The sequence below is a fragment of the Eschrichtius robustus genome, chromosome 1 (assembly GCF_028021215.1).
Source record: "Eschrichtius robustus isolate mEscRob2 chromosome 1, mEscRob2.pri, whole genome shotgun sequence".
Taxonomy (NCBI): Eukaryota; Metazoa; Chordata; class Mammalia; order Artiodactyla; family Eschrichtiidae; genus Eschrichtius; species Eschrichtius robustus.
Window position 1 is genome coordinate 74263423 of NC_090824.1, and position 68419 is coordinate 74331841.

A 68419-nucleotide genomic window follows, 5' to 3' on the forward strand; every position below is an offset into this window, starting at 1 on the left:
TTGTTGGGGGACAAGGGGGTGCTGTGTGCCTGCTGCAGTACCTCAATGGGCCTCTGTCTCTCCAGCATGCCAGGAGGGCGGCCTGACCCCCACCCCAGTGTTTAGGGCTGGGCCAGGGAGCCAGGGAAGGGGAGGGATGGGGGGCCACAGCGGAAACTCTGGAGGGCAGAGGGAGAGAGCAGTAGGTGAGGGCTGACAGTGGGGAGGAAGAGGGACCAGGCTGGGGACCACAAGATGTTCAGGCACCAGGGATGCCAAAGACAAATTAGGCCACTTTTAAATACAGATTATTTATTCGGATAATTCTCTCTATGCTCAATAACAGCCTTTTCCTCAAAGGCACTCATGTCAAAAGATTAGTAACTATACCAGGATGTGTAAGGTAGAGCATCCAAAGTAGATGCTCACTGAGTGTTTGATGAATGAATGAATGGACGAACAAATGAAATGAAGGGCTCTCCATTGGCAAAGGGAAAAATTTCAGAAAGTGCCTGCACTGCACCAGGGCAGCTGGGAGTGGAAGGAAAGAAGAGACAGAAACAGGCAGAGCTTTGAAGACTTTTCCCAGGAGGAAATGCCAGGATGTCAGTTTCCAGGGGCCATAAGCAGCCGCTGCTGCTGCCTTGGATTCGCCCTGCATTTCCCATCCACTTCAAAAAGTGCAAAGTGCGGTTCCCCGCAAAGTCCCCCATCCTGTCCCAAGATCCTGCTGCTCCAGGTGGTGCCTTGGAGGGGCTGAGCGTTCGGGCGTCCTGGCTCACCGTGGCAACAGGTGGTTGTACACCCAGCTCCAGTGTTTGACCAGGGGCCAGCCACGGGCGGCCCAGCTAGGCCATCACACAGGGCCGCATGCACACACAAGCCAAGGAGATGGGGTAGAGCCTGCGTTCCAGGCAGTAGCCATCATGCGCGCCCTGCTTTCCAGGGCACGGCCACCTGTAGAAAACGGTCTGGTTGTGGTAGAGCAGCTCCGAGTTTCCGAGGGGGTCCATGTGGGAGCCTGTCTGGAGGCTGACGCAGTGTGGACACAGGCAACGTGCGCGGTACAGGTCCAAGGGGAGCCAGTTCAAGTCTCTGTCCAACCTGCAGGGGTGGCAAGCGTCAGGTCCCGGGGGTAAGGCTGGCCGGCAAACAGGGGACCGGCCAGGAGCAGCGAGGGCCCAGGGTGGAAACGCCAGGACTGTCGGGGGCTTGGCTTCTTATTCCAGCTCTGGTACCCACGTGTCAGGTGGCTTTGAACAAGTCTCCCCCTCTTCCCTGGGATTTATTTCCCCCAACTGTCAGTGAGGGTCGGGGATAGAAGAGTGACTTTCCAACTGGTCCCGGAGCCCTAAGGGAGGCGGGGCAGGTGAGCAGCTCCACCAGAGCCTCCACCAGACCAGCCCTGGTTCCATCTGATACATACACTGGGCTCTAGCCTGAGGTTCCTTTTTGTAATTGTTATTATTTTTTAGGGTTTTTTAAATTTTAAAGTAAAAACTGCTCTTATATCCAAGTATAAGAAAGCATCAAGTGACGGCTGACAGTCTGTCTCCCCCGTCCCCCTCCCCAGAGGAAGCCACTATCCGCCATATCCTGCCCGTCCTCCAGACACCGGCTGTGCATGTATTATAAGGACACATAAGAGTGTGTGGTAAGACTTATTGACTTATTCTAAAAGGATTTCATGGTCCCTAAAAGACGTGAAAATTAGGTGCTCCAAAGGTCTGGGACCCCAGAAGCCCAGAGGGAAACAGCCCCTAGGTTGTAAAGCCATCCTCCAAACAGACAGGCCTTCGCAAACTGGGGCTCAGCTAGTGTGGCATTTCCCAGAGTGGCATTCCTCAATAAATACGCTACAGCAGAAGGGGTCTGTGGCCGAATGAGTCTGGAAAGCGCTGAGTTTAATGGTTTCTTCTCTGCGGACTTCTTGCCGTGAAGGTGCTGGGCACACTGGGAACCTCCAAGGAGTGGGGCCTGCAGCAGTTTTCCCCCCACTTACTTGACATCATCATTTTTTTTTTTCTGAGGAACAGCTTGTGGGACAAGAGTTGCAAAGAACACGCTTTGGGGAAGAACAGCAGAGTGGTTATCAGGGGTTCACGGCCTCCCAACCGGGGGTCTAGATCCCAGCCGAGTCAGCCATCTGGTACCCAGCCTCCCCAAAGGGGCTCCCGCCTCTTTAGATTTATCCCAGAATCTAGCCAGCCTTCTGAGACCACTTCAAAGCATAGTGACCTACAGTCTCCACCTTGGATCTAGTCTCAATCAAAGCTGACCCCTCCCTACCCACTGACCTTCTCCATCCATCCCCAAAGCCAAGGCTAAGCCAGAGCTAGACTTACAGAGAGTGGGAACACAGACACCCCGTGAGGACGCAAGACCGCAAGAGAAATATGTTTGGGATCCCTAAGGCACTAATTTTTAATATTTTTATTCATTGTCCCGATTTCAGGGCTTCCTAATATTTTTTTACATCATGACACAAATAGAGGATTATGTGTGTGGCACACAGCAAAAGAATAAGACTGCTCATGATCAAAGATAACCAGCCTGGGGCTCCAACCACCCAGCTGCCCCCCAGAGCAGAGGGAGGGTATAATTATAACCCATTCATGGCTCAGGGCAGTAGCATTTGGTATTGGGCTGCTTCGTGCCTGTATTGTACATTATCCTCTGATATTTTAGTTAGAAAAACACAGCCATTGTAGGGGAAGGAGAAGGAGAAGAAGGAAGAGGAGGAGGAAAGAGAGAAAGGGAGGAGGAGGAGAAGAAGTAGAGGAAGAAGAAGAAAGGAAGAAACCAACATTTTCTGTACTAAGTACAGATTTTTCATATCTTATTTCATATGAGCTGCACCATTAGCCTATGGAATATTATTTTACAGATGAAAAAAACTAAGCTTTGAACACTTGAGTGATTGGCCCAAGGTCACCCAATAAGAGTCAGAGTCAGGCCTTGTCTAACACCCAAACTTGATAACCTCCCTGAGGTAAAAGGGGGCAGATAGGCTGGAACTGTCTGGAACTACCCTGGTCCCTCGCACACACGCTGACCAGCACACGAGCAGGTGTTTGGGAGGGGACGGGGCCAGCAGACTCACTCGTATCTCCAGGGGGCGATGGACCGGCTGTTGAGGGGTCCGTCTTCACTGGCCTTGCAGGATCCCGGGTGGTGGGCAAGGCTGGTGGTCTCTGGGGGAGGCATAAGCACAGTGTCCCACTTCAGCCACTTCTCAGTGGGGTTCTGTCCTTTGCTGGGGCAGCAGCTGGGCCAGTGGGTACAGCCCTTCTGGGGCCGCAAATGGAGGGTGTGGGTTCCCAAGACCATTGCCAAAGATGCAACCACCTGTAGGAAAAGGCCAGTGAGAAAACTGCTTCCACTTAGTCCGGGTGCCCCCTCCCTGAGATCCTGGATTCATGCCCCATCTGGTCCCCAGCCCCAAACCTGAGAGCTCCCTCCACCCCAGCCACATCTCTGCTCCGGCCCCGCTCAGCACCGTCCCAGCCAGGCCTCTGCGCACTCACTTGGTACACGCCAGATGCTGCTCGCCCAGCCTGGCTGACAGCAGGGCCTTGTGGAAGCAGGTTGACTGGAGCAGTTTAGGAGTCCTGCTTTTTATCTGCAGCAAACCTGTTTTGTTTATTCAAATTTATTTCCACTACCTTTTGGAGGGTGTGACCTGAGATTAAAACACAAAACCAAACCAAAAAAAAAAAAAAAAAAAAAAACCCAAAAAACTTGAAAGTGTTTTCAAAAGCTGATTTAAATGCTAGACTCACGGAAGTTGTGATTAACATCATTGTAAGCCCGATAACCTTTTGGGTAAACTTTGTTCTTTATACTTTTCCGGGCATGGGTCAAAGCAATAGTATCCTGCTATTCTATGCCTTTGAGAACAGGCATTATTGGAATTTCCCTGGTTCGCTTGGTACCCAGAATTAGGGAACACCATCCTGGTCTCTCTCCAAGAGGCCTCGTTTCTACGATCCCTGCTGCTCCCACCCATGGTCTTGTCTCTTCTCTTCCCTTTCTTCTCAGCTGTCCTCCTGATCACCGACCTTAGTGAACATTTCCCTCTATCTCCTTGTTCTCTGACCCCTTCTGTTCTCTGACCCCTTCCTCATCTTCGATGACCCCAACTTCTATGACCACAATCATCTATGACTTCTCTTCACTGTCCATTACCCGCTCCCTAACTTCTACCCGCCCTCCCCGGGGGCCACCCCACCCCCATCCCTGCACTTTCCTGACCCGCTTTGGGCTAGGGATACAGGCCTAACCCCACAGGCTGCCGGGAAGGCCTGGAGCCATCAATTTGTTGGCTGGATGTGCAGGGCCTGATGGAAGGAGCGGTGGGTGACTGTTCCCATCGCACGAATGAGAAGGCAGAGCCAGGAATAGGAGGGGCAAGGTGACAGCCTCATCTAAGAGCCAACAGGAACACCCAGCTCCCAGATCAGCCTGCCCCCACCCCTACTCCCTGGGCCTTGGGCATGAGGACCACGGCAGGGGGAGCTGCCACTCTCAGGCCAGGGGGTGAGCCCACTCAGGCTCAGCTCCATGGACCACTGTCGGCCAGGAGGGGGTATGTGCGCTCTGGCAAGGCTCTAGCTGGGCCTGGCCCCAAAGACTCAGGTCAGCCAGGGGCCACCCCATCTGGGGGGCTCTTTGCCTCCTTCCCTCCCACCCTTTTCTCTTCATCCTTGTCCATCAACCCCCTTCATTCAGCACACCCACAACGCCACCCTGCCCCACGCCAACACACCCATACACAGACATTGTCTCTAGAATGATGTTTCCTGATTTGCATGTGCTTTCCCTGGCATGGAGATGCCACACTGTGCTGACCCCTGGTTGGCTGCAGATGGAAGGGAAGCCCCCCTGTAAGGGCTTTCCTACTCACCTGGGCATGGGCTGGGACAGGTCTCACCTGAAGCTGCCCCAGGCCACAGGGCATTCTTGCCCACTCAGGCATTCAGCCCTGCTGGCTGGGATCCGTGGCTCCAGCTTCCTCTTCCCCAGCCTTAGGTCTGGCACGTGGCCCCCAGGGTGGCTTTTGGTGTTCCTGAGCAACCCCCAACCCCAGAAAAGGCTTTGAGGGGGACTTCCAGAAGAGCTGGATCCCTTGGGTCTCCCCCAAACCAATCAGAGCCTCAGAGGCTGACACAGGCCCGGACCTCTTGATCTTGGCCCCTATCCAGGACAGCGTGCTTGAAAGAGCTGGAAGTGATCCCAGCTACTTGTTTCACTTGTTGATGCCGCGAAGGATCCACGCTGGTTGCGTGGGACATTCCCTCCAGGAGAGGCCTTTGGGGTGTCCCCTGCCTCTGTACCAGGACCTCCTCTAAGGAAACCCCTGAAGGGCAGTCTCCCCTGCCTGACCAGGCCTGACGCAGAACTTGCGCTCTGAGCCACATGTCCCCACTCACCTCTTCCCATTTGCTCAGTCTCCACCCTTATCTCAGGAGCAGCTGTGGGTCTCCTCAAGATGACTCCCTGCCATGAGAAACATTCTCCAGAGGGTTTTCCTCTTGGGGTGACTAAGAAACCCTGAGTCACTTCAGCTTCCAGGGAATCCCTAGGGGTGTGGAGAGATGGGGGTGGCAATGGGGAGAATGTAGAAGCGGAAGCAAAGGAAAGTTCACCCAGTACCCAATATCAAGGGTGCTTCCCCATGTGTCCTCACCTGCCTGGGCCTGACCTGGCAGCCACGGGGGACCAGCTGAGAGTCCCACCCCTGAGCCTCTGGGAGGAGATCAGGCCCTAGCAGGAAAGAGCAGGGAAGATGTGACAGGAAGCACCCCACCTCGGCCAAGACAGCTTGCAAAACGCTACGATGGCTGTCCTGCCCTTCCTCAGAAAGTCATCCGAGTTCTCACCCACTGCCTTGAAGTCCTTCCCCTGCCTCTGATCAGCTCTTCGCCTAGGGCCCTCTTTTCTCTTGTAGAAATGTGCATGTTTGGTGCGGGTTGGGAGGCGGGCTGGGGGTAACCTGGGTGGCCACAAAAGTGCCAACCAGCCTAGCAGCCCCTGAAACAGTGCTGAAACCACAGGGCTCCGCAGGGCCTACTGAAGCTCATCTGCACTCAGCTGAGGTGAGGCAGGGGCACTGGTGTTTAAAATGCTGAAATATTACTTCTGTCCCGGCTGGTAAATAGATACTGTCCTCAGGGCTGGAGCACATCCACACTACAACCTCCCTGTGATCCTGCAACTAAAGGGAGACCACCTGGCCCAGACGGAGGCCTCCAGAACAGGCTCCCATGTCCTGATGGGGACGCCACGATGGTACCAGTTGTTAATTATTTGTAGTATCACCTTTAGCTACAAGGTGCCTGGAGCCTGCCTTCAAAGAGAACCCAGTCTGGCCTGGGAGACATGCAGAGAATCAGAGTGAACAGGACAAAAAGCCTAGCAACTCCCTCCCCCAGCCCAGGGCTGGTGCCTCCCCCATGGTGGGCCTTTGGCTTACTCAACTTTGTCCTACAGTTATGGTTGCCCTGTTCATTCGCCCATTTGCCAAATATTTATTGAGCACTTATTATATGCCAGGCACCATTCTAAATGCTAGGAATGCAGAAGAGGACAAGTCAGATAAGGTCCCTGCCTCAAGAAGCTTACGTTTTAGAAGGAGACAGATGGTAAATAAGGAAACAAGATAATCTCTGATAATAATAAGTGCTATGAAGAAAATGAAACAGTGTTAAGAAATAGAGAATTACTGGGACGTGGTGGGTGGGTGGAGGGAGGGGCAACTTAACTTTAAAAAGCCAGGGAAGGCAACTTCCCTGGTGGTCCAGCAGTTAAGACTTCGCCTTCCAATGCAGGAGGTGCAGGTTTGATCCCTGGTCAGAGCTAAGATCCCACATGCCTGGCGGCCAAAAAACCAAAACATAAAACAGAAGCAATACTGTAACAAATTCAATAAAGACTTTAAAAGTGGTCCACATCAAAAAAAACTTAAAAAAAAAAAAAAGCCAGGGAGGGCCTTTCTGAAGATGTGGAATTTGACAAGATGATGGAAAGGGTCTGGGAAAGAGTGGTCCAGGCAGAGGGAACAGCACATGCAGAGTCTTAGAGGTGAAAGAGCTTGACATGTTTCAGAAACAGAACGGACAGTGTGTGTAGAAAACAAAGGCTAAGGGAAAGGGTGGGATGAAATGAGGTGAAGAGGTGGGCAGGGACCAGCTCACACAGGATCTTAAAGGCTGTGGCGGAACATTTGTTTTTTGTTTTTTAATTTATATATATTTTTTATTTTTGGCTGTGTTGGGTCTTCGTTGCTGTGTGCAGGCTTTCTCTGGTTGTGGCGAGCAGGGGCTACTTTTTGTTGGGGTGCGTGGGCTTCTCATTGCGGTGGCTTCTCTTGTTGCAGAGCACAGGCTCCAGGCGCACTGGCTTCAGTAATTGTGGCGCATGGGCTCAGTAGTTGTGGCGCACGGGCTCTAGAGCACAGGTTCAGTAGTTGTGGCACACGGGCTTAGTTGCTCTGCGGCATGTGGGATCTTCCCGGACTGGGGCTCGAATCCACTGGCAGGCAGATTCTTAACCACTGTGCCACCAGGGAAGTCCGGAGCATTTGGATTTTATGCCAAGTTCAGTGGGAAGGTATCAACTGTATTCAAGCATGATCTACATGATGTGGGTTTCCTGAAGGCAAGCTCCGTGTCCTTGACATTCTGCTGCCCCACAGAACTGTCATCAGATAACAATAGTAACAGTTGCTTTGAGCCAACATTTACACATCATGGACCAGGCACTGTTCTCAGGATTCTTTTTTTTTTTTTTTTTTTTTTAATGAATGAATCTTTTTTTAAAAAATAAATTTATTTATTTTTGGCTGCATTGGGTCTTCGTTGCTGCACGTGGGCTTCTACTCTTTGTTGCTGTGTGCGGGCTTCCCACTGCGGTGGCTTCTCTTGTTGTGAAGCATGGGCTCTAAGCTCACGGGCTTCAGTAGTTGTGGTGCACGGGCTTAGTTGCTCCGCAGCATGTGGGATCTTCACGGACCAGGGCTCGAACCCGTGTCCCCTGCACTGGCAGGCCGATTCTTAACCACTGCACCACCAGGGAATTCCAGTTCTCAGGATTCTCTCAATCCTCAGTTCCATTATTATCCCATTTGACAGACAAGGAACCAGAGGCTCCCAGAAGTCACATAGCTTGCCAAGGTTGGAGTTGGCTAGTGTCGGAGCCAGGATTAGAATGCAGCCAATCTGGATGCTGTGGGGTCCAAAGAGAGGAGAACTGGAAGAATCCACGAGCACCCGAGAAGTTCTGAGTAGCAGGAAGAACAAGAACAGGTCACGGGGTGAGACGAGGAGGAGATCAGCTGGTTGGCCCTGCTGGGAAAGGACAAGAGTGGGAGAGAAGACTGGGACCCAGAAAGCCTGATGGAGGGGTTCCTGCCTTTCTACCCCCTGAATAGTGGCAAAGGCAAGCCCCGAAGCTGAGGGCCCCCCTGCCTGAGGCTGCCGCCCACCCAGAGTCTTAGCCTACCACCCAGCCTGGGTTTTCTCCAACCTAACCTGGAGCCCAGAACTCTCCCCGAACAAGTTAGAATCACCTGAAACCTCAGTTTGCGAAGGAGAGGGCAGAGATGAGGCATAAGGACAGGAAGAAGGCTCCTCCTGCCCTCAACAAAGAAACACTTTGAACTTTCATGAAGGTACAAGCTGGGGGTGCAGGGGGAGTTGTGGGAAGCCAAGGTGAAGAGGAAAGGCCATTGTGCTACGCACTTTACATATATTTACTCCTCACCAAAGCCACTGTTCCAGATGAAGAACTGAGCTTCAGAGATGTTCCAGAACTTGACCAAGGTCACACAGCTGACAAACCAGGATTCACCCCTGAGTCTGACTGGCTCCATCTCCTGCCTGGGCACTCCAGAAGCACAGACTTGTTTTCCTGCAGGTTTGCACTCTAACCCCCTCACCGAGCTCCAGGCACCAGGTAGGCGCTCAGCTACAATAAGGGCAGTGAGCCTCACTGCCCACCTCCCAAACCACCATTTTGCCGGGTCCCAGCACTTCCTTCCTGCTTAGTCTTTTCCGTCCTCCATCTGTTTCCCCTGTGCCAATCAGAGCACTCATCTTTGGAACAGGGTTTCCTGCCCACCTCCATCTTGAGCCCCAATTTGCCTTGGCAGTCCCCTGGGCAGAGATCATATACCAAGTCACTCCCCAGAAGCTGAATATCTGTGTTCCAGGCAGCCAGGCCCCCAGGGCTGAGGTCTGGGAGAAGTTGGACCAGGCTGGAACTGGAATGGGTGAGCTCTCCCTTGAGATGCATCTGGAAATTTTAAAGTTCCTCTCCCATCCTAAAGGAGTCTGAGTTTGTTCATAGGTGTCCAAGCACCAGGGAGAGGAAGGAGCCGGGTCAGGTGCTTCCCCCTCCCCTGCTGGCAAATGCCTGCAAGAGTGGGCCTGTGGAATGCGGGGGTGGAGGGGAAGGGGAGGGGAGGTGGGGAGCCTCTCTGTATCCAAGGCCTCAGGTTCACGAAGGGCCTTAAATTAGACTTCTGATGTTATCTCCAAATGACGCTATACATAGAGCCATTGTCTATTTTATGTGTTTGAAGTGTTAATGTGTTAAATGCAAATATTGAAAATATGCTACAGTTTTTCAATCCAGTTTGGCATCGCACTTTTTAAACTCCAGGAACCTCAAAAACGGAAGAAGGAAGGCTTTTCTCTCGAGCCTCTGAGAGGCCTTGATGTGTTCTTCCCAAAGGAAGAACGCGGGGTGGGCCGGGGAGGGGGCGGGCAACGGGAGGGAGGCAGCGCGCACGAAGGAGCAGTAATAGGGCAGGAGAGGTGCGGGGGACCCGAGCCGCGTCCTTCCAGCTGAAGCTTGGGGGCAGGGGGCAATCCCAGCTCCTCTGAAAGAGTCCTGCCCTTTTGTGCCCGAAGTCCCCACTTTTGCTCCTCACGGCAGCAGGAGCGAGCCAGAGTGAGGGCAGGGGACAGGCCTAGACTGGCAGAGAAGCGTTAAGAGGCGGCACAACCGGCCCGCCCGCGGCTCCGGGACCAGATGCTCAGGCATCACGTTCTCTCGCCAGGGCTAGAATCCCTGTCCAGCCCCAGACCCCTGCGGAGGCCCTGCCAAGGGTGTAGAGAGGCTCCGCGGAGGACCCCAGAAAGGCGGAAGGAGCGTGCTCCCTCCCAAGGGAAAGACAGATGTGGGGCTAATGAAAGGGATGCAGAGAGGCGCGGGGCTGGCGGGGTAGATCGGGGGCGTGACGGGGAGAGGAAAGCTCCCGGGAGGGAGCGAACCAGACCACCTGGAGGTTCGCCGCGACGCCGGGCTGCAGCCGACGGGGGAGAGGAGCCGGGAGGGGGCGTGCAATTTGGCCCGAGGGTCCTGAGCTGAAACTCAACACCCGCCTTTGGAGGGATCGTCCTCCTTTCTCCTCCGCCCCTTCCCTTCCCCTCCCTTTTCCCCTCCCTCCTTTCTCTTAATCCCCGGGACTGAGCCCCGCGCCGGAGCGGAGAGGGCCCGAGGGGAGGAGAAAGGAGCTGCACAGAAAGGGCGCCGGGAGCCCGGGAAGGGGAGGGAAGGGGAGCCGCGAGCGGGGGGTGAGCCTGAAGGCCGCGCGCGACCCCTGGAGCCTTCCCAGCGCTCTCAGTGTCCCCCCCCCAGCCCCACCTCCAGGCGAGTCCGCAGGACCCTGGCCTCTGCTCCTCCTTCGCCTTCTCTTTGCTCCTTCTTGCTTTGTGGCCTTTCTCTCGGTTGCCTGAGACACCCGGGCTGCCCCGAGCCCTGGGGCGCGCGGAGAGGGCCCGCCAAGGGTGCGTGTAAGCGGGGCGGCGGGGCCAGCGCCGAGGGCCGGGGGCCGAGGGTGGGAGCGGTAGCTCCGACGTCGAGGGCTGGAGGGGGGCGTGTGGGGAAGGCCGTCCCGCCCCTTCGAGCCGGGCCCGCGTGCGGGTAGCGAGGCGCCGTCGCGGCGCCCCCAGACCCCCAGGCGCCCTGCGACCTAGTGTGCGTGCTTGGGAACCCGCCTCCTCGCCGGGGCTGCGAGAGTCTCGGCAGAAAGCAACCACTCGGGCCGCCCAGCCCAGCCGCCGCGCTCTCCGAGGCATTCGGCGCCAGCCTGGCCTCGGTTCGCCAAGTCGGGCGAGTTTGAAGAGGAACGAACGTCTCAGTTTTCACTGCCCCCCGCCCCCTCCCTCGCAGCGGGGCTGCCGCAGAGCCCCCGACGCCCGACCTCAGCCTCGGGAGCACCGCTCTCCGGCGCGACAGCCGGGTGGGGAGGCTTGGCCCCTAAACTCGCTCGTCCAGCCCGACCGCCCCGGCGGCTTCTCCCTGCCCTCGGGGCCGTCCTGAGCGGCCCGGGGAGGCGTCGAGCGCAGCCCCAGCTCCCGCCTCCTCGCCCGCCCTGGCACTGGAAGGGAGCTTTGGGCCCGTGCGGATCCGGGGTGCCCCCTCGGCCTAGGACAGGCAGCTCCGGGGGCCTGGTCCACCCGGCAGCCCCCGGGAGGCCGCGGGGACGGGGCAGAGCGCGCGCCCTTGGATGAGGTCCCGCAGCGACGCCCCGGCCCGCCCCGCTCCTCCTCCTGCCCGGCCAAGCTGCCTCCCATTTGGGGAGTTTCGTGGGTTTTCTTTCTCCTCCTCCAACCTCTGCGGAGGCCACGACTCAGGCGCCGCAGCAGGGGGCCGCCTCCATGGTGCGGGGCAGCCGCTGCTGAAGTCAGCGAAACCGAGCCTGGCCTGGAGCTGGCCGCGCGGAAGGCCAAGGCCATGGCCATAGCCACGTCGGTGAGTCCACCAGAGAGAGGAGGCTGCCGGGCAGAGACGTCCACAGCCTGTCCTGCACTCCTGTCACTTTTATTTCTGCCTTCTCTTTGTCTCGCTCCTTGGTCTCTTGCTTCTTCGGGAGACTGTGTCCCCCTTCTGGCACTTTTGTTTCCCTTTCCCCCTCTCACTCCTCATCCCTAGCTCCTACTGGATCTGGCCTCCCTCTTCTCTCCTCCCCCTCCCCATTCTCCCCTTTTTCTTTCTAGAGGCTGCTCCTGGAAGGAGGGGAGGGGGCAAGCCTGAGTCCTATCTGCTCCTTTATGGGCGGGAACAGATGGCCACTGGAGGTTGGCAGGGGCTTGTGATTGGGAGGCTAATAAAAGGTTGGGAGGGGGCTGAAAGAAAGGAGGTGGCTCCAGGGAAATAGGAGAGGGCAAAGGGCCCAAGGGGGCCCTTCTCTAGAGGAGGGATGGCAGAAAGGTGGGAAATAAAGTAAAAGAGGGAGATCCGGCAGGGAGCAAGAGAAAATAGAGGGAGGAGGGGAGGTGATGTCAGCCAGCCTCTGGCCACTTTCCTAGGACTGGGGACAAAGGGAGGAGACAGCTGGCATGATGGGCCAGTGGGAGGAGGCCTCCCAGGGAGCGTGTGGCCCACGGCCACCCCCCTTTAAGACAGCCACTCCCTCACAAGTCAGCTGGGCCCCTGAGGAGGGGGTAGAGCTGGGGTGGCCACACCCATCATCAATCAGTCTATCAGGGACTCTGGCCTGGGTTCCCGCAATTGCAAGGCCCAGAGGTTTGGTCCCATTGGACAGAATTCAAACCTGACACAGGGAGGAACTCTTCACGGCCCCGCCCCTGCTTTCTGTCCTCTACTGCTTGTAGTCTGAATCCAAGCAACTCTGTCCCCTTTCCACCCTTCCCTAGGCCCTAGGATTCCCAGGGAAAGCGAGGCTGCCACCTGCTTTCTGGCCCCCCCTGAATGGGCATTCTGCGAAGGAGGATTGTGAGGCTGGGAAGAGAAGCATGGCTTCTGACATCCTCCCACACCCCTCGAGGATGAGTTAGATTTTCATTCCTTCTCAGACCAAACTCCTCTTAGCTCCTCAATCTGTATGATGGTGAGCAGACCCTAGTTCGGAGCCAGAAGAGGGGGAGGTCCTGAACATAGTGGGGTACTCTGACATAAAGATGCCTTCTCAGGAGCCAACTGGTCAACTGGTCAGCTTTGTAGTCTCAGGAGGTAGATCTTTCTTTTACCTGGGGGAGCAAGGGGTGTTGGTATTTATGCTTATGAAACTCACAGGATCCTAATAACAGCTAATATTTATTGAGTATTTACTGGCCCTAAGCTGGCCCTGAGCTTTGTCTGGGTTTGTCCCGGTTCTTTGACGCATTATCTCACCCAGTCCTCACAACAACCCTGTGAGGCTAGTACTGTTATTATCTGAAAGTGGATATTCAGCTATGGATATGGAATTCTATAAAGGAGGAAACTGAAGCTTGGAGAGGTTAAACAAACTGCCCAAAGTCACCCAGCTCGAAAGTGGCAGAGCCAGGACTCACACTCGGGTCTGTCTGCCTCAGAAACCATGCTTTTAACCCCCTGGCTAGATCCAAAATGCCAATTTCTAATTTACAGTTAGAAAGAAAAGGGCCAAGCTAACCAGGAATTTGTGTCATCTGGCTAGCGTATTGGCTTTCTGTGGGACAACATCATTTAGAAGCCAAAATATAATCAGAAAAGGGTTTGATAATTTGGAATCAGGCAAGAGAAGTCAGCTTATTGTTAAAATCACCCAGCCGTAAAGGGCTGGACAACCTCTCCACCTGAGGGAAACACCGGCCATGAGGAACAAGCACTCATGCTGGCTGAGCCGGCCATCCTTCGCCCAGGGCCTGGTGGCCAAATGCAGCCTGCCAGAGATCTTGAGCTTGAGAGGTTTCACTGAGTTAGTCAGCCCACGTGGATTACCTGTTCAGTAATGCCTAACTACCTGCTTTCCACCACTGCCTGGGATCCTGCCAGCGGGCTCGGGTCACTTAGGGAACATAACTGAAGTGGAATATATTTTGACATTGTGAGTGGCTTAAGCTTGATTCTACCAAATAACTTGGTGGAACCAGAGCCCAGTGAAGAGAGACTAGCAAAGGAAACTTGGGCATCATGAAGACTTCCTGTGAACTTGAGTCATGTTTGAGCCATGGGTCCTCTTTTTGTTTTGTTTTTTAAGTCTTTTTGTTGTTGTTATCTTTTTATTTTATTTTATTTTTAAATTTTTATTATTTAATTCTGTTTTATTTTTGGCTGTCTTGGGTCTTCGTTGCTACGCACAGGCTTTCTCTAGTTGTGGCGAGTGGGGACTACTTTTGGTTGCAGTGAGCGGGCTTCTTATTACAGTGGCTTCTCTTGTTGCAGAGCGTGGGCTCTAGGCGTGTGGGCTTCAGTAGTTGCAGCACGCAGTAGTTGTGGCCCACGGGCTTAGTTGCTCCACGGCATGTGGGATCTTCGTGGACCAGGGCTTGCACCCGTGTCCCCTGCATTGGCAGGTGGATTCTTAACTACTGCGCCACCAGGGAAGTCCCTTTTTTTTTTTTTTTAATTGAAGTATAGTTGATTTACAATGTTGTGTTACTGCTGTATGGCAAAGTGATTCAGTTATACATATATATATATGTACATTCTTTTTTATATTCTTTTCCACTATGGTTTATCATAGGATATTGAATATAGTTCTCTGTGCTATACCATAGGACCTTGTTGTTTATCCTTTCTATATATAAGAGCTTACATCTGCTAATTCCAACCTCCCACTCCATCCCTCCCCCAGTCCCCTCCCCCTTGGCAACCACCAGTATGTCCTCTATGTCCATGATTCTGTTTCTGTTTCATAGATAGGTTCATTTGTGCCATGCTTTAGATTCCACATATAAGTGATATCATATGGCGTTTGTCTTTCTCTTTCTGAGTTACTTCACTTAGTATGATAATCTCTAGTTGCATCCATGTTGGTGCAAATGGCATTATTTCGTTCTTTTTTATGGGTGAGTAATATTCCATTGTATATATGTACCACATCTTCTTTATCCACTCATCTGTCAACGGACATTTATGTTGTTTCCATGTCTTGGCTGTCATGAATAGTGCTACTGTGAACTTAGGGGTGCGTGTTTCTTTTGGAATTATAGTTTTGTCCGGATATATTCATGGGCCCTCTTGACTTAACTACTGTTACTAATATAAGAAGAAAAAAGTGGATCCTTTTTTTTGGAGGGGTGCACTGCACGGCTTGTGGGATCTCAGTTCCGTGACCAGGGATTGAACCTAGGCCACGGCAGTGAAAGCCTGGAATCCTAACCACTAGGCCACCAGGGAACTCCCAAAAAGTAGATCCTTATGCTTGTGGTTGTGAAGAGGCAGCAGAGGAGTGAGTGAGAGGCTCTGGAATCCCACAGCCTGGAGTTCAAATCATGCTGCACCAGCTGTATGTCGTTGGGCAAAGTACCAACCTCTCTGTTCCAATTTCCTTTCCAAATGGGGATAATGATGGCTCCTCCCTCATCAGGTTGTTGTGAGGATTAAATGAGATGAGATGATTAGTGCAAACACTCTCTCAGTGTCTGGCTATATAATTTGCCCTTGATGTCTATGGCTTACCTGAGCCTGTAGCTCTCAAAGGAAAAAGCTTAGATGTCCCCACCAGACAGGACTGGAAACAGGCTGATAAATGTTTGCTCTTGGTTGGTCCACCAGCCCCCCTGCATACACACACACACACACAAACACACACGAGCGTATGCACTTTTCTCTTCTCCATGATAACCTCAGCCTCTGCTGGTAGAACCTTACTTGCTCAGACTGAGAACAAAACAATTGCTTTGGTTTCTGTTTTCTTCCTTATAATGCCGAGGCTCTGTCTGGGCTGGGCTTCTCCCAGTCTTTCTCAGAATGCGGGGTCTCTGCAGCTGCTTAATCTAACCTGCTTATGGGGGATGTTGCCTGGGAAACAGGGAAGGTAAAGGAGATTCTATGGGAGACCTTTTCAGGACTTCCTCATGTAACTCATTCAACGTATGTTCATGGAGGACTGATTCCAGGTTAGGCCTATTGCAGAGGCTAGGAATATAGAAATCCCTTTTCTCACAGGGCTGACAGTACAAGGGAAGAACTCGATTCTTTAAAGTAAATAGACAAATAGTATAAAGTACTGTAAAGGAAACAATGGGTGGAGACAGACAGAGAATGGGGTGGGGAGAAGAGTGAGAAGAAGACATTTAAGAAGAACTGAAGGATGAAAAAGGGCCAGTCAAATGAATAGTCAGGGGACAGGTAAAGGAAGTGCAAAGGCCCTGAGGTGGGAAAGAGCTTGTCTAGATCAAGGAATAGAGAGGGAGAATGCAAGGGATGAAGCTGGAGACAGGCAGGGCCCAGTCAGGAAGAGCTGAGTCAGGAGGTCAGATTTTTAGCTTGAGGGAAGTGGGGAGCTCTATGTTTTGAGCAGAGGGTGACATGACCTGATATGTGTGTGAAGACCCCTCTCCCTACTCCCACCTCACCCACCAGGCCCAGCTGGCCCGGGCACTGTACGACAACACCGCCGAGTCCCCCCAGGAACTGTCCTTCCGCCGAGGGGACGTTCTACGGGTACTGCAGAGGGAAGGCGCTGGTGGGCTGGACGGCTGGTGCCTCTGCTCCCTGCATGGCCAGCAGGGCATTGTGCCTGCCAACAGAGTGAAGCTCCTTCCCACTGGCCCAGCACCCAAGCCTGGCCTCTCCCAGGTGCCGCCAGCCCAGCCTGGCTCACCACATCCAGCCCCAGAGCACGGCAATGAGGACCAGGAGGTGAGAGCTGGAGCCCCCCAAAACCCCAAGCCAGGACATTCCCCTCCGCCGGTGCCTGCACGTGGAGCAGGGAGAGCTCTGTGATGGCAGCTCTGCACCGACTCTGCTGTACTAATTCTGTCGGCCAACCCTTTCTGGGCTCTTTCCCCACTGGTACAGGGAGGGGGTTGGAAGATGTCTGAGCTCCTCCCGGGCACACATTATCTGATCCTCTGGTCCCCACACCACCTGACCCACCCGCCTGTGTTGATCTCCCAGGTGTATGTGGTGCCACCCCCAGCTCGGCCCTGTCCTACCTCGGGACCTCTGGCTGGACCCTGTCCGCCCTCCCCTGATCCCATCTACAAGGTCCCCAGAGGCAGTGGGACCCAACAGGCTGCCCCTGGAGATGCCCTGGAGGTGAGGGCTAGAGGTTTATGTGTATGTTGGACAGGGAACAGATGGCTCTCGGGGGTGGGGGTTAGCGGAATGGGGGCCCACTGCTGAGACTGAGAGTAACCAACTGCTTCCTCTCCAGGTCTATGATGTACCCCCCACCGCCCTCCGAGTTCCCTCCAATGGCCCCTATGACTCCCCGGCCTCCTTCTCCCGCCCTCTGGCCTGGGTTGTCCCCCAGTCCCCTGGAGAAGATGACGCTCCCTATGACGTGCCTCTGGCCCCGAAGCCACAGTCAGACCTGGAGCCAGATCTGGACTGGGAGGGGGGCCGGGAGCCAGGGCCCCCCCTCTACGCTGCCCCCTCCAACCTGAAACGAGCATCCGCCCTGCTCAATCTGTACGAAGCACCAGAGGAACTGCTGGCAGATGGGGAAAGCAGGGGCACTGACGAGGGCATCTACGACGTCCCCCTGCTGGGGCCAGAGACTCCCCCTTCTCCAGAGCCCCTGGCAGCCTCGGCTTCCAATGACCTGGACGCCCTGGCCCTGCTTCTGGCCAGAAGCCCCCCACCCGCACACAGGCCCCGCTTGCCCTCAGCTGAGAGTCTGTCCCGCCGCCCTCTGCCAGCCCTGCCTGTCCCGGAGGCCCCCAGCCCTTCCCCGGCTCCCTCTCCTGCTCCAGGCCGGAAGGGTAGCATCCAGGACCGGCCTCTGCCCCCACCCCCACCCCGCCTGCCGGGCTACGGGGGCCCCAAGGTCGAGGGGGATCCAGAGATCGGGGAGGTGGAGGACCATCAAGAAGGACACCACAATGAGTATGAGGGCATCCCGGTGGCCGAGGAGTATGACTACGTCCACCTGAAGGTGAGCTCGCCTCCAGCCAGCCCCCCCATAAATGGCTCCAGGAGAGCCAGGGATGGGGAGAGGAGCAAGGAGGCCTGAGGCCCCAGATGCAGACCCTGGCTTCCTCCCTTCCCTTCTTCCCCTCCACTGGCCCTGCACCCTATGGCCTGGGCCCCAGTACTTGGCCACGTCACTTGTATCGGTGCCGCATTCCTCCCCCTAAACCCAGCCTGGGGTCCCTGAGACCTCTGACCTGCCACCAGAGCTCTCCCGGACCTAGAGTCAACGGGTTGCAGACCTGATGGCAGGAGAGACCTTCGGGAGGACGTGGGAGTGGGGAGGAACAGGAAGACCATGGAGGCTAGACCTCAGCCTGCTCTCCCACCCCTGCACTGAGACCCTCATCCCCTCCTGCAGGGCATGGATAAAGCTCAGGGAGCCAGGGCCCGGGATAAGGCCTCCCCAGGGGATCCTGAGCTGCTGGAGAGGGGGCCACCAGAGCAGCAGGTAACCCCATGGGGGTGGTGCTAGAGAAGGGGGATGGGGGGAGGAGGAGCAGGAACTTGGAAGAAGGGGTATTCTTAACTCGAGCATCAAGGGAAATCGATTTAGGATGGGGGTAAGAGTTCAGTGAAACACGACAGTTGGAGTAGAGAGGAGTTAGAATTCAGGAAGGAGCTGGAACTTAGAAAAGGATATCAGGGATTCGGAAAGAGAGGAAAGAATGTGTTGGAGAAGAGTCAGAAAACCAAGCAGTCAGGGGAGCAGAAGAGTTGCTGGGCCGGGTGACTTCTGAGGCCCCTTCCAACTGTGAATTCCTGGGTTCCTAAGAGACCCGGCTCCTAATCCCAGCTCCACCACTAAGAAGCCGGGGGCTCTGAAGCCGCCAGTTAATCTCTCTGGGCCTTGGGAAAGTGAGATGGTCTCCTCGACCTGATCTAGAATGGTCCTAATCACAATAGCTACCATTTGTCAGGTTTGTACCAAGTGCCAGACCCTGTGCTCAGCACATCGCGTGCGTCAGCACTGATCACAGCCATAGTTAGCACTCATATAGTGCTTGCAGCGTGCAATTCTCTGTTCTCAGCCCTTTCTATATATCGTATCAGCTAATCTTCACTGCAGCCTTAGGAGGCAGAGACGAGAGCTGCACTATCCAATCTGGTAGCCACCAGCCACATGCGGCTACCGATCCCTCCAAATGTGACCGGTCCAAACTGAAATGTACTGTAAATATAAAATGCACACCAGATTTTGCAGACTTAGTATGAAAAACAATCTCAATAATTTTCATATTGATTACAGTGTTGAAATTACAACATTTTTAATATATGGAGTTAGAAAATATGTACCAATTTCTTTGTACTTTTCTTAACGTGGCTACTAGAAAATTTGAAATTACATGGGTGGTTCGCCTTATGTTTACATTGGACAGTCCTAGGCTCCCCATTTTAGAGACAAGGAAACAAGTTCAGAGACTTGTTTTTGAGGTTGTTTGTATCCAGATTTATCTGACATCAATTCTGGGCACCTTCCTGCCACTCGCCATGAGAATCTAAATTGTCTGACGGGCAGAGGTACGATCTAAAGGAATTGAGCTCAGGGAGAAAGGAAGGAATGAGGAACAAAGGGAGGGAAGGAGAAAGGAAATGACAACAAAAGCTGCAGTAACGAGAGCAATCCCACTGACCACTCTTCTCGCCCTCAGGAGGCCCCGTCCCCAGGGGAGCCACTAGTTCTTCCCGCCGGAGATCTACAGCTCCTGCACTTCTACGCCGGGCAGTGCCAGGGCCACTACTCAACACTGCAGGCAGCCGTGGCGGCCCTGATGTCCAGCACCCGGGCCAACCAGCCCCCGCGCCTCTTCGTGCCCCACGGCAAGCAGGTGCTGGTGGCCGCTCACCGCCTGGTGTTTGTTGGGGACACCCTGGGCCGCCTGGCAGTCTCCACTCCTCTGCGAACACAGGTCGGAGCTGCAGGCACAGCGCTGGGCCAGGCATTGCGGGCCACGGTGCTGGCCGTCAAGGGGGCCGCCCTGGGCTACCCATCCGGCCCCGCGGCCCAAGAGATGGTGCAGTGTGTGGCGGAGCTGGCAGGGCGGGCCCTGCAATTTACCACCCTGCTCACCAGCCTGGCCCCCTGAGCCCCTTGGCCCTGCTCTGCCCTCGCCTGCCTGCCAGAGCCCCCTCCATGCCTTGGGTGGCTGGAGGGCTCTGTTTTAGGGACTAGGAGAGGTGGAGGCATCTCTCCCCCTCCCCCCCCTTCCAGTCATCTCAGCCTCTCACGGAGGCACCTCCTCCCCTACCCCGCAGCTTTTTGTACGAGCCATTTTGTATAAATTATTTATATTTAATATTATTCCCTGCTTTGTCAGGGGCAGGTGCCAGGCCCTCCAGGGCAAGGAGGAACTGGACCTTCCTCCTCCCTCAGCCTGGCGTGGAGGTTCTTGGGCACCGCGTGGCCGCCTGCCTCTGGGATTTCGGCCCCACAGAGGTTCAGGTAGCTGAAACCTGAATCATTTTCAGATTCTGGGGGAAGGGGCCACCCGGAGCCCCTTCCCTGTCCTGTGTCTTGGCTCTAGAACATCAGTGCCTCACTGTTAGCTGAGAGTGAGGGCAGGACGTTGGCCACCCAGAATGGGAAGGTCTGGGAGAGGCCAGAGGGCTCCTCCCCACAGGAGGCAGGAGAGCTGGGCCTTGGGCGCTGGTGCATCTCAATAAACCAGGCTGTCTGGTTCCCTGACTCTGCTTCTTGGGAGCCTGGGGAGTGGGCCTGGCACCCTTGGCCAAAACGATGAGACACATGCTGTGGGCAGGCTGCCTTTAGGGTTTTGGGGAAAATTTTGCTGTATCTTCAACAACTATTCATCTGGCAGGTTCTCAGCTCCCATGTGATGTGCCAGGCGCAGTTCTGAAGGTACATCATGGGGGTGGGCTGGATATAAACGAGTCAGCTAAAAGAAGTAAGTAAAGAAAGAAACCTGCCACAAAGTTGACAGTTGCTGGTAATGGAAATAAACAGGGTGATATGCCAGACTAACTAGATGAGGGGAGAGGCCATTGGAGACTTTAGACAGCATTGTTGGGGAGGTGGTATCTGTGCTGAGACTCGGAGGATGAGAGAACCAAGAAGAGTCTGCGACGCGGCATACCAGGAAGGCAGGCCCTGATTTCTGGCCAAGGCCTCTCCTCCAAGACCAATGTCAAATGATGTCATTAGAGAGGTGCACATGTGGAGAGGGTGGCCACAAGAGAGCCTTCATGATGCCATGCTGAAGAGGTCACCCCAGCTGTCCTCAGCTTTGTGCCATAGGACAGCTCTGGCCAACTGGAGAGTGCTGCTGGCCTGGGTGCCCTCTCCCTTCAGTTAACCCAAGAAGGTCTAGCCCCTTAAACTCCCCTTTCCAGGCTTCCTGACTGTCCTTCTGGACACACCATTTTTTAGAGGAGCTGAGGGGCCAGTGAATTTAATGCGTTGGAAGTCCATAGTCCACAGGGCTTTGGTGAAATTAATGGGCCATGGCTTAGATAGGGGATCACTCCAGCCATTTACCACAAGGGAAGTAGTCCAAGCCACAGATCCATTGCTTCAGTTGTGCTTTCCCAAGATGCTACTCTGGCACAGTGACTGGATTGGAAGCACCCCCAAAATTCAGCCACAGTCTTAGTCCCTTGGCCCCTTCCCCCATGCATTTGCCTCCTCCAATTTGGGTTCTTTGTTCTCATTTCACTCTCAAAAGGAAACTCATTTTCAGATTCTGAGGCCACCAAACTTTACCCCGGGTGTTGAAGACTTGTAACAGGGGCCATCCTCCATCACCTTCCAGAAAGAATTTCAAGAGATCAGCCTGGAATTAAGGTCAGAGGTCTCAGTGCAAGTTTCCATGTACCTATATGTCTGCAGGTGAATCCCGTCAGTCCCTCCAAGTCCTGGTTTCATCTTTAATATGAGGATGAGCAAAATGATCTCACAGGCTTGTTGTGAGGCCCTAACAAGACAATGCATGTAAACAGCCCAGCACCACAGAAAGTTAAAGGGATTATAATTCCAGGACAGACACAAGGACACAAACATACCCCCAAGGAATGTTGGCTGTGACAGCACCAAAAGTAAATCCTGAAGAGATGCTAAAATGAGTTGGGGGAGGGGAAGTGGTGTGAGGCTGCTTATTGCATTAGAATAGTTTCCCATATTTGGAAAATTTCTGAACAGAGGAGACAAATTAGAAGTGTCGTTCAGTGGAGACAAGAGGGAATGGATTTCCTGGCTGAGACTGATAGGACATGCCTTTTCAGCCCTTACCTGGAATTAGAGAATAAAGTACCTATTAGATATCAAATGTCTTAGAGAAGTGTATCTCAAACTTTAATGTACATACACCTAGGGATCTGGTTAAAATGCAGATTATGACTCAAAGGGCTGCGATTCTGCATTTCTAACAAGCTCCCAGGTTATACAGCTGCTGGTGGTCTGTAACTCACACTCTGAGTAGCAGTTCAAGGAATTAGGGAAAGCTTCTCTGAGGCAAATATGCTTGAGCTGACAGCTGAAGGATGAGGAGAACTTGACTAAGGGGGAGGAGAAGCCTTCTAGGTGTAAAGACCAGCTTAATGCAAGGGACCCGTGGCACTGGAAAACCTGAAAGAATGTCAGTGTGACTGGAGCGCAGAGAGTTTGGGGAGAGATGTGAGGTGGAGCTGCAGAGAGCATAGGATCACGTTTAAGGTGTCTAGAAAATTAGTATTTACCTTGACAGTGAGAAGACATTGAAGGCTGTTAAGTAGGAAAGGGACATGAATAGATACGCTTTTTTTTTTTTTTTTTTGGCTACGTGAGCGGTGGGTGGGGGGCTCTTCGTTGTGGTGTGCAGGCTTCTCCTTGCAGTGGCTTCTCTTGTTGCAGAGCACAGGCTCTAGGTGCACGGGCTTCAGTAGTTTTGGCACACGGGCTCAGTAGTTGTGGCTCACGGGCTCTAGAGTACAGGCTCAGTATTTGTGGCGCACGGGCTTAGTTGCTCCAGCATGCGGGATCTTCCTGGACCAGGGATCGAACCCATGTTCCCTGCATTGGGAGGCAGATTCTTAACCACTGCACCACCAGGGAAGTCCCAGATCTGCATTTTGAAAAGATCACTCTGTCTGCACTATGAACAACAGATGGGGAAAAGGGATGGAAACAAAGCAGATGCAGAACACTGGTTAAGAATTGAGGCTAAAGCAGTCTGTACAACAGGTAGCTTGACTAGTGGTGGTAGAGTTGGAGAGAAGCAGAATATCTGATAACTATATAGGAAGTAAAATAGACAGGATTTTGTAAAGGATCTGACATGGGGGTAAGGAAGAGGGTGCTCCAAGGGCTGTCAACTGAGCATCTGGCCACAACTGGATGATGAGGGTGCCATTCAGTGAGGAAAGAAGCACTAGAAGACAACCAGGGTGGTGGGGGGTTGGGGGGAAACATGAGTTTGGTCTTGGATGTATTGAGTTTGAGATCCCTGTGAGTCATCCAAGGTAAGAGGTCAAATAAGAGGTGGCCTCATGGGTCTGGGGCTCAGAAGAGAGGTGGGAACTGGAAATGTAGATCTGGGGATCAGGTTTGTATTGGCTCGTATTGTTTATACTGGGGGTGACTGAAGCCGGGCACAGGTGAGGTCCCGAGGTGGAAAGAACAGTGTGAGAGGAGAGGAGGACCTAGAACCAAGCCTCTGAAGATCGCAGACACTGCTGATGGCAAGGAGGAGGAGGATAAGCCTGTGGTAGAGAAAAGAGGCGCAAGAGAAAGAAAACCAGGAGAGTGTGGGACTTAGCAGCCAAGGAAAAAAGTGTTTAGAGGAAGGGGTGGCCAACAGTGCCAAATGCTGTTGAGAAATGATGGAGACTCAGCCAGGGAGGGGGTGGTGAAACCAGACAAGTGGTCCTATAGAGGACTAAGGCCAAGGCTGAGTACAGTGCCCAGCCCAGTCCGCCATATGCATGCCCTGTATCATCATTTCCCGTATACCCATCTGTCTCCTCAGTAAGCTACTCCAAGGTCGGTCTTCTCCATCCTGTTATCCCCAAAGCCCAGCACAAGGCCAGAACATAACAGACACTTAATAAATTTTACTGATGAATGAGTGGATGGATGGATGGGTGGGTAGGTGGATGGATGGGTAGATGAGAAGGAAGAATTGGAAGCAAAGGAGGAATTGCTGGCATCTGCCTGGGATCTACTATCCTTCAGGGTCTTTTTTTTTTTTTTTTTTTTCCCCTTTATACCGCAATGGCCCGCAGACCCAGGGAACAGAGACAGAGCCCCATCCTCTCCCTCTGCTGGGCCGTGGCCCCCCTTCCTCTCTCTGACGAAGAGTCTGGACCGAAGGTTCTGCTGACGTGGGAAGGGGAGGAGAGTCTGGAGGAAGGGGAGGGGAAAGCGGCGCAGAGATCGCAGAGACGAAGGAGGCACCCGCGGCTGCTGAGCTGCAGAGCAGGGTCTCTCCGGCTTCTGTGTCCGGGCACCGGGCGCGCCACTGGGCCAGAGGGCAGTGCATCCTTTCGGTGCGGGCCGGCAGGGCCCCTGCGGTCGGCAAGCTGGCTCCCCGGGTGGCCACCGGGACCCCCGAGCCCAATGGCGGGGGCGGCAGCAAAATCGACAGCACTGTAGAGATCACCCCCAGCCCCAACGGAGTAAGTGCCCGCGCCCTGGGGGCTACGCCATCATCTCCCCGCACCCCCGCCAAGCGCCCGGCATTTTCCTCCCGCGCCTCCGCCGCCGCCGCCCGCCTTCCTCCCGCTTGCTCCCGGCCTCTTCCCTTACTCTGCGGTTTTCTCCGCTTCACCCTTCTCCTGCCACCACCCCACACACCCCTTACCTCACCCCCCCACACACACACAGCAGGTCGGGACCCTCGGAGATGCGGTGCCCACGGAGCAGCTGCAGGGTGAGCGCGAGCGCGAACGCGAGCGGGAGGGGGAGGGCGACGCGGGTGGCGACGGGATGGGCAGCAGCCTGTCGCTGGCCGTGCCCCCCGGCCCCCTCAGCTTCGAGGCGCTGCTCGCCCAGGTGGGGGCGCTGGGCGGTGGCCAGCAGCTGCAGCTCGGCCTCTGCTGCCTGCCCGTGCTCTTTGTGGCGCTGGGCATGGCCTCGGACCCCATCTTCACGCTGGCGCCCCCGCTGCATTGCCACTACGGGGCCTTCGCCCCCAACGCCTCTGGCTGGGAGCAGCCCCCCAACGCCAGCGGCGTCAGCGTCGCCAGCGCCGCCCTAGCAGCCAGCGCCGCCAGCCGCATCGCCACCAGTACGGACCCCTCGTGCAGCGGCTTCGCCCCGCCGGACTTCAACCACTGCCTCAAGGACTGGGACTATAACGGCCTCCCCGTGCTCACCACCAACGCCATCGGCCAGGTGAGGCAGCCTGGTGGGCCGCGGGTTCGGGGGCGGGCCGAGAGCGACCAGCGAGGGGCCTCACACCCGCTCCGTCCCTCTCACGTCTCTAGTGGGATCTGGTGTGTGACCTGGGCTGGCAGGTGATCCTGGAGCAGATCCTCTTCATCTTGGGCTTTGCCTCTGGCTACCTGTTCCTGGGCTACCCGGCAGACAGGTGAGGGCTGGGCGAGTAGAGAGGAGGGGGTGCTAGGGAGGCTGGCCCAGGCGGCTTGCCTTGGCGAGAGGCTGAAGGGGACTCGGTGGACTCTGCAGTGTTCTCTGGATTTCTTCTGTTCAATGATATGCAGCCCCACCCCTGTCTCAGCTTCACTCCCCATCAAGAAATACTCCTTCCATACCTCTTCCACACAGGGAATAACTCTTCCTTCCTTGCCAATCCCTAGATCCATGGATCAATGGCCTCATCTCCAAAGACAATAGCCCCATCCCTACTAACCAAAACCCCTATATGCACAGATCCAAAGTCCTAACTTCTCCTCTATCATCCCTATCACCACCAAGCACCTCCCTCACCATCATCACGGATTGATAGACTCATGCTTGCTAAAAGCCCTATCCACCTGGACTGTTACCTCCATCTCAATGGCCTCATTCCTAAAGCTCATTATGTTAATTTCTAAATATCAACAGCTCCATTCACACTGACCAATAGCTCAACTCTATAAACAAATGACTACCCTCATGGGGGTCAATAGTTCAACCCCCATGGATCAGTGACCACAATAGCACCCCTCCCCCAAGACTAACAGCCCCATCCTCATGGATCTTCAGTGCTCTCAGATCCTCTCAGATCAAAAGCCCCATTTCCAGGAATCAGTGGCCTCATCTCAAAGATCAACAACCCATCCCACCAACCAATAGTTCTTCCCAGGGGTCAAAACTCCCATCTCCTCTGATCCTCAACACCATCACCACTGACCAGGTACTCCATCTCCACTGACCATCCCTGTGGATTATTAGACTCATCTCCACTGGTCTACAGTCTCATCCAAATGGATTTATAGTTCAACTCCCATGGATCAAAGGCAACCCAACACTGAATAATCCAGTTCCCTAAAATCAATGCCTATCCTCACTGCCCAATAGTCACACACCCCTGTGGGCAAATGATCCTAAACCCACAGGTCAATAGCCCACCCTTATGCATCAGTGGCCTCACACCCACAGACCAGTAGCATCATTCCTGTGGAATAATAACCTCATCCTCAAAGACCAATAATTCAGTCTCCTAAATTCAGTAACCTTAGCCAATAAGCTCAGCCCCATGGAAAAATGGCTCCACCCTATTGGGTCAGTAGCTTCACCCTCAGGCTATCGGTGCCCCCTTCCCAATGACCAGTGACCCCAGTCTACATCCCCATAGATCAGTGGTCTTATCCCCCAAAATCAATAGCCTAGCCTTCAGTAGCCCTGTCCTCACTGACTTATAGTCAGTGACCATCATCATTGACCAATTGTCTCATCTCCTCTGGTCTGTGACCCCATCCTTACTGATTATTCCTATGGATTAATAGATTCATCCCTACTGGCCAACTGTCCCATCTACATGGACTGAGATCCCTATCCCATGAATCAATAGCTCCATCCCCAAAGATCAACGGTCCAATCTTCAAAGATTAGTGATCATCCCTGCTGATCAATGGTCCTATCCCATAGATTAAGAGCTCCATTCCCATGGATCAATGGCTCCATCTTCTGGTCAGTGGCCCCAGCCCCACTGACCACCCCTATGGATTAGTAGACCCATGCCCCAACCCCATGGAAAAATGGCTTCGTCCCCCAAAATCAATTACTCAGTCCCCTAAGATCAAGAGCTCCATTTTCACTGACCAATATTATCCCCATGGACAAGTGGCCAATGGCCTACCTCCATAGATCAATAGCTCCAACCCCATATATCAATGACCCCATCTTCTCTGACCAGTCTGAGCAAGACAAGCTCCATCCCCACTGACCAATAGCTCTATGCCCAAGGACCAATGGTTCCAAGTCCCCTAAGCAATATCCCATCCACTCTGATGGTTGGTCTCACTTCCATGAAGAAATGCCCTCATCTCTGACCAATAGCCCCATCCCAAGAGTCAATGGTCCTACCCCCACAGAACCATAGCCTCGCCCCAGTGCCCAGTAGCCAACCATGGTCCCCATCCTCTCCCATCTTCTCTAGCCTCACTCCAGGGCCTCATCCTTATACCTCCAGCTTTGAAGTGGGCAGCTGGGCCCCACCCAGCAACTCCTCCCCCAGGGAGTCTGGGTGATCAGAGGCTCTCCCTACTTTCCAGGTTTGGCCGTCGTGGGATTGTGTTGTTGACCTTGGGACTGGTGGGCCCCTGTGGAGTGGGAGGGGCTGCTGCAGGCTCTTCCACAGGTGTCATGGCCCTCCGATTCCTCCTGGGCTTTCTGCTTGCCGGCGTTGACCTTGGTGTCTACCTGATGCGTGAGTGGCACCCCCCCCAGAGCTCCTTCCCTAGGGACTCATGCCTGCCTGTCTGTATCCCCAGGCCATTCCCACTGCTCCCTAGGATCCCCTCAGTCCCTTCTTCAGCCCCAGATTTCAGCTGTCCGGAATCTCAGCTGTCTTTCTGCCCAGGCCTTTGAAGGATCCAGGGGTCTTCCTTCTCTCCACACCCCTCTCCTCCCATGATCTTTAAGGCTTTCCTTGCTCTGGACTTACTGCTGTCAGGGAATGAGCCTTATTTTTAAAATGAAATCCTGAGTAGCTGTATGACCTTGAACAAGGGTTAATGTGAAAGTCAAATAAGAGGTCTGGTGTGAAAGGGCCCATAATTTGGGAATGCTGAAAACCCAGCAGGGACTCTGACCCTCGAGCCCTCCCAGGTTTGAGTGGGAGAGGAGAGAGAACTGAACATCTCTCCACTCTTTGCCTTAGAGGTTAGCCTGTGGGAGGTGATGGCTGCAGCCTCCACTCAGGGGCTGACCTTGCTCTCTGTCCTCCTCCCTCCCTCTCCCCTCTTCTCTCCCACGCCTCCTTCCTCCCTGGCCTCTCCTCCCTGTCCCTGCTGTATCTCCAGGCCTGGAGCTGTGCGACCCAACCCAGAGGCTTCGGGTGGCCCTGGCAGGGGAGTTGGTGGGGGTAGGGGGGCACTTCCTGTTCCTGGGCCTGGCCCTTGTCTCTAAGGACTGGCGATTTCTGCAGCGAATGATCACCGCTCCCTGCATCCTCTTCCTGTTTTATGGGTCAGTATCGCCCTCCACCTGTTGTCTGGCCATTCCCATCTCTACCTCCAGCCTGGCTCTAGCCTGGAGACCCCTCCTCTTCTCCATTGCCCCTTGTCCAGGCCTGCTCCAGCCCCAGCCCCTCAGAGGTGGGAGTTTTCCATCCCTGGGTCAGGATTCAGGAGGCCTCACAGTGTACCCCCCAACCCACCCCCAGATGGCCTGGTCTGTTTCTGGAGTCCGCACGGTGGCTGATAGTGAAGCGACAGATTGAGGAGGCCCAGTCTGTGCTGAGGATACTGGCTGAGCGGAACCGGCCCCATGGGCAGATGCTGGGAGAGGAGGCCCAGGAGGCCCTGCAGGGTAAGAGACAGGGGTCCCTACAGGTGATACCTCAATGTGCACACATGATGGTGCCCTCTGTTGTAGCTGTACCACCTTCTCCCAGGGTCCCTACCACCCATGTGGGAGGACCCTGGGTTCTCAGCTGTTCCTTCTAACAGACAGCTCCTCTCTCTCTCCCAAGACCTGGAGAACACCTGCCCTCTCCCTGCAACATCCTCCTTTTCCTTCGCTTCCCTCCTCAACTACCGCAACATCTGGAAAAATCTACTTATCCTGGGATTCACCAAGTGAGCCTGGGTGTCTGAGCCAAGGGCCAAGCCAGTAGCTGGGATGGGGGCTGGCCGGGTGGGGAAAGCCTGAGGACCCCTACAGAGGCCAGCCAGGGCTGTGAAAGGCTGCAGATGGAGATTCAGACACCGTTCTTCGCCTCCCCACCCTGTCTCACAGCTTTATTGCCCACGCCATTCGCCACTGCTACCAGCCTGTGGGAGGAGGAGGGAGCCCATCGGACTTCTACCTGTGCTCCTTGCTGGCCAGCGGCACAGCTGCCCTGGCCTGCGTCTTCCTGGGGGTCACCGTGGACCGATTTGGCCGCCGGGGCATCCTGCTTCTCTCGATGACCCTCACTGGCATTGCGTCCCTGGTCCTGCTGGGCCTGTGGGATTGTGAGCATCCTCCCTTCCCCACGGTGTGGGCTCAGCAAAGGAACCCCAGCAGAGGTGCCTCAGACGGGCTCAGCCACTGCTTCTGGCACAGGCCTCCCAAAACCAGACCAGGCCCTGCCCAGATCTTCCGCAATTCTCCCGCTGGCCGCACAATCCTGTCTGTTCTCCCAACCAATGAGTGAATGCCCAGACCCACCCGGCTAGGGATCAGAGGGGATGATGGCAGGGACTAGGCCAAGCGTGATCTCCCCACCTCCGTTCACATGCTCCTCTCTTGGTCCTCCAGATCTGAACGAGGCCGCCATCACCACCTTCTCCGTCCTTGGCCTCTTCTCCTCCCAAACTGCTGGCATCCTCAGCACCCTCCTTGCTGCTGAAGTCATCCCTACCACTGTCCGGTGAGAGCAGGGGTGCTGCCAGGGGAGTCTCCAGGTCTCCAGCTGAGGACAGGGCCTGAGGGATGAAAAAGGGGAGGCTGCTGGAGAAGAGCTGGGGTGAGGCCCACAGCTACAGGCTCAGTGCCTTGTCCGTCTCTCCCAGGGGCCGAGGCCTGGGCCTGATCATGGCACTGGGGGCACTTGGCGGGCTGAGTGGCCCAGCCCAGCGCCTCCACATGGGCCATGGAGCTTTCCTGCAGCACGTGGTGCTGGCGGCCTGTGCTCTCCTCTGCATCCTCAGCATCATGCTTCTGCCGGAGACCAAACGCAAGCTTCTGCCCGAGGTGCTCCGGGACGGGGAGCTGTGCCGCCGGCCTTCCCTGCTGCGGCAGCCACCCCCTAACCGCTGTGACCACGTTCCACTGCTTGCCACCCCCAACCCTGCCCTCTGAGCGACCTTCGAGCACCCTGGCAGGAGGCTGGCCCGTACAGAAAGGTGGCACAAGGCCCTGGCAAGGAGAGCGGGAGGACTGAATGAGGAAGGCAGGGCTGCCCTGAAGCCTCAGAGGCACCTCACGCCAGTCATGGAGAGCTCAAGAGGGCTGCCCTCAACCCCATCTCCTTGCTGCTTTGTGTTCACTTCCTTGGCAAGAGACAGGGGACAGGGAGGGAGCTCCACACTGTAACCACCAGGTCTGGGCTCCATCCTATGCCCAAAGACATCCTCCCAGACCTCATTCTTTCTTGCTCTATCATTCTGTTTCAATAAAGACATTTTGAATAAATGAGCATACCATAGCCTGGACTTCCCTCCCTTCTGTTGTCCTTCTGACTGTCTCTTGGGTGAAGGTTTCTCTCAGTGGAACCCAAACCAGTAAAATTCTCCCTCCCCCTCCCGGCATCTGTCCCCTCTTCTCACTCCCCCACCATGTTAACTTACAGACAACTACCACCACCCCTTACTCACTGCTTGCTATGCTGCTAGGACTGGGCTAGGCACTTTACAAACTTCATTTAATCATTTAATCCTTACAACATTGCAAGGTAGGTGTTTGGACCAATTAAAGTTTCTTGTTTTTGCAAGCAATAATAACTGACTGACTCTAATGAACTTAAACATAAAGGCAATTTATTAAAGGGATCTGGTGGGGCAGGTTGTGGTGCGGAGCTCACAGAGTAGAAGGAAAAGCAGAACTAGTCATAAAAGGCCAGGAGCCAGAAAAGGCAAGAGAGCAAGTGACTGGCTAGCTTGTGTATCACACCACCCCACCCCTATTACTGACAACTGGGGAGGGGAAAGCAGTACCTGAGTGCTGCTGGCAGAAGTAGGACTGGAGTTGTGCAGGTAAACACAATGGATGCCCATGACAGTATTCTTCTCCTTTTACAGATGACGAAACTGACACTCAGAGACTCAGTAACTTGCCCAAGGTTACAAAGTTAACGAGTGACAGCTGGGATATAACTGGATCCTGGAGCTGGAGCTCTCTAGGGATGCACACCGTGGCCAGCTTCCCAACTCCTTCCAATCTTTGCGTGCTACCCTTGGAAGCGAGGAGTGAGTCTCTAGGCCTCCCTGGGAGGGGGCTGTAGGAGACTAGGCCTTCTACCTCAGTGCCAGGGCCTGCCTTTGACTAGCCCTGGCCTGGCTTTGGGCAAGTCTCTTAACCTCCAGCTTCCTTCAAGGGTTGCTGTGAGGATTAAACAAGATAATACATTGTAAGTGCCTCTTAAATTTTCCCAGTAGATGGTAAGCCCCTTGAGGACAGGAACTTCGTCTTACTCAACTTTGACACACCAACACGTGACCCACGACAGGTGTTCAAAAAGTTGTATTTGTTAATTCTTTAAACAAATGTTTCCTGTGCTGGATTTACAGACCAGTCCCATCCTGGATATTTAGGGCGTGGGCCATCCTTCAAGGAGCTTAAAATCCATCTAACACTGGGAATATTAATGAGGAGGAAGAGAGACCAGTGGTTTGGAGCATCGAAAGGCTGACTCCTGAAGGAGGTGAGACTCAGAGAGGCAGAAAGACCTTAGGCAAGGGCCCAGGAGACAGGTACATAGCTCTCAATTCAAAGGACATAGGGAGAGCAAAGGCCTGGAGGAAGGAAAGGGTGAGGAGGCCCTGGAGAGAGGAATTCTTAGGAAAAGCACGTCTTGAGGCCAGCCTCTCCCAGAGAAGGGGGGCCCTGTTACCCACAGATCCCTGCAACACCAGTGTTCCTATCTCCTTCCCTTCTGCCAGTCCATGCCCCAGGCCCAAAGCTCTAGGAACTAAGCCATGCTTCTGGGCTCTCAATAATAATCACTGGAGAACTCATAAGAACCCTTCTCATTTAATCTTCACAGCCCCCCCGTAATAGGTATTAGCAGTTTAATCCTATCTAACTACTGAGGAAATGGAAATGAGAGAAATGGAAGGAACTGCCATGAAGAGGCAGAGCGAGGACTTAAACCCAGGCCTCCTGGCTGCTCTTTTTACTCCGCCGTAGTTCCCTCACAGTTAGACATTCTGCATCACACATTCTGTAGAACAGTGTCTGTGTGGTCCAAACTGACTCCAATGTTGACTTTTTAGCTTTGGGTTGCCAATGATAACACTCATTGAGAGATCATACTCATTGCTGTCTCCAGAATTTCTGTAAGAACCAACAGGATGGTAGATAAGTACTTTTTGGAAGAGCCCAGGTAAAGCCAAGGAGTTACTTATATGCTAATAACACTGTCCAAAGCACACTGTGAGGAATGGTGTCAAAGAGGCATTTCAAAGAACCCATTCTCTGCATACCGCTGGAAAAACGTCCAGGGCAAGAAAATAAAAACACTCAGGAAGCTAGAGCAACTCCTGTAGGAGGGTAGGTGAAAGACAGCAAGTCTCTCTGACTTCAACCAAAGAGGTAAAGGCAAAGAGAATGATAGCATACAAGAAGCATCAAGGAAGCACAAAGATACAGTCCCTCATCCCCAAGCAATTCCTGGTCTAGGTGGACAGGACCAATGTGTGTAGCTACAACTGGCATCTTGTCAGTTGCTCTAAAATTCACCAACCACATGATCTCACTGGATCGTCATCAATAACCCCATGAAAAATGGTTATTATTTTTTAGGCTTTTACAGATGGGGAGACTGAGGTTTGGCGAGGTAACTTTTGAGGTGACTGGTAATTAGAGTAGCCAGATCTTGAGAACTGAGAGCCTGCAATCTTCTTACTGCATACCAGATAGAAAATAATTCTAAACACCATGAAAGAAAGTATTACTTATCCTGAAATATTAAGTTTAGAAGGTACCCCAGGAACTTGGAGATCATTTACGGGCAAACAAGGAAATGACTACTTTCCTTGGAGAGGTTGTACTGACGAAGCATGAACAGTTCTTAGAAATGTTTTAGTTGGATTCACAACTAAAAGCCATAATGGATTATTGAGGAGAAAATTAAAAGGATATACGGGGTACATTTCTAACCTAAAAAAGTTACATGAAGTGATACTCAGTCAACCTAGCCTGGCTACTGTGCAACCGATTTTTACTGATTATCCACTACTGTCTTGTGCTGCCTCAGGTCTGGGGGGGCATGGTCCTTGCCTGCAAGAGCTCAGAACACTGGGAGATAAATAATTACAATCCTATATAGAAAATGCAGAAAAATATAAAAAGTGCTGTAGCAGCTCTAAGGAGGACAGAATATACTCTATTGGAGGCAGTCAAGGAAAGATTCTCAGATATCTGGATTGGACCTTACAGGGTAAGTCTTGAGTTTGCCAGGACAGAAAGGAAGAAGAAACAGTGCAAAGCCTAGAGACACGACAGAACATGGTATATATGGAGAAGAGCAGTGTTTACCTTAAGCATCCACGGAATAAAAGGCAGCTATGAAAACCCACAGCTAACATCATATTTATCAGTGAAAGTCTGAAAACTTTTCCCCCAAGATCAGGAACAAGACAAAGATGTCTGCACTCATCACTTCTATTCTACATTGTACTGGAGGTTCTAGCCAGGGAAATGAGGCAAGAAAATGAAATACAGGCATACCTCAGAGATACTGCAGGCTCAGTTCCAGACCACTGCAACAAAGCAAGTTACACAAATTTTTTGGTTTCCCAGTGCATATAAAAGTTATGTTTACACCGTACTGTAGTCTATTAAGTGTGCAATAGCATTGTATCTATAAAAGACAATGTACATACTTTAATTTAAAAATACTTTATTGCTACAAAATGCTAACCATCATCTTAGCCTTCAGTGAGTCGTAATCTTTTTGTTGGTTTAGGGTTTGAAATATTGTGAGAATTACCGCAATGTGACACAGAGACATGAAGTGAGCAAATGCTGCTGGAAACTGGCACCAACAGTCTTATTCAATGCAGGGTTGCCACCAACCTTCAATTTGTAAAAAATGTTATCTCTACCAAGTGCAATAAAGCAAAACCCAATACAATGAGATATGCCTGTAAAAAGCACCGAGAATGGAAAAGACAATGTAAAACTGTATTTGCAGGTGACATGACCTTGTATACAGAGAATCCTAAAGAATCCACCAAAAAGCTATAAGAACTAAATAAACAAGTTCAGCAAGGTTACTTAACTTGTGATTGAATGTGGAGGATACAAGATCAATATACAAAATCAATTGTTTTTTTGTTTTTTGGCTGCACCACGCAGCTTGCGGGATCTTAGTTCCCTGAGCAGGGATTGAACCGAGGCCCCCGGCAGTGAAACACCAAATCCTAACCACTGGACCACCAGGGAATTCCCAAAATCAGCTGTATTTTTATACAACTGCAATGAACAATCTGAAAATGAAATTAAGAATTCCATTTAAAATAGCAAAACCTCAAATACTTAGGAATAAATTTTAAAAAAGAAGTGCAAGACCTGTACACTGAAATCTACAAAACATTGTTTAAAGAAATTAAAGACCTAAATAAATGGAAAGACATACTGTGTTCATAGATCGGAAGATTTAATATTGTTAAGATGCAATCTTCTATAAACTGATCTACAGAATCAGTGTAATCCCTGTTAAAATCTTTGCCATCTTTTTTGCAGAAATTGACAAGCTGATTCTAAAATTCATATGGAAATGTCAAAGACCCAGAATAGCTAAGCAATCTTGGGAAAAAAGCAAAATTGGAAGACTCACACTTTCCACTTTCAAAACTTATTACAAAACTACAGTAATGAAAACTGTGCTACTGGCATAAGGATGGACACATAGATCGATGGAACAGAATTGAGAGTCCAGAAATAAACCTGTGGACTTAGAGTCAATTGATTTTCAACAAGGGTGTTAAGACCATTTGATAGGGAAAGAATAGGCTTTTTAACAAATGGGGTTGGGACAAATGCATTATTTGCATGCAAAAGAATGAAGTTGGACCTCTACCTCATACCATACACAAAATTAATTCAAAATGGATCAAAGACTTAAATATAAGAGCTAAAACTATAAAACTCTTAGGAAAAAACATAGGCATAAACCTTCGTGACTTTTGTGCTTCAAAGGACGCTACCAAGAAAGTGAAAACCGGGACTTCCCTGGTGGTGCAGTGGTTAAGAATCCTCCTGCCAATACAGGGGACACGGGTTCGAGCCCTGGTCTGGGAAGATCCCACAGGCCACAGAGCAACTAAGCCTGTGCAGCACAACTACTGAGCCTGCGCTCTAGAGCCCGCATGCCACAACTACTGAAGTCTGTGTGCCTAGAGCCCATGCTCCGCGACAAGAGAAGCCACCGCAATGAGAAGCCCGCTCGCTGCAACTAGAGAAAGCCTGCGTGCAGCAACGAAGACCCAACTCAGCCAAAAATAAATAAAGTGAAAACCCACAAAATGGGAGAAAATATATTTGTAAATCATATATATCTGATAATCAGCCAAAAATAAATAGTGAAAACCCACAAAATGGGAGAAAATATATTTGTAAATCATATATATCTGATAAAGGTCTAGTATTCAGAATGTATCAAGGACTCTTGCAACTCAACAATAAAGACAAATAACCCGGGCTTCCCTGGTGGCGCAGTGGTTGAGAATCTGCCTGCTAATGCAGGGGACACGGGTTCGAGCCCTGGTCTGGGAAGATCCCACATGCCGCGGAGCAACTAGGCCCGTGAGCCACAACTACTGAGCCTGCGTGTCTGGAGCCTGTGCTCCGCAACAAGAGAGGCCACGATAGTGAGAGGCCCGCGCACCGCGATGAAGAGTGGCCCCCACTTGCCACAACTAGAGAAAGCCCTCGCACAGAAACGAAGACCCAACACAGCCAAAAATAAATAAATAAATAAACTAATTAATTTTTAAAAAAAGACAAATAACCCAGTTAAAAAGTGGGCAAAGGATCTGCTAGACATTTCTTCAGAGAAGATATACAAAGGGCCAGTAAGCACATGAAAAGATATACCCAAGAGAAATGAAAAGGTATGGTCACACAGAAACTTGTACATAGATGTTTGTAGCACACTATTCCTAATAGTCAAAAAATGGGAATATCCCAAATATCCACCAACTGATGAATGGATAAGCAAAATGTGGTATATCTATACAGTTGATCCTTGAACTTGGGGGTTAGGAGTGTCGACCCTCTAGGCAGTTCAAAATCCTCAAACACTTTACAGTCTACCCTCCATGTCATAGTTCTGCATCCATGGGTTCAACCAACCATGGACCATGTAGCACTATAGTACGTATTTACTGAAAAAAACCCACGTTTAAGTGGGCCCATGCAGTTCAAACCCATGTTGTTCAAGGGTCAACTGTACAATGAAATATTATTCAGCCATAAAAAGGAATGAAGTATTGATAAATGCTACAACGTGGATGAATCTTGAAAACATGCTAAATGAAAGAAGCCAGACAGAAAAGGCCACATATTGTACGATCCCATTTATATGAAATATCCAGAAAAGGCATACCCGTAGATATAGAAAGTATAATTAGTAGTTGCTAGGGACTGGGAGGGGGGGGGAAATTGGGAATGCTTGTTAATGGGTACAGGGTTTCTGTTTGCCGTGATGAAAATGCTCTAAAATTAGGTAGTGGTGATGGTTACTATATACTTATGTACATATATATGTATAAATAATATGGTTACTATAAATATATCTACTAAATATCACTGAATTTTAAATACACTTAAAAAGCAAATTTATGGTATGTGAATTGTATCTAAAAAAAAAAAAAAATCCATAGAGCTTTTTGGTGGGATGCAAGTCAGAAATATTGCAAGCTGACTTTCTTCAGCAAATAAAATTAAAGTTCCTTTACTTAGTGACCCCTTTTTCTGTAACAAATTCTAGCACTTAGAACAGCGCCCAGCACTTGGTAAGGACTCAGTAAATGTCTGTTTGTTGAATGAATGATTACCATAGGCATAAAGGAGAAAGAGGCATTAGCAGAGTTGACATTTTAAAATTAGATGATTTGAGAAATCAAATCTACTCATCTAACCATATAAAAGTGAGGAAAGCTATTACATTATTGAAAAAACCCAGCCACTGCTTTTTTCTGTTGCTGGTATCAGGTTGGGCAAATTCTGAGAAAGCACTGGGCGGTCCTCATTCATTTTGTACCACCCACAGTCCCTCAAAGGATCTCTGACTCAGACTCACTCCAGAGAAATCTTATAGACAGGCTTCCCCAATCTCTCCTCCTCAAGGACACTTCCTTCCCACAGAATCCGAATGAGACCGGACTCATTGCTGTCCCTTGATTAAGAGAGAGCTAATTAGGAATAACTGACAGAAAAGTAACCAATCTTTCTCAAAGAAAGCAACTTGCTTTCCAGGCTACTTCCTCTAAAATCAATGAGGATGATACAGGAAAAATGAAGAGACCAGGTAAAGCAGGAAATCTAATTCCTGTTAAGAACAGGAATAAGCAGGGACTTCCCTGGTGGCACAGTGGTTAAGAATCTGCCTGCCAATGCAGGGGTCACAGGTTTGAGCCCTGGTCTGGGATTCCCTGGGAATCCCACATGCCGCAGAGCAACTAAGCCTGTGTACCACAACTACTGAGCCTGCGTGCCACAACTACTGAAGCCCACGTGCCCTAGAGCCCACACGCTGCAACTACTGAAGCCCATATGCCTAGACCCCGCGCTCTGCAACAAGAGAAGCCACCGCAATGAGAAGCCCGCGCACCACAACGAAGAGTAGCCCATGCTCGCCACAATTAGAGAAAGCCCGCGCACAGCAACAAAGACCCAATGCAGCCAAAAATAAATAAATAAATAAATAAAATAAATTTATTTACTTAAAAAAAGAATAGGAATCAGCAGGCCTGGGATAAAGGGACCCTCCAAGGTGAATTAACACCTCTGAACACCTAAGTGGCAGGTGCTGTGAGCCATACAAAGGCATAATCCATGCCCTCAAGGGAAAACACGGATGTAATTATTTTAATTATGAAACCATGAAGTGCCAAATAGAGATAGGAGCAATTTGCCCTGAGTGCAGGAGTGATTCATCCTGACTAGGAAATCAAAATAAATTTCCTGGCTGCGGTACTTGGCTTCTACACCTTGGCTTCTACACCTTGGCTTCTATCTTATGATTCTGACAGAGTACATGTGATGAGCATAGCAGGCTGGAGGAACAGCATGAGCAATACATGAAAATAATGTAAAACTCAACTGGAATGCACAGTACATCAGATGTAGGGAAGAATGCGGCAGGAAAAATCAATCTGGATCAAATTGGGAAAAACCTCAGTTCCACACTTGGCAGCATAGGGGCCTTTTTGGAAATACAAAGAGTTTGGAGCCAGATTATTGCCAGGAGTCCACTACAATCAAGGTGGGGAGTTGCTCAAGCAGTTAAAGTAGGATAGAGGACAGACAGGATATTGAGAACTGACTGAACACAGAAAATTAAAAACAAAGAAGAGTCAAAAAAGCAATTCATCCTCCAAGATCCAACAGGCTACAGGGATTTTTTTAGATAGCCACTTACTGCCACCTGGCGGATAGACAAGACTTTCCCAGCATTAGCAGCATCAAGCCACTTAAGATGTTGCACATTTTTCTAATAAAAATAGTTAATACTGAACACGTTATCCAGCCTCTTGCTAATCAGCCTCTAAAAAAGTTTCCGTACTCAGCTTACAAGACACTGTTCTAGTTGAATCTAGTTAGAGAAGACTCCCAAATGCCTAACAAATGACACAATAGGAGGTAAATGATCAAATATTAAATTATGGGATGGTCAATACTGACCTGAAATTTCAGAATACAAAACCATTTGGGAGGTTGGCTGAGGCTCCATGGATATGGAGAGCCATTTCTTTAACCTAAGATTATCGAAGAGAGCATCTCGGTCAGAGGCAATCACGAACAAAACATCCTAGGAACAGAAGTGAACGGCGCAATAGAACATACAGAGGTTTACATATTTACCAACGCTGTAAGTAATGGAGGGTCTACAAAAGGGGGTGTGTGTGTGATATAGTACCAAAGGCTTTTAAGACCAATCTAACATTAGAATATAAAATGGAAAAATTAGGTTATTAACATGACCAAGTAACTCAACTACTAAACTTAAGGATACTCAAACAACGAAAGCCACTTGTCCTAATTAACGGAACAATCCCAAATAAGTTAGCTAGGACTTCCCTGCCGCAGTGGTTAAGAATCTGCCTGCCGGGCTCCCCTGGTGGCGCAGTGGTTGAGAATCTGCCTGCTAATGCAGGGGACGGGTTCGAGCCCTGGTCTGGGAAGATCCCACATGCCGCGGAGCAACTAGGCCCGTGAGCCACAACTACTGAGCCTGCGTGTCTGGAGCCTGTGCTCTGCAACAAGAGAGGCTGCGATAGTGAGAGGCCCGCGCACCGCGATGAAGAGTGGCCCCCCACTTGCCACAACTAGAGAAAGCCCTCGCGCAGAAACGAAGACCCGACACAGCCAAAAATAAAAATAAATTAATTAAACGCAACTGCGAAAAAAACATATATATAAAAAAAAAGAATCTGCCTGCCAACGCAGGGGACACGGGTTCGAGCCCTGGTCCAGGAATCCCACATGCTGTGGAGCAGCGAAGCCCATGCGCCACAACTACTGAGCCTGCATGCCATGACTACTGAAGCCTGCATGCCCAGAGCCCGTGCTCTGAAATGAAGAGTAGGCCCCGCTCACTGCAACGAAAGCCCGCATGCAGCAACGAAGACCCAACGCAGCCATAAATAAATAAAAATAAATTTATAGAAAAACAAAAACAAGTTAGCTGAACATATCAAGTGGCCACTGAACTGCTAGAGAAGAGAACATAAGCTCTGCAATTATCTTTAACTAAATGTTAACTTTTTTTAATAAATAAATTTTTTTACTTATTTATTTTTGGCTGCGTTGGGTCTTCGTTGCTGCACACAGGCTTTCTCTAGTTGCGGCGAGTGGGGGCTACTCTTTGTTGCGACGCACAGGCTTCACTGCAGTGGCTTCTCTTGTTGCAAAGCACGGGCTCTAGGCAGGCGGGCTTCAGAAGTTGTGGCACATGGGCTCAGTAGTTGTAGCTCGCGGGTTCTAGAGTGCAGGCTCAGTAGTTGTGGCGTATGGGCTTAGTTGCTCTGGGGCACGTGGGATGTTCCTGGACCAGGGCTTGAAACTGTGTCCACTGCATTGGCAGGCGGATTCTTAACCAGAGTCACCACGGAAGCCTTAATTTTTTTTTCCCTCATTTTCTGAGCCTACCTTGGGATAGAGAAGACAAAAAAGGCTACCCAAATCCCAACATAAGAATCTAGTGCTGTTGGTGTGGATAATTCATTTGCACATAAATTTTATCAAGAGGACACACTAAAGTGCTATTAGAGAGCACTCTAATCTGGCCATTCCTTTATATTCCCAGGCTCATTTAATGTACCTCTCAAATGCCAATCAGGGCTACATGCTTTCCAGAAAACCCCATCAAGCTCAGCTAAACACACAATGTTCCTGCTAGTTGTACTTCTGACTCCTACTCCTTAGGTGGGAACTTCCCCTCCACAACACCAGCACTTCCAGAAAGGAGAATTAACAGCCATCTGGGATTTAAGAGACAACAGGAAGATAAATAATCCATACACCCAAAAGGCCAAACATTTTTTATTTTCAAAAACAACTTTATTCATGACACATATTAAAAAAAAAACTCCCACCCCCTGGAAATGAGCTAAAAAAATAAACAAAATCCACCTCCCACCTCCCTGTCCCCACTTCCTCCCATTCCCTCCAAACAAAAGGGAAAAAAAGGCAAAGGAAAACAAAACAAAACAAAAAACTGAAAAACAAAAAACACCCCAAAACCCCCCAAAACAAGGTAGTGCATTTCCCCAGGGGAAAGGGGAATTTACACTGGAGCCGCTGGGAGCGGATCGGAGATCTTCCGGCTACAGAAACCTGCAAAGAAAGACACTCAAAACAGAAAAAGAAACACAAAAGGAAACAAAACAGATCACCAGGCAATCTGGAGGGGCAGGGAGCCAGAAAAGAGGGGTGGGGTGGGTGGTAGACCTGGCAGGACAGGAACAGGCAGGAGGGGACTGTGAAAGCTAGGGAGAAGATGGAGGGAAGGTAACAAGCAGAACAGTTTGGTGTCCTTCCAGAGCCCTGGGTAAAAAAAACCCCTCCTACCACCCATGCCCACCTACCCTTGAGCAGCCCGCAAGGGGGCAAAGGGGGACAGGGAAACAGGGGGAGCAGCTTGCGCGGTTGAGACGTGTCCATGGCGAATCCCCAGAGTGAATGAGCAGCCCCCTGCCCCACTCCCTGGGCCTTCCCTTACTCCCCAAAGCAGGTCCCTCCTCAGCAGTTAGTTATGGGATTCTCCCCCCTTCCACAGTATATCTTTTTTTTTTTTAAAAATATTTTTTTCCATCAAGGTCATCTTCTGTTTTTCTTTTTTTTTTTTTTTTAATTCTTTTTTTTTTTCCTTCTTTCCTCTTTTTTTCCTCTCTCTCCTCCTAATACACACTTTTTTTAGTAAGGGGAATACCATGATGTCGCTCTAGCCCGGCCCCTGGAAGAAAGAAGGAGAGTTAGGTGTTAACATGATCACTAAATAGTTCAGTACAAGCCCCTCCCCGTGGGCCCTCGCCCCAGTTATTGAGAAGGGAAGAGGGGAAAGAAGTTTCCCAAGTCCTAAAACTGACCCCCACAATCCCAGAAATAGTGACACACCTGGCAAATGGGAGTGGGGAATTAACTGTTATTACCTCGCCAAACAGTGGCAATAAAGAAATGCATCTGAGACATAGGGGCAAGAAAAAGGACTCATTGTTTATCCAGATTTCAGTTCTCCACAGTTCTTAAAAAGCGAGGCTCTCACCAACAGATCCTCCCTAACTCCTGGGAGCAGACAGGTAAATGTTACGAAAAGCCAAGGTCTATATGCCTAAACTGTCTATTTAAACGTAAAGAAATGGAAGTAAAGTGAAACAACAACATGGGTGCCACACTAGGCCCAGCGAGAAAGTTGCAAAAGACTGGCTAAAGCGTAAATATCTCGATATCCTCCCACATGGCTGTTGAGGAGGATCAACTAGCCTCTGGTTTTCTTCCAAGGGAGGTTCAAACTTCAGCCCCTCCCTAACTCTGGGAAAAGCAGCAAATGTCCAAGCAGCGCTTTCACTGCTCTGAGGCCCTGTTCTTCCCGGGCGTTCTGTGTAAACACCTTCACTGCCATCAACTCTCAAGGAAAAAAAGGCTGGGTGGAGAAGCATCTCTCAGAACAGGGTGGAGAGATCCAGCCCTTATCACCAATTCCTGCTCCAGAAAAAGATGAGACTGGCCTCCTGGCCTGCAACTACCTTCCTCACCCTGCACAGGCAGGAGACCAAGTCCCCGGAACCAAGGGGAGGGTAAAGGAGGGAGGTTCCTCAGATGAGGAGAAAAGGAAGCATACAGGGCTCATGGGAGGCGGGGGAGAGGAGCAGCCCATCTATCCTGACCTGTAGACACGACCCCGGGGCCTGCTGTTAAAACCACTGTAGAATCGAGAGCGGGAACTGTTGTAGTTGGTGGTCCGGGCACGGTATCGGGCTCGCGGGAAACCCCGGTCTGTTGTGCTGATGCCTGGTCTGTTGGTTCGTTTTGGGATCACCTGAGAGACACGTACAACACAATGCCTTAGAGCCAACCTGGAGAGCTTACAGAGAACCACAACAGCAAAGGGCACAGGGCTTACCTTGATTTGTCTTCCTCTAAATAGGGACTCATCTAGGGCCAAGGAAGTCCTCACTGACTCTTTATCTGAGAACTCTATATATGCAAACCTGAAAAGGGTAATTGCCACTTTATCTGAGGATACAAATAGCAGCTCACAGGTCAAATCCAACTTGCAGACATGCTTTGTTTGAGCACAGTGTGTTCATGTTTTTAACTATTTGTCAAAAAAATTCTTAATGGAAGATTTTAATCGAAATTTGCAGCTACTCTTGGAAAATTATAAGATAGGATACAGAGGGCCTGGATTTCCGCAAGGCAGAAAAAGGTGGGGGCCAAGCAGAAGGCGCTCCCCCCTTATAGTTCATGATCCCTCCACACCCAGCCCCAATCTCTGTTATCTGTTGGGCCCCTGAAGGCAATTTTATGTGCAATCCTTGATATGTATCAACACTAACACCTATCTTAAAAGATGAAGACTACTTACTTTAACATCTAGGTAAACTTACTGCTCAATATAAAACGTAATTTATCTATTTTTTAACTGTGACTAAAACGACCTCAACTTCCCCACTTACCCTTTGGGATGGCCACTAAATTTGTCACATAGTATAGTAACACGGTTGACTGAACCACAGCCATGAAAGTGTGCTTCCAGCTCTTCTGCTGTTGCACCATAGTCCACCTGTGGGGGGTACATTTCACAGGTAACAGGGCAAACTCCCATCTATCTCCACAGGTACCCTGCCTAGCCTTTGCACTGGGCCATCCATACACACCAAAGCACATCAATATCCAGTTCTCTAAGGAACTAACCTCTTTTCCTTCCAACCCCAGAGCCTCTGCTGATCACCATTACCTTTCACCTCATTCCAACCCTCCCTCCACCCCTTAAATCCACCACCTACCCTGGGAATGGTTCCTTTCAAGACTCCTAATAAATAATCCCCCAAACTAAGAGCTTTCCCCAACCCCAGTCAAGGCTCTGGTACATACATTGCCAACATAGATGGAACGGGCATCAGCCTCCATCTTCTCCTCAATAGACATGATCACTGGGCCAGCTTTCAAGAAAAAAAGGATCAGGAAAAAACACGCTTGTTTTCTACTTGGCCAATCTATGCACCACTACCACCACCACAAGCAGCAGCAAAGGTAAAGATTTTGGTCTGTTCTGTTCCCTGCTGTACCCATTACCTAGAAAAGTCTAGCATGCAGTAGGTGCTCACTAAATACTTGAAAAATTAAGGAATAGATTAATACAGTCTTAAAAATCAAAGAAAACAATACAGGAATTCCCTCCTGCCCCCAAATCAAGTCCCTATTGAGTAGCTTTGGTTAAAATGATTTGAAAAGTGAACAAAATTAAGTCAGCTGAGACTGGACATTTCTAGATTAGACGAGAAGCCCCCTGCAGCTGAGCAGTTTCTCTTAGGACTCCTAACTAAAGGTCTCCAACTAAAAGAAGAACTATTGGACTTGAAGGTCAAATACCAGCTGGCAACCTCCGAAAAGGGTAGTGGAAGACTAAGAACAAAGAGCAACACATTTGTAACAGGGACAAAGGGAGGCACAAGACTACCATCACCAAAACATAGGCCTCGTCTCACAAAGGTCAGAAAAACACACAATGGACTATGACTGCAACAACTGCCCAATAATTGCTCAGACAAGCAGCTCCAAGGTTCCGAGCATCTAATTCCATATAAACCATGCTCCGATAACCCTTCCAATCTCAGGACCCGGGTTCCGCGTGCAACCGCCAGTTACTCACCATTGCCTGGAGGTGGACTCATATTCATCTGCTTCTCTACCTCGTTCTGTAGCTCCTTTAGCTTCTCAGCTTCTTCCTCCATCTCCCTGACTCGAGCTTTGATCGCTTCCAGCTCCTACAATGAGTGGGGAGAGTATGGAGAACAGCTTAAGAGGAACCAACGCAGGGGCTCTACCCTGCTCTCCTTCGGCGCGCGGCCCCAGCCATGCTCGGCCATTTCTCTCGCCGCACACGAGGGTCATAATGAAAAGAAAAGCAAGCTACCTTCTCTAGAACAACACTAGGCACCCATGACGCCCAAATCAACCCGGCTGGGCCCCTTCTGGCGGTCGAGGCTGCGTCCCCAGCCCGGCCCCAGCCACGTTATTCCCCGCCCACCCCCATCCCCCGCCCGCCTCCCGCTCGCCTGAGCTCTGGGCCTCCCGTGACACGGCCGGCCGGTCGCCGGCCTGCTCGCTCGCCCTCCTTCCCTCACCGGGTCCTCAATGGCGCCGTCCCCCGGGTCACCCTCGACCAGTCCCGGCTCCTCCTCCTCCTCCTGGCTGCCGGGGGCTCCCGAGCCAGGCCCAGGGCCCGGAGCTCCCGGGGGGGCACGGGGCCGGGGCGGCTCCTCTTCGGGCTCGGGCTCCGGCTCGGGCTCCAGCAGCAGCTCCTCAGGCTCCAGTTCCTCAGACTCCAAGCCGTTCCCGTAGTCCCCTGCGCCCCCCGGGGCCCCCTCCCCGGCCTCCCCACCGGCCCCGGGCACAAGATGGCGCCGCCGCCCCGGCCCGGAGCCCCGACCGCCCGCAGCCCCCGCTGCTGCTGCCGCCGCCGCCGCCGCCGCCATCGCCGCTCAGACTGGGGCCAGCCGCCCAGCGATTGGAGAGCTGCGCCGGCCACGCCGAGGATTCATTAGTCAAGCAGCCTGCCCGTCACCACGAGCTAGGACTCCATTGGGGAATATTACTTGGCAATCAAATAAGACCCCACCCCTAAGGCGGGGGATTGCGCCAAATTCTCAAATCCCGGTAGGAGAAATCGGTCTGTCAATCAACACACATCCCACCTCCTCTCAAGTTCTTAGGTAACAGTACCGCCTAACAGTGACGACATTCCTGCTTCTCCCCCGCCTGAGGGCGGGTCCGCGAAGTATGACGCTCGGTGATTGGCCGCTGTCAAGGCGAGTGGAAAGGACCAATCTTCCGATCGCCTCGCCGAAGTGGCCCAGCCTCAGATGCCGATTGGCTCGCGGGATTCGAAGGGCTGACACCCATTTCGTGACAGGTGAACCTTGCCCCCGAACGGACTGCCGGGCTCCCAGTGAGGGAAACCCGAGGTCACATGACTGGTCTTTAGGAGGCCGCCATCTTGATGCTGCTGGTTGCCAGCTAGTGACCTCTTGGAAGGCAGAAGCCGGAAACACTGCGGCGGTTTCTGGAAACTGGTCTTCTACCAGGAATGCACCAGTAGGTGGGATGTTGCTGAAAATGGAGAGTTCTGAATGGCGCTCTCCAGGAAGGAGCTTATTTTTCCCACCCAGGTTATGGGCACCACCATCCACCAGGTCTCCCCAAACCAGAAAGCAGGGAGGAATCCTCACTCCAGTACTAGTCATGAGCCTTGTATGTGCTGTCTTCCTGTACAGGCATACTTTCCAAGCATTCTGATCATGCCCCAGTTTCATTCTTCTCTTGCTTGGACTGTTTGCTGCAGCCGCTTAATGGGTCAGCTTCCAATGGGTCACCACTCCAATCCACACTGGCCAGGTTAACTCTCAAAACTCCTTACCGAGGCCTTGGAGACCTCCAGACCAGGCTACTTCGTGAATGTTGTTTCCACACTCTTCATTCCATTGGGTGTATCTGCACCCAGGTCTGTGCTTCTGTACATGCAGTGCCTCTTCAGCCAGACTACTGCAAACCCTGTCATCACCTCCCCTGTGAAGCCTTCCACTAACTGGCCTCCCCTCCTCTCCCATGACAAGCGGGCCTACCTCCACTGTGCACTTAATCATTTTGTGCTTCCTTTCCTAACTAGAGCTTGTGAGAGTTTGGAGGTGAGAGGCTGGATTCTATCTACATTTGCGTCTCCACCGTGGGGCAATATGCCTAGCACATAGTAAGTATCCAAATAAATGTTTGTTGACCAAAGGATACATTGACTGGGGATCTGGGTGCCAGCTTTCATCTACAATGCTTTCCCAGACCCTCCTTCAAACCCCAGAGGAATTCCACCTCACCGTTGCACTCTGAGATACCAATGAGACCTAGCCCTGGAAAGCAGGGTTGCCATAGTTTAGTGGTGATCCTACACATTTATTAAAAAGGAAGGAACGGCAGTGCTAAGTTTGCAAGAGGGATAGTTGCAGCCAGACCAAGCTATGGTTTGAGAGCCAGATTCACATGAGCCCAAACAATAGTTATTCAGACAACCTGGAGAGGATGTGCATGACTTGGGTAGAGGGATTTGAACAAGAGGAGATCCCTACTAGCAAACCAAAAGTCAAAAGCTTCACAGTATACCCCACTCTTCCCCTCACCCTCATTTTTTCACACAAATCCTTACCTCACGAACAGGAGAACTTGGAGCAGAGTCACAGTTGCTTAAAATTTCACTGAAAATTACTTCATCAGCCATCTCAGCTTCAGTGGTCTGGGAGAACTAAGTTGAGCACCGCAGACAAGCTCTAAAAGATTGTGAGTTTGCTGGAAGAAAAATCTTTTCTACTGATTTTAACCAAATCAAGACTTGGATGTTTATTGATACCTAATTTAAACTAAGAAAGCCAATTAAGGGAAATGTGATTTTTAAAATAATGCCTTTGAACCCCAGTTTTGTTGAGCACTTGATTTTGTAACAGGTACCATCCTAGACTCCTTGTTATGTTATCTCATTGAACTCTCATAACAACATTATGAAGCAAATAGTCCCAAAACCATAACCTTTTTTAGGGATGAGGAAAGAATGAAGTAACTCCCCCAAGTCATAACTAATTAGAAGTGAGCAGGGAATCCAAAACCAGATTTCAAAGCTCAGATCAAAATTACTATAAGGTCTGTTTTAATACACAAAGATAACATTACGTACAATGCTGAAGCTGGAAAAAGACTGAATTCCAATAATAGATAAATGTTTAGGCAAACTATAATTACATCACAAGATTATTATGCACCTATTTTTATTTTTTTATGCACCTATTTTTTTTTACAAAAAGGTTTACACGTAGTGTGTGATAACTTATAAAAATAATTTTTGTTAGGCCAAAGAAGTAGGATGTAAAATTGTATATAAAGTATGATTAAAATTATGTATATCTGATTTTTTAAAAAAACAACTTGGGCATTGGAGAAAAAAAGGAATAAGAACCAGTACAATCTGTTCTTTGGCAATATGCAACAAAAGTTTTTAAAATGTTGAGATTCTTAACACAGTAATTGTATTTCTTATAATCTGTTCTAAAGAAATAATCTAAAACCTAGATAAACATTTGAGAATAAAGATGTTCATCAAAGTGAAAAAAAATGTAAACAACTTGATTGTCCAAGTGGGCACTTTTCAGGAAAATTGTTATACACACATATATGTAATTTTAAGAGTCATTATGTCTTCAAAACATTTTTAATGACAAGGACAATGCTTGCAATATAATGGTAAGCAGAATTGCAGTGTACAAAATTGTATATACAGTATGATCATAAAATATAAGCACAGACAACTGATGGAAAAGAAATATACCAAAATGTTAATTGTGATTCTCTCTGGGTAGTAGGCTTATTATGATTGATCTTCTTTATAATTTTCTATGTTATGTTCTATGATTTTTTCCACAATATCATATGTTATTTTTATTTAAAATTTAAAAAAACACTCCAGCTTCCGAAGTTACTCTAATAAGCATGATTACTTTTACAAACACATTTTAAAAAGATATTTGAATGGTGATCTGTAATATACTTCCCTATTAGACTGGAAGTGTAAAAGGCAGGGACACCTTCTTAATTATATTTGTATTGCCATTGGCTATCACTGTGTGCTCAATAAATGTTAACTGAATGGATGATCTTCTGTAATAATTTTATATCCTGCCTGTTGTTGATGCATAGAGAACATCAAAGAGATAAGTTTTCCTCTGAGAATGAAATTTTTTTTTAATTGGTATGTAATGATGTAAGATTCACCCATTGTAAGTATACTTTTGCATCAGTAATAACCTATCAATAGAGGGCCATGGAGTTTCGGAAAAACTGAAACTCAGTGATGTTTTGCCCTAGAAGAAGAAAAAGTATGTTAACAAAAGTGAATGATCTGTCGAGTTGAGAAAAGGAGAATTAAATCAGTAAAAATGGATGAGGGCATGTCCAGTTCTGTCCAGAAGGGAAAACTTTTCTCACTAAACATATAAATACTTGGCTTCCTAATAGTTTCATCCCCATTTTTAACTCCTGCTTTGAAAATTTTACCTTTACTGGCTGCAATAATTCCCTCTAATATAGAAGTACATTGTTTAATATGGTAGCCACTCGTCACACGTGGCTACTGAGCACTTGAAATGTGAATGGTGCTCTGAATTGAGATGTGCTGGAAGTGTCAGATATACACTGAATTTCAGAGACTCAGGATGAAAAAGATACTTATGTAAAATAACTTAATCATTGTTCAGTATTAATTACAGATTGAAATTATAGTAGTCTTTATATACTGGGTTTAAAAAAATACTATTAAAATTAGTTTTACCTGTTTCTTTTTGGTTTTTTTAATGAGGCTACTAAAAAACGTAAAACTACATATGTGGCTTGCATTATATTTCTTTTTTTTTTTTTGACTTTTTAAAAATTTTGATTGGAGTATAGTTGCTTTACATGGCTTGCATTATATTTCTATTGGACAATGTTGACAAAGAACCTTGGAGCCTTGATCATTTACTTACCTCTGTTTTGGAGCCAACTCCAATTACTTTCTAATGCAAAGTCTGGCCCGACCTACCTTAACTCCCTAGGTCCAACCTTGCATGGAAGTGGGGTGGCCATTTAAGTGAGAAGGAGCCTCTGTTGGGCTGCTTAATTTCCATTCTGCTTGGTTAACTTTTAGAAAACTTTGTACTTGAAAACCTTCTTTTTTATATGTTCCTTATCAAAAAATCCTGAAATACTGATAGCAAAAAGAAAAAATAAAATCACCCATAAAATCTACCACCCAGAGATAATCACTAATGATATTTTGGCATATACCCTTCCTGAAACTTTCAATACACAAATACATATAGAGGTATATATATGTGTGTGTATATACATATTTTTTTTAGCAAAGTGGGATCATACCATATATTCTGTTTTCTAATCTATTTTCTTTTTTACCTAATAAGATAACAGAAATATTTTTCCATGTCAATAAAAATATTTTTCCAATTTCCTTTTTCATGACTTTACTCAGAAGTTACCTTAGAAATGAGGCCTGCTCCGCTCACTCTACTTAACATTGAAACCTATACATACACCTTCCCAATCCTGCCCTAATGAATTATTTTTCTCCATAGCATTTGGCACCTAACATGAAATGTTATGTTAATGAATGTTGTGAAATTTATTTATGTAGGTAGGTATTTAGCTTTTGTTTGTTTCCATTACTAGAATGAAAGTAACATGAAGGCAGAAATTTGTGCCTATTTGTTCACTTCTCTACCTCAATGCCTAGAATTGTCCTCAGCACACCTAAGATGCTTGAATATTTGCTGAATGAATGAATGACTGAATGAATAAAAAACTAGACAGCATTCCATTATATTATGTTTTCTGTTGATTTTTAAAATATTGTTAATTTATTTGTATCTCACCTGTATCCACATTTAAGGCAGCTTTTAAAGTTTTCAAAGCATCTGCTCTCAACTAAAGACACAGAATATTTATAATCCATCCATTTGCTAGAAAGTGTAACTAAATGTTGCCCAATTTTTATCAAAAGTATCATTTGGAGAAATAACATTCACAGAGAACTGTCTGAAGAATAAACAATCCATCTGTCCATTTAGATAGTCTGAAATTTAGCCCTATTTTAAACTATGGCATCATAGAGCATATTTGAGCTAAACTGTGACAATCCTGGTAGAACAAGCTTAGGACCTGCTGAATCCCCATTTGGTGTTTCTGAAAGAAACGGTAGTGTAAAACTCAACATCATATTTGCTGTCAGGTGTTATAGAGGGTGGTGTCCACTATATCCCTCAGTGTCTTCTCAGAAGAGCCACAAAACTTTTTGCCTACCTTGAGGAACTGAAAGGTTTTATAAATCTTAAGAGGGATGTGAATCTCATTGTGTTTTCCAATTTTCTTTAGCTGCCAAGAAGCTCAGAGTTGAATTCATAGCCTACCTTTAGTATTTGGGAATACTGCTTATAGAATGCTTTTCCGTGTTAGTTTTCCTTTTGCTGTCATTTTATTATAATATTTCAATTTTCCCTTTACCCTTACTTTAAAAATCTATATTTTCCTATTGTTTTGTCTTTTGTGTATTATAGTAAGATGCTGCAAATGCTTTTTGGAATTAGGCAAACTATAAACCAGTCAAACTGCAGTAGGGATAAATACACTAGCTATCATAGCCTGACGATATTAACTATTAAGAGCATCTAATTCCCTTTTCCCTAGAGCCATGTTCACCAAGCCACTCTCTGATTTTAACGTGGCTTGTCCCATAGATTTTTCTGTATAGAGAGAATAGAAATACAACACTGGATTCCTCTAAACAGTGTATTTCTCACTACAATTTAACACATAAGCCCAAATACCATTATACTGCATTGGATTATAGAAAGACTAGAAACTCCCATTTGTAATTTAAAATTAAGATCACTACTCCTGTCAGACATGATTTTGATGTGGTCCTAGACTAGAAGTACAGAGGGATGGGCTGAACAATTCCTGTAGATCCCATCCAGTTTAGCAGTTTGCATTACAATGGCTGAAACCAAATGTCTCAGGGGAGCAAGAAAGTAAGCAAGGGCTCCATTTTTGCCAGACTTATTTTAAGTCTGAAGTAGGCAGCAGGATATTGAGGAAAAATGCTCATTATCACATACTTCTGATTTAGCGGCTGAACCACAACAGGGGACTTGATTACATCATAAAGATTTTTGGTAGGTTTTCTTTGTTTTGTTTTGGGTTTTGTTGTGGCCATCCCAAAGTACCATATACACACACCCTCTCAATGCTTGGGTTGGCACAGATGGAGTTCTTGGCTTTGGGCATTTGGCTAGGATGGGGGGATGGGAGAACAACTCTGATTTTCTTTTTTCTTTTTTTTTTTTTTTGGCTGCATGGCTTAGCTTGTGGGATCTTAGTTCCCTGACCAGGGATTGAACCCGGGCCCTCGCCAGTGAAAGTGCAGAGTCCTAACCACTAGACCGCTGGGGAATTCCCTCCTTTTTTTTTTTTTTTTTTTTTTTTTAATCTTTTTACCTCAATACTTTCCCAAATCCCTATTAATCTAATTCTTGGCCTTAACAAGGTCATGATGAGGTGATTAGATCAAGAAATGTCCTGACCCCAGGCTATACAGTATAGAAGTCACAAACCCTGCTCAGTCCTTCTCATTAAACTTCTGGGCTTTATTTATTTATTTTTTTAATACGACCATTACATATTACACAAAAATAAAAGTCAAATGAACTTGGTATTTATAAATTATTAAATAAAAATACAGGAATATATATTTATATTTATAGAGCTTTTTCTTTTCTTCTAAACTAACCAAATCTGTTCTCCCGCCGCTTTATGATTTTAAAAAAGTAAAATAGTGTATGCCCTAGAATAAGTGGGGAGTGGGATTAATAAGTGCAGGACCTAGTTGCCCTACCTCTGCTCCTTCCTTGGCCTAAGCAAAGTCCCTATTTGTCCCTTTGGGCTCTGGAGAGCAAGAAACACCCTCTCCACCTATTTAATCTCTGAAAAATGGCAATAAGATTTATTTCCCTTATTTTTTAAAAAATGAAATGGATTTAAAAATTGGGAGCCATACTCAGCCTTCTTGGCCAAGAGCTAATCCCAAGGAACTATATGGCTCTAGAAGAGAGTCGCTAGTTTTCCCTGACAGAAGAGTCTCTGGGGTTTCCATTCCCCCTCAAGCTCAGAAGGGCAGGACAGGTCAAAACTGCCCTCTGTGGTCCCATCCAAGCTATGCTACCGGGAATCCAGACCAAGCCCTTTTACCCTTTCAGAAAACAGCCTCTCCTTCCACCCAGGTGTGAAGGCCTCAGAGCCGGGCTTTTTGGTAACCTGACCACGGTCCCTGCTACCTCTGTTTGCTAAAGGTCCCCAGGAAAGCTACCAGGGCTAGGCGTCCTATGGTAGAGGGTAGGGGGAAGAATCTGACCCAAACCTGGGGGAGCACAGGCTCCAATTTGGAGCTGACGGTCTAGTCAGTGGTTTTCCAACTTTGTTTTTCAGCAGCAAACCCCTTAATGCAAATAAAATCTTACCCTGAACCCCGATATGTAAGACAGCTACAGGGGAGCTGTTCTGTTTGAGGGCAAGTCGCCTGGCCTGCTCAGTGCCCCCGCTTCATCTCCCCCAAGGACTCCTGAGGCAACCCCTAGGAAACTTCGGGGCTCTGCCAAGCAGTTGGAAAACCACTGGCCTAGTTTGTCCTGAGCAAGTCAGAGACACCCCCCCACCCCAACTGCCTGCCACGGACTGGCTCTGAGTGCCTGGTACCAGCATACTCACAACAGACCAAGTGGCCCATGCAGTCCACCGCCTCCCCTATAAATAACCGTTAAAAAGTGCAGCCCTCTCTCAAAAGCAAAAGTCTGAGCTAAACACCTGAGGCCAATTTTGGTCCCACATTCTAGTGAGTACAACTATGTTGCCACATTCTGGGACCAAGGGAAAATCTCCAAGAGTCAACCATGGTCTAGCTAAGCTGGTCAGTGCTCAGGATCAAGGGCAGGGTTCTAGAGCACTGCGTCAGAAGAAGTCAGCATTGGAGAGCAGCAATTTTAGCACCTAGGAAAGTGCAGCAGTGAGGTCTGGCTCAGGGCATACATCTGGAGTGAAATCATGTCTTTCTCAAAAGAAAAAGCTGTCATCTGAATCTGTTCTAGAGGACAGGGAGCTCTAAAGTTAACATCCTCAGACTCTGAGGTACAGACAAGTAAAGCGTGGCTTCCAAGAAAATACCAACGTTTCTAGGTCCTGGGAGGTACTGTGGAACCCAGACACCTGGCCCTTAATAAAGCAGCACCAAAGCCCACCACATGGAATAGGCCGGTCACGGAGTACACGTCACCCTCACATTCATGGGGTTCAGAGCTGGAATGTTCCTCTCAAGACATCAACAGTCTCTCCGAGACACAGTGCAGGACCCAGACTGTATTCCAGATCTGCATTTACGTCCACACACTCAAAAGGAAAATTAGTAAGAGCCCCAATTTAGAGTTTAAGTTTGGGTACAAAAGGTCCCAGAGATAGGGAACACTTTAGGCACCAGTGTGCCCCAGTGGGAGAGGAGGGCAGCAGGCAGCTCCAGCTCCTGAAGCCTCCACCCCCCGCAGGCTCCGCAGCCCTGCCTTTCTGTCAGAGCCCAGGAGGCAGCAGCAAGTGCGTGATGCACAAGGAAGGGGGACAATGAAGGAACAAGGCCAGCTACAGAACTGCTCTTCTCTCCAAAGCCCTGCTGACGACTTTCTGCAGAAAAGTGGCCAGAGCCCTCAGTCTGGATACAGTGTTTCTCCCTCAGCCTTGAGGCAGCAGGACAAGGGGAGAGGGGAGGGGATGTTGGGAGGAGGGACAGAGAGCTGCCCCTTGTTCTCACCACTGCAAGAGGGAATGTTTTCTCCTCGAGGAATCCCACTGCCGCCAGATTAGACAAGCAGCCCAGCATGCACACGAGCACCCGTGCACATGCACACGCATGTCCCAGCAGCCCATGGTCACAGCCACCTCCCCCTATCCCCTGAGAACCCCAAGCTCCCATTCCAAAGGGATGTTCCTTCTGTGTTTGCCCCAAATCTCACTCATTCAAAGGAGACGCCAACCCCTTATGCAAGTTCACCTTCCTCGGGGCTGCAAATCAAGCTCTAGGTAGAGTTTCGTGTGCCTACACCTATAGGCATGATCCCTCCCACCTCCCCCCAACCCTGGAATGACTCCATCTCCTGACTTTCCCAACACATTCCGCAATATCTCCAGTTCACTCTTTCAACCGCCTGCCTGGCACACTCAGCTCTCTTGCACGCTACCTTGCCCCTTCCCATCCCCGTTCCATGCCCATCCTTTCCCCCACTTCTTCCAAGGGCATTCCTCTGCTCTGTTCCTGCTCTCCTGTCCCCCAGCCACACCTCGCCCCACCTGGCCCTGGACTTTCTCACTTGCTAGCAAAAAAGGCCCCTACAGTTACCAGGGCCCCCAGTGCCACGGCCCCCGTCAGCACTGTCCTCACTGAGGCCCAGTTCCCCTCCCGCAGACGCCGCGCCTCCTCCAGGGCCCCGTCCCCGTATAGAGCTGTGAACTCCGCCTGTGGGAGAGAAGGGAAGTAGGAGAGAAAGAAGGAGAAAGGGATATCAGGAGAGGAAAGAGTGGAGAAAAGAGGAGAGGGAGAGTTCCAGTTCCATCCACTGCAAGCACTACCCCACCCCCAGCTCCTCTCTGGCCCAAGCTCCTGGCCGCCAGCCCCTCTGATCCCCCCTGAGCGCCTGGCTCATTTGCCCTTCTCTACCTCAACTGAATCCCATCCTTTCCCTGGCCAAAAATTCTGCTCAGAACTGGCATCCTTTGCCGAGGCTTGCCTTGACCACCACCCATCCCTGATCCCTGACCACCCCCCCCCCCAATGCCATGTACTCAGGTGTAAAAAATTTCTGATGGCTGGATGCCATTTCTCTGCAGGCACTACACTGTCTACTGTGTATTCTGTCCTCTGCTTTGGACCATGAGCCCACCCAGCGATGACTGCATGGCAGCCCTGGAGTGCAGAGTCCGGTGATACCCATAGTGAGGGCATCTGATTCCACCCAAACAGGGAGACTCAGCCCCCGCGCCTCATTCCCAGCACAGCCGCCCCCAGCTCCAGCCAGAGCCCCCGTCTTCCCCCTGGAGACCAACTTTTCAGAGGGATGTGCAGGGCAGCAATGGAGAAGTTTCTTACCCAGCCCCCGCTGCTGTGGATCCAGTCGGCCAGCCGCGTCTCCAGGTAGGCCACCATCCACTCCTGCACTTGTCCCACAAGTGGCTCCATCTCCTTGTTGACACTCTCAGCACACAGCGCGGCTCCAAAGACAAAGAAAGCCACAAGGCGGCCCCAGTTGGGGCCCCCTTGGAAGAGTTCATCAGAGACCTGGGTGAAGCGTTGCTGGGCCGAGCCCGGGGTCACATGCAGCTGAGCTGCCAGATCCGAGAAGGTGCGCCGGAAGCGGGTCTCGAACTCATCTCCAGCTGCCCGCATGGCTTGGTGCAGCGGGTCAGCTGCTGGGCCCTCCCCGGGGCCAGCTCCACAAACATAACCCTTCTGCCTTAGCTTATAGCCTACAAAGTCTGCCACTAGAGCCCGTGTGTCTGGGGCCGAGGCTGGGGTCGCCATCCGGGCAGCTGTAGGAGTCAAACACAAAAGACTGGCATGAATATATGGTCAGAGACCCAGAAGGAGGCATTTCAGGTTTGGCCAGCCCATGAGACAGGGAGGGAGGTGAGGGGAAATCTCAGAAACCACTGGGCCGGGACGGGTAAGAACAAGGAAATTAGGCCATGGTGCGGGGCCAGGGCATGAGGGTCTGGCCCTCAAATTCATAATATGCCAAATTAAATGTAAAACAAGTAAATTTCACCTAAAATACTTTAGATTCTTTTCATAACAAGACAACAACAGTTCTATGACACCTCTACACCTCCCCCACCAACCCCGCCACAGTACACACCTTTTTGGCTAGAGGAAGGGGCTTAGGACCTCCCCAGAGGCAAGATGTGAAGATGCTGGCAGAGGCACAAGATGGGCGAGGAGACAGGGGCTGAAGGGAAAGGGGGAGAAGCAAAGGGTTGCCCAGGACAGAGAAGGAAGGGGACACTCACCCAGCCTGGATGGCAGCTCTTAGGACCCAGCGCTGGTGGCAAGGAGCCCCCAGCTGGGGCCTTTCATCCTCCTGCCCAGCGTGGAGCCCTGGGAAGGGGAGGGGGAGATCAGAGCTAGGTGGGGAAGACCAGGGATCAGGGTCTGGGCTGAGAAGGGCTGGGGTTGCAGCTCCCGGGACCAGGCCCCTGCCCCCAACGCTCTACCAGCTGTGTGGCCGAATCCATGTTTAATGACTGTCCTCCCGGGAAACCCAGGGCCAAGGGCTTCCTGCCGACACCATCTCTACTCCCGCTCCCCCCAGTGCAGCCCAAAGGCCCAGCTCCTCCCTCACCCCCACCCTCAGCCAGTCTCCAACCCCGCCTGCCTGCCAGGTTAGGGATCTCACGGGTCAGGCCGCTGCCAGGATCCGGCTGTTTCCTGGTGCAGGAGCTGGGAGGGAGGGAGAGAGGGAGGAAGGGAGGGAAGGAAGGAGGGAGGAGAAAGGGGGGGGCGGGAGGGAGGGCCCGGCGCCGGGTGATGATGGGGCCCAGAGATGCGTCCAGAGAGAGGGGCGGGGCTGGGACGCAGGCTTGGGAAGGGCCACAACTCAGGAAGAGAGAGGGCCGCTGGAGGCCAGGAAGAGCAGGGCCAGGAGGGCATGGAGAGCCGGACGGGGCTCCTGACCCTGGAGGCTACCCAGAGAAGCAGGCTAAGGCTCAGGAAACCTTGGAGCAAATTCAGCATTTCCAGAAGGTCTCTGATGTTCCATGCACTTGTTGAACTTTTCCAGCCCTGGAGTGGGTGCCCAGAAAAGAGGAGCAGTTCCCATTCCGGTGGGAACTGCCTGCCAGGTGCCTCATGCTGTGGGACTGGCAGGCGTGACACAGACACCAAACACTTCACTTCCTCTTTTCTCCAGGACCTTTAACCCAGTGGTCTCTACGTGAGCTGGGGCTTTAGCCAAGCATCAGGGAGTCAGGACTTGGATCGCAAGCAGTTTCTGCAGGTAACTTTTCTTTACCTTCTTTTTTTTTTTTTTTTTTTTTTTTGTAATTAGATTGGTTTCCTTTTTAGTTCTTTCTAGCCAACACATGAACTTATTCTCATTATGAAAAAGTCAAATAATATGGAAGTGTAGAGAAAAAAAATACAAGTCCTCAATCCCCCTCCCTCTGCCCTTCCCACAATTCCACCTCCCTTCCTGGAGGTTGCCAACGTCAAGGTTGATGTTTATCCTTTCAGATTACATATATATATGCACATACATGAATGTCTATTATTTATACAAGACAGTATGTTTACACAGGGTGTGAAGCCATCTGACCACAGCTGATCCACACGAGGGCACCCTCAGGCATTCTGATTGGGGCCCTGGTGGGCTCTGTGTCAGCTCTTGCAGCTGGCACTTCCTTCAGCTCCATTTGGAGGGCTCTCCAACCAAAGGCCGAAAGTGGTAACCCAATTCTCCTTCCCTGCTGGTTGCCTTTGCTTCTACCTCCAGGCCAAGCCTTGGTGTTCCCATCTGCCTCTATGGTAACTAGACAAGAAAGGTCTTTTCTGTAAAGATGGTGATGACTAACACATTTTGAAGACTTAGTAGGTACTAAGTGCTTTCTTTACACACTTGATATTTTATCTTCACACCAGTCCTTATGTTGTGTTATCCTCATTCTATGCATGAGGAAAGTGAGGCTTGGAGAGGTTACGCATAATTTGCCCAAAGCCACATACTGAGAAGATGGGCCTCAACCTAATTCTGATTTGAAAGTTTGTCTTAACTTTAACACTGTATTGTTTCAAGGTCCCTTTTTGCTTCAGGTAATCAATGTTGTTATCATGCCATTTACAAGGCCAAACTGAATCCACACCATTTGCAAACCCAAACTCAGTTCTCCCCAATATTCTGAACATACCACCTATTCCACTCCTTTATGACTGTATCCGTTCAACCATCCTCATTTCTCCTTTGTCCTTGGGCTGATCATTCCAGCTGCCACCAGCAAGATTGCCTTCTTCTTCTTCTTCTTTTTTTTTTTAATGTAATTTTATTTATTTATTTTTTTGGCTGCGTCTGGTCTTAGTTGAGGCATGCAGGATCTTTCCTTGTGGTGTGGGCTCTTCATTGCGGTGCACGGGCTTCTCTCTAGTTGTGGCGTGCGGGTTTTCTCTCTCTAGTTGTGGCGTGCGGGTTTTTTCTCTCTAGTTGTGGCGTGCGGGTTTTTTCTCTCTCTAGTGGTGCGCGGCCTCCGGGGCATGTGGGCTCTGTAGTTTGCGGCACGCGGGCTCTTTCATTGAGGTGCGCGAGCTCAGTAGTTATGGCGCGCGGGCTTAGTTGCCCCGCGGCAGGTGGGATCTTAGTTCCCCAACCAGGGATCGAACCCACGTCCCCTGCATTGGATGGCGGATTCTTTAGCACTGGACCACCAGGGAAGTCCCAAGTTTGCCTTCTTTTTTATAGAATAATCTAGCCTAGTCCTTCATTTGCAGTCCTGATTTCTTCTAAGACGTTTACTTGAAATAAAAACACTTTTGTCACAGGATCCGAATAGATTTCTGTCTGCCCACCCATTTATTTATAAGCTCGGTGAGAGCAGGCACTGAATTTTATTCACTTTTATGTCCTCATAGCCTAATAGACCCTCAGTAAATGTTGACTGAAGAAATCACTCGACGCCTCTGGCCAGTTATTGAGTAGGCCCAGTCAGATGTTTGAAGATCACTGCAGTGGCTGTTTAAGAAACAAAGACTGCTGGACCAACACAAATTACACCAGGTCCAAAGCTGTGTACCTCAAGGATCTTCTCAGGTCAACACTACAGAGCCAAGGAATGGCAGCTCAAACTGTAGACAAGGCAACAGAGCTTTTCCCAGAAAACCTCGAGCCATTTAGGCTGACGTGGAACCTTACCTATTCTGTCAATAACATATTTTAGCAGAGCAAGGAAGACAGTTTTTAACTGCTTGACTGTAACACAAATTACTGTAGCATTATTTTATACCCTAAAACATGAAAAGAATGTGTCCATGGATTATATACGTATGTGTAAAATAAGAAAATAAAAATATCACTTTAAAAATGAGTCCTGGCTAAACAGTATTGCTATGGTTAGTACTGGAATTAAAATGCAAGCAGGAATAAATTGTATAATAATAAGATAGCATATGTCTCACTATTTATTTCCAACTTAGTCACTTGTGATTTTATGGTTAAACTCTCCTGTTGCTTTAAATTTAGAGATTCCATTTCCACTCTAAGTTTCCCCGTTTTAATGCTCTGAGAATATTAACTATTACTATGAAATGTTTTAATCCACTTATAACCAAGTGGATAAAAGAGTAGACTCTAGAGTGGGACTGCTGACTTCTAATTCCAGCTCCCCAAATATTAATTTATGTGACCCTGGGCAAGAGTCCTATCCTGTCTCTCCCTCAATCTTCTCATCCATAAAATAGGCATAATACTCCCTAGTCCTATGATGGCTGTATTATATGAGTTAGTATTTGTAAAACAACTGTACTTAGCACACTGTAAGTGCTACATAAGATCAGGAGGGAAGTTAGAAAAAAACTAAACAAAACTTCACATTTTTTTCCCCACTAATACAGAAAAAAATGAAAGAGTAAAAAGCAGCTCTGTGCCCTTCTTGGAGCTCCCACTGGAACTAGAACCCCGTGGCCCCAGCTCCAAGAGAGATATGTGATGATTCATTCAATAATTTGAGGGCCTCCTATGTGCTGAAACTGACCATGAATCAGACACAGCCTCTGCCGTCAAAGAGCGTACAGTCAGGTTAGAGATCAGAACTCTAATCCACTTTTTTACAGATGAGAAAACTGAGGTCCAGAGAAGTTGTGCCTTGCTCAAGGTCACGCAGCTAAATAGCACCAGAGGTGAGACCAGAAAATATGTCTTTCCACAACTCTCAGCTCAGAACTCTTTCAAATGGGCCACCCACCCTTTTGAGTGCCACATCTCAGCTTCTGTTTGAGACTCTAACTAGCTTTCGTGACCTTCCCATGTTTTCGCCCACCATCATCCTCCCAAACCTGGAGCCTAGGGTTTGGGAAAGAAGACGTTGAGCCCTGAAGAGAAAGTTACAGGCTGGGCCTTTTGAAACTTCCCCGAAAAGAAAAGGAAAGGTTACTCTCTGCTCCCTGCGTTAACTCTTCCCGTGCCCAAAGGCTGAGGCCGTTAAAAAAAAAGAAAAAAGGCAGAGTGGTCTCACTCAGGACCTGTAGGCTGGAGTGCCCACCTCCTGATGGATGGGGAGCCACCTGTCAGAGGGCTGTGGGCGAGGGCCGCGGGACCGGAGAGTGAGCGCCGCTGAGCGCACGCTCAGAGCAGAGAGACGCAGGAGGTGATGGTCAAATACCCTGGGAGCTGAGGTGGAGGATTCTGGAGGTGACAGCAAGGAGAGTACGCAACTGCGAAGGGCGCCTGAAGCTTCTGCGCCGACACCAGGCGGGTGGGAGACAGGAAAGGAAGGCAGCGCGGCGGCGCTGCGGGAGGGCTCCGCCGGGGCGGGGGGTGCCATGTCTCGCGAGCGGCCCCCCCGCACCGACATCCCCCGCAACCTGAGCTTCATCGCCGCGCTGACAGAGCGCGCCTACTACCGCAGCCAGCGGCCCAGCCTCGAGGAGGAGCCGGAGGAGGAGCCAGGCGAAGGCGGGACGCGCCTCGGGGCCCGATCCCGAGCTCCCGCTCCGAGTCGGGGGCGCAGGGCTCGCTCTGCGCCCGCCGGAGGCAGCGGTACCCGGGTGCCCCACAGCCGCAGCCCCGACACCCGTAAGAGAGTGCGTTTCGCCGACGCGCTTGGGCTGGAGCTGGCCGCGGTGCGCCGCTTCCGCCCGGGAGAGCTACCCCGGGTACCCCGCCACGTGCAGGTCCAGCTGCAGAGGGACGCCCTTCGCCACTTCGCACCGTGCCAGACCCGCGCCCGAGGTCTCCAGGTAGGCGGCAGAGGTACGCCCCTTCCCCGGGACCTCCCCACCTTGGCCTCGGCGGGTTTATGGGAGTGGATTTATCTAGGAGCACCCATCTCCACACCCAACCCTGGGTTTGCTCTCGCTCATCCCTTTTGGGGTCCCCATTGGCAGGTAGCTCTAGGCCACTCTCCCAGCTGGGCTCCCCTCTGACTGCCCGGACGCCGAGGTCGGCCTTCCGATTGGTCCCGTGCCTCGCCCTGATCCCGCCCCTCTCTCTCCCCTCCCCTCCCCTCTCCTGAGCTCCCTCCTCCCCTTTCCTCCTTTCCCAGCAGGAGGCGCGCGCTGCCCTGGAGCCGGCCAGCGAGCCTGGCTTCGCGGCCCGCTTGCGGACGCAGCGAATCTGCCTGGAACGCGCTGAGGCGGGCCCGCTGGGCGTGGCCGGGAGCGCGCGCGTGCTGGACCTGGCCTACGAGAAGCGCGTGAGCGTGCGCTGGAGCGCTGACGGCTGGCGGACCCAACGCGAGGAGCCCGCCGCCTACGCCGGTCCGGCCCCGTCCCCGCCGCGCGCCGACCGATTCGCCTTCCGCCTGCCGGCGCCACCCATTGGTGGCGCCCTGCTTTTCGCTTTGCGCTACCGCGTTATCGGCCACGAGTTCTGGGACAACAACGGCGGCCGTGATTATGCTCTCCGTGGGCCCGAGCACCCGGGCAGTGGTGGAGCCCCGGAGCTCCAGGGCTGGATCCACTTCATCTGAGACGCCTGCGGCCGACGGCGGAAAAAAATCAAAGGCACCGGGGGGCTGGGGGAGCCCGAAGATTTGGTGGGGAGGAATGGGAGAAACCGAGATTGGCGGGGAGCTGCCCTAGGGAGTAAAGCCCGGGAGGGCGAGGAGGATGGGGGAAACCAAAGGGGTGTGGGGTGTGGGTAGAATCAACGAAAGTCGGGGAGGTTGGGGTGGATGTGAGTGGAGGAACCCAAGTCATAGAAGGAGGGAGACGGAAAGGGTGCTGAAAGATTAGAAAAGAAGCAAAAGGACGATAGTGACGTTCTCTTCCGTGAGTGGGCACTGGGAGAAAGTGAGTAGGCCCGTCCGGCCTAGGCAGTCAAAGGTTGAGGGTAACTCTTTGGGACTGAGGACGTATTTTGTGTGAACTAGGAGCCCACCACAGTTGAAATCATTTAGATTGCTGGCTCATTCCCTCTTCTTACTGGCCTTAGCCACCGCAGGTTCCCCAGCCCTACCCATCCTAGCTTTAACTCAGCCATAATTGCTTTGCTTAAGTCCCAGGAACTTGGCCGTTGCTCCCCAGCCCCTGACATTATGACAGGATTCCCTTGTCACCCCTGCCAGCCCCTAGCTTCAGTCTTCACTGACTGGCTGGGGAGTGATGGCAGGTAGCATCAGAGCTCCTTCCTCCAGCCTCCAGGCAGCCCTGGGGATGAAAATGAAAGCAAAACCAACTCCAGGCTTGTCCTTGTAGCCAAATAATGTGGTGCCTAAGGGGTTGGTGCACTCAGGGGCTTCCAGAAAAATGCCAGCCTTACCTTTCTGGGTGCCTTCTAATGACCTCTAAGCACTTTATGGACTGTATTTGTCAAGAGTCAGGTGAATCACAGGATTCCTTCTGCCACAGAAGAAAAGGAAGTCACTGACTAGCTGGATAACTTTGGGCAAGTTACTTCACCTCTCTGGGCCAGATTTTCCTCCTTGAGAAACTGCATTTGGATTAGGTGATCTCTTAGGCCCCTTCTTGCTCTGACATTTTATGATCTGTGAGGGGCAGAGTGTGGATTAGAAGCCACATTCTCCAGCCTACAGTTGAAGGGCTTACAGTTCAGAACACACAGCACCCCAAGCGTGTGGTTGGGCCTGAGAACGGTTCTCCAGTTTTTGACACGTGTTCCAGAGCCCAGGAAGCATCCAGTCTGCAGCAATCAGCCTGCAGCCGCAGGGTATTCCAGGGCCTCTTTCAAACCACAGCTCATCCTCTGCCCCTTGCTTTTGCTCTTGCCCCAACAGACTTCCAGCCTGGGTGCTCTGAGACAGCTTTGGGGAGGTGCCTCTCTAGGGGAAAATGATGCTTGGGAGCCCCCAAAATGAAAGGAAACAATGTTGGGGACTTTCTTGAGTATAAAGGATTATAGGTATAAGAAACGGAAAACATTTCAAATCAAGAATCAGAGCACCTTGAAAATTAAATGGTACCAGAAGATGGCAGTCTGCTCCATACCTTGAGCAAGGGAAATGGGGAAGCTGGGCTCTTCTACCCATTCACATTTATGCCTTATGTCTCTCCTGGTTAACCTCAGCTGGTTGTTTGTTTTTCCTCTCCTCTCACCCTATGTGTAAGCTCTTTGCTTTTCTCTTTCCTTGTCCCCTTCTCATCACTTTCATTTTTCTTTTAGCATATACGGTATTTACCTTCACTTTCTCTATTTCCATCTGCCTCCCTCTTCATCCTTGTTGATCTCTGCTATTCCTTCTCCCTCCAGAAGGAGTGGAGAGCCTACTTCCTTTTCTCCAAGACCATGGTTGATCCACCTTCCTCCCTCAGGCTCCTTTTTGACAGTCTTCTAGAAGGGAGAAGAGGGAAAAGAAGCAGTTCCTGATGCCGCAGATGAACAAGGAGCTCCCAGGTAACCAGCTCCCCACACCTGTTTCTGTTAACTGATTTCTCAAAATTTTCTGGATTCCCCTTTTATCTCTTAGTGAGAGAGGGTACACGCACACGTGCCCATGTATGCATTCAGAATAGAGTATGGGGCTTCTTACCATGCGCCTCCTCTCCAAATCTTTAATCCTTTGAAGAAAAATGGCTGAAAGAGAGAAACCCTGGGTCATTCCTCAAACAAATGTCCATTTAAGCATCATCTTTACCTGGTGGAAAAAACAAAGAATTTCATGCATCTTGTGGATCACCCTCAGGTCAAAGTTCCAGCAGAGTGATGAGAGAAAATGTACTGAAAGCCACCAAGCGATACACTTTTTAGTCACCAGTGAAGAGCCCAAGGGAGGATAATGGAGCGGGAGACTGGGTCAAAGCTCAGTGTGTGATAATCTCTTGCGTAATGTGTATGCATTACTGTTACGTGTATTAGCAGTCGCAAGAGCTCGCATTTACTTACGTAGCCACTAAAATCTGGTGTCTTGCATGCTTTATAATCCGCAAAACAACCCTATGAGTTGAGTAATGTTATTCCTGTTTTAGAGAGAATTCAGAAAAGCTCAGTAATTTGTGCAAGATCACACAGCTAGTAAATGGCAGAGCTAGGATTGTGAACCCAGGAAATCTCCAGAGCCTCAGTGCATAACCATGATGTCATAATATTATCCTTTAAAAACAAAATTAAAACCTTGCCATTAAAAACAAACAAACAAACAAACAAAAACCTTGGCACATACCATCTCTTATTAGGAAAAGACCACAGTTTCTAATTGTGCTCTGCCTTCCCATCCTCCCAGCCTCCCCAACTGGCTTGGAGAAGGCAAAGCACCAAGGGTCCCAAGCTTCATCTGCTATTTCCAGGAGCTTGCTGCTGCCTCCTGTGCCAGTGTCCCGGCTCTGCAGGATCAGCAAGGAACCACTGCGCCTGCGCCTGCTGGAGAACTTGGGAACCCATCTGAACTCCAGCCTTGCCATACATTGGGATTCTCTCCTGGCCCTAGCCAGTCCTCCACACTTGTTGGTATGCTGTGCCCCTTCCTACTACCCCAACTAACCTTGAGCAGGCCAATTCCCTAAAGTTTCCACTAGAAGGGTCCCTGACTAGGACAATTGCTGGATGGTCTGTGCTTGGGCCCTCTCCGGGAACCTGAGTATTACTAAGCAGATAAATGCAAATGGTTGGGGGCAGGGAACCAAGAAGAGTTCATTGTTCCTGAGCTTTTTCCGCTAAGAAGTACCATGGCTCACCTATGCCCCTATTCTCAGCTTTACAGAGCCAAGACATGAGTCTTCTGGTTCTTCCCATACAGAGCTGCCCCAGGGCCTGGGGGTAAGCTGCTAGTCTAATCTGACATGGGAAACACTAGGAATTTGGCAAAAACTTCAGAGATTTGTCATGTGTTAGGCGTTGTGGTGGGGACTTTCCTCTAAAGCCTGATGACTGTACGAATGGGGGCAATTTAGGGTATAACCTGCTAGCCATGGACTGGGAAGGGCCATAAGAGAAACCCTTATTACCATGGTCAGGGGCTCGGGTCCTTGAAGCAACACAGCAGGAACACTCTTGCCCTTTCCTCTCATCCAGACCTCAGATGTCTTCCTAAGTATTCTGACTGTTCCTTTGTTTTCTTTTATGAATATAGCTTTTATGAATATATCATTTCTCTTCACAATAAGCCCTAACTCAACTTGCCAATCTAATCCCACATTCCCTTGCTTCTAACTCCTGTGTTTCTCTGGAGCCCCTCTGGATCCTTGCAATCCGCAGGTCGTAGAATCCAGAGACCTGAAAAGGCTTGTCTTTAGAGATCACTGGGTCCAGACTCCTCTAGAGATGAGGACACAGGTCCAGAGATGAGAAGGGACCCCAGCAGGGTCAGAGAATTTGTTAGTGCAACTCCAGATGGGACTTAAACCCAGGCCTCCTGACCACCTCCCATTCCCAGGCTATGAAACAGGCCTCTCTCCACAGGGTCAGACCCACGATTTTTCATGACAAGGGACACGTCAGAAATTTTCATTTTCTGCTTCTAGTTTCCATTCCCTTCCCCGTCCAGGCAGAAAGAGAAACAAAAGGGACTGGTATGTCCCCAGCCTTGGCACTTCTTTCAGTGATATCGCTGAAGGCCAGTGAAGTTGCTAAAACAAACAACAACAACAAAACAACAACAACTGAATAATCTACCCATTGAATAGCTAACCTGGAGAGGAAATGAAAGTTTGCTATGTGAATCCCCCTCAAACCACCGACCTCATCAGACCCTTCCCGAGCCTCCCCTCTTCACAGTGCAGCTCTGTACACTGGGCCCCAGACCCACTCGTATTGTGCCTCACTTCAGCCTCCTCATGCAACTGCTCTCCCTTCTGGATAAAAGACCTCGTATTTGAAATAAAGTTGAAATATGAAAAGAAAGTATAAGCTACTGAGAAGTATTGTTGGTTTGGGGCTGAGGGTGGCAAGAGACCCGGAGGCACCCTGCATTTCTTGGCCATCTCATTTCTTGAAAGTCCTATTCCCTGTCTGCTGGAGTCCTCTGGCTATGCGAAAGTTGGATGGGAAGGAGATATGGAGGAGTTGGGTGGCCCTGGTATGAGACACCCCTATAGTATCACACCACCCTTTTGGGTAATGGTAGGGAAAGTTACCAGGCCCGGCTCATAGCTCCCTTGCACCCAGCAGCAGCTGCTGTTGCAGTTAAAGGGAACAGCTCAGGTGAAGGCCCCGTGTTTCCCCTTTGGTGGGGTGCTTTTCTTAAGGGGGCCATCTAGATTACATTCTGCTCCTTTGGCACTGGAGGGAAAAGCAAAGCCCCTTTTGTCTATCAAGGGCAATCCTAAAAACAAAGGACAAGAAATATGATGGAGAGGAAAAGCACGGACCTCTGTCTATTTGAAAAAGATCAAGTTCTAACACAGTATTGACTCCCACATCACCTGAATGATAAAAGAGTCCAATTATCCACCAAGTAATGAGACCGTTCCTTATAAGGAAGCCCTAGCCGAGAATAATCAGAGGCCTCATCCTTACATCATAACGGCCAAGTTGTGATGTCACTGCAGAGCACCCACTCTGTAGTACACGCATTGTAATTGAAACCGGATATGCTGAAGGGCAGAGTCAGCGTGAGGAGCAGATCCCCAAGGAGAGGTAAGTGGGGGCTTTCCAGGGGTTCCCTCCATGGCTTACTGCCTAGGGTCACTCTTTGTGACCTAATGACACTCTAATGTCTTTCCAGACTTCTCACATCTTAGTTTGGTGGTAGGTTTGTCTGAAATCTCTCTTCTGCAAACTCCTTCATTGCAGCTTTTGCTATCCCAAATCCTCAATACTTGCAGTTGTGACTGGTCAGCCCTCACGTTTGTTTTTTAGGACAGAGCGCAGAACACTGGAGCTGGGTTTCCCTAACTGGGGCAGAAACTCACCACATCTGTTTCGTTAGTCCCAGGGATAGAGCCAAGTTTTCGGTTGTCTGAAGCACACAACTTTTGGGGCCTTCTTAAGGTAAAATAAATAGTTCAGAACGAGAAAAGATATTTTAAAAATTAAAACTTTAAAAAAGCTGAGAAATATCACAAAATCAAGAAAAATGACAAATGTTTGAAATTACCTATGTGGCAAACCTAAATAGTTTTCCCCACGATTTTGTTTTTGGCCGCATGCTCTTTGATAGTCTTTTTATATGATGATTATATATCATTTTTCCGTAAAGAGAGAATTCCATCTCCATGATCACTTTAAACAAAATTCTTGAGAATTAAAAAAAATTTCACCTTTACACCTTGTAAGTAATCATGTCACATAATCTGGGGGGATCTTTGGTCAAACTTGGAAAAACACTACCAAATGTCTTTAGTATATGTGGTGTAAGATTTTGGAGCATTTTCAAATTTGCAATAATGAATATCATAAACTGAATTTTTGATCGGGAGTATTCCTGGAAGCTGTATGTATTAAGTTTGTTAGAGCTGCCATAACAAAATACTTAGACCAGGTGGCTTAAACAGTGGAAATTCTCTCACGGTTTTGAGGCTAGAAACCTGAGATCCAGGTGTTGGCAGGGTTGATTTCACTCTGAGGTTCCTCTCTCTTGGCTTGTGGGTAGCCATCTTCTCCCTATATCTTCACACGGTCC

General features: G+C 50.1%; 4 protein-coding genes and 2 long non-coding RNA genes across 19 annotated transcripts; 5 read left to right on the forward strand and 1 right to left on the reverse strand.

Annotated features, from left to right (window-relative positions):
• The first annotated feature begins 11721 nt into the window (after positions 1-11721).
• Positions 11722-19922, forward strand: EFS (embryonal Fyn-associated substrate). 4 transcript variants are annotated; one of them, XM_068534785.1, is made up of 6 exons: positions 11722-11739; positions 16282-16560; positions 16819-16959; positions 17078-17800; positions 18197-18286; positions 19488-19922. In XM_068534785.1, the coding sequence occupies exons 1-6, from the start codon at positions 11722-11724 to the stop codon at positions 19920-19922; spliced, it is 1686 nt and encodes a 561-aa protein (XP_068390886.1). The 4 variants fall into 4 exon arrangements, with proteins under 4 accessions (XP_068390886.1, XP_068390894.1, XP_068390890.1 ...); XM_068534793.1 differs by lacking the exon at positions 16282-16560 and having other exon boundaries at positions 17078-17194; positions 17423-17800; XM_068534789.1 differs by lacking the exon at positions 16282-16560.
• Positions 19923-24185: 4263 nt separating this feature from the next.
• Positions 24186-31734, forward strand: SLC22A17 (solute carrier family 22 member 17). Of its 5 annotated transcripts, XR_011074466.1 has the most exons (11): positions 24369-24444; positions 24656-25162; positions 25255-25358; positions 27487-27641; positions 28237-28402; positions 28599-28744; positions 28908-29013; positions 29174-29445; positions 29678-29789; positions 31159-31326; positions 31648-31734. XR_011074466.1 is itself a non-coding variant. In XM_068547514.1 (10 exons), exons 2-10 carry the CDS (start codon positions 24755-24757, stop codon positions 30218-30220), a joined length of 1758 nt encoding a protein of 585 aa, XP_068403615.1. In that variant the 5' UTR covers positions 24186-24444; positions 24656-24754; the 3' UTR covers positions 30221-30566. The 5 variants fall into 5 exon arrangements, 4 of the variants coding, with proteins under 4 accessions (XP_068403615.1, XP_068403629.1, XP_068403605.1 ...); XM_068547514.1 differs by lacking the exons at positions 31159-31326; positions 31648-31734 and adding an exon at positions 29932-30566 and having other exon boundaries at positions 24186-24444; XM_068547528.1 differs by lacking the exon at positions 31648-31734 and having other exon boundaries at positions 31159-31497.
• Positions 31735-40845: 9111 nt separating this feature from the next.
• On the reverse strand, positions 40846-57174 carry PABPN1 (poly(A) binding protein nuclear 1). 6 transcript variants are annotated; one of them, XM_068547548.1, is made up of 7 exons: positions 45157-45522; positions 44682-44796; positions 43904-43971; positions 43486-43592; positions 42930-43017; positions 42694-42845; positions 40846-41762 (listed from the first exon to the last, which is right to left on the reverse strand). In XM_068547548.1, exons 1-7 carry the CDS (start codon positions 45505-45507, stop codon positions 41723-41725), a joined length of 921 nt encoding a protein of 306 aa, XP_068403649.1. In that variant the 5' UTR covers positions 45508-45522; the 3' UTR covers positions 40846-41722. The 6 variants fall into 6 exon arrangements, with proteins under 6 accessions (XP_068403649.1, XP_068403695.1, XP_068403658.1 ...); XM_068547594.1 differs by lacking the exon at positions 45157-45522 and adding an exon at positions 44946-45031; XM_068547557.1 differs by lacking the exons at positions 40846-41762; positions 42694-42845; positions 42930-43017; ... (2 more) ...; positions 44682-44796; positions 45157-45522 and adding exons at positions 54889-55166; positions 55797-56236; positions 56714-56801; positions 57100-57174.
• Positions 57175-57272: 98 nt separating this feature from the next.
• LOC137767033 (uncharacterized) lies at positions 57273-59810 on the forward strand. The gene is made up of 3 exons (XR_011074473.1): positions 57273-57446; positions 57613-57699; positions 59322-59810. It is a non-coding gene; the product is annotated as an uncharacterized lncRNA (long non-coding RNA).
• A 911-nt stretch (positions 59811-60721) lies between these two features.
• On the forward strand, positions 60722-62483 carry PPP1R3E (protein phosphatase 1 regulatory subunit 3E). 2 transcript variants are annotated; one of them, XM_068534801.1, is made up of 2 exons: positions 60722-61643; positions 61949-62483. In XM_068534801.1, the coding sequence occupies exons 1-2, from the start codon at positions 61227-61229 to the stop codon at positions 62372-62374; spliced, it is 843 nt and encodes a 280-aa protein (XP_068390902.1). In that variant the 5' UTR covers positions 60722-61226; the 3' UTR covers positions 62375-62483. The 2 variants fall into 2 exon arrangements, with proteins under 2 accessions (XP_068390902.1, XP_068390907.1); XM_068534806.1 differs by having other exon boundaries at positions 61952-62483.
• Positions 62484-62554: 71 nt separating this feature from the next.
• Positions 62555-66699, forward strand: LOC137767037 (uncharacterized). The gene is made up of 2 exons (XR_011074475.1): positions 62555-64257; positions 65148-66699. It is a non-coding gene; the product is annotated as an uncharacterized lncRNA (long non-coding RNA).
• Positions 66700-68419: the final 1720 nt, after the last annotated feature.

Excerpts from the sequence above, each read along its gene's own strand:
- SLC22A17 (XM_068547514.1), top strand. The coding sequence starts at position 24,755 with ATGGGCAGCAGCCTGTCGCTGGCCGTGCCCCCCGGCCCCCTCAGCTTC. Across the intron at positions 25,359-27,486 it reads CTGGGCTACCCGGCAGACAG|GTTTGGCCGTCGTGGGATTG; the intron begins GTGAGGGCTGGG and ends CCTACTTTCCAG. Across the intron at positions 28,403-28,598 it reads ATCCTCTTCCTGTTTTATGG|ATGGCCTGGTCTGTTTCTGG; the intron begins GTCAGTATCGCC and ends ACCCACCCCCAG.
- EFS (XM_068534785.1), top strand. Across the intron at positions 16,960-17,077 it reads CCCCTGGAGATGCCCTGGAG|GTCTATGATGTACCCCCCAC; the intron begins GTGAGGGCTAGA and ends CTTCCTCTCCAG. Across the intron at positions 18,287-19,487 it reads GGGGGCCACCAGAGCAGCAG|GAGGCCCCGTCCCCAGGGGA; the intron begins GTAACCCCATGG and ends TCTCGCCCTCAG.
- PPP1R3E (XM_068534801.1), top strand. The coding sequence starts at position 61,227 with ATGTCTCGCGAGCGGCCCCCCCGCACCGACATCCCCCGCAACCTGAGC. Across the intron at positions 61,644-61,948 it reads CCCGCGCCCGAGGTCTCCAG|CAGGAGGCGCGCGCTGCCCT; the intron begins GTAGGCGGCAGA and ends CTCCTTTCCCAG.
- PABPN1 (XM_068547548.1), bottom strand. The coding sequence starts at position 45,507 with ATGGCGGCGGCGGCGGCGGCGGCAGCAGCAGCGGGGGCTGCGGGCGGT. Across the intron at positions 44,797-45,156 it reads ACGGCGCCATTGAGGACCCG|GAGCTGGAAGCGATCAAAGC; the intron begins GTGAGGGAAGGA and ends CACTCATTGTAG. Across the intron at positions 42,846-42,929 it reads TTAGAGGAAGACAAATCAAG|GTGATCCCAAAACGAACCAA; the intron begins GTAAGCCCTGTG and ends CGTGTCTCTCAG.